Below are 72,089 nucleotides of genomic sequence, written 5' to 3'. Positions count from 1 at the left end.
TCATTCTCACCTCACAAGAGTTTGGGATCGAAACAGGGACTTACCCATCGAGAAGTAGGGTGAGGTGAATTTCCTCATGGGGAGTTTTTTTTTATATATTTTAAATCATTAATATATAACATAAATTTATTTATTAAAATTAAAAAAATAAAATATAATTAGCAATATAAATTTTAGACATTATTTTAACAATATATTTATATTTTTTACTAAAATTATAATATTTAAATATATAATATATAGAAATAAATTATTTTTTCATAAAAAATAATAATATGTTACTGCACAGAGTGAGTTATAAGGATTTGGGGCAGAGAGACGATCTTTTTGTTCTTACCATGCACAAATCCAGGTCAGGGTAGATCGGAGATGTTACGACCTAACCGATGGGCCAGACCAGCACTAGGACCTGGGCCAGCCTAAAGCTCCCGAGGCCTGTAATAAGCCTAATTGTTCCTTAACCCAATCCTAAGGCCCATATTGAGCCCAATTTCAAGAAATCAACTGAACAAAGTCCGGCCATAACATGAATCATCCAACGGGGAGTTTTGAACTCACCCAACCTGTAAGCACAATATATATATATATATATATATATATATATATATATATATATATATATATATATACCAATTTAGGGAGCTCAGCTCACCCTCCACATACTCATAACAATACTATTTCAAATGGGAGCTCAGCTCTCTCATTCAATTCAATAATCATCCATGCATACTCATATATCATGCTTACAATTCCAATTAATATATACATAACATATCCAAATGTATACATCACTAACAATAATAATACATGCAGAATTCTAGAACAGAATAAAAGGACAAAATATAATTAAATGCTGATAATAGACCTATGAAGAAGAGAGTAGGTTAAACTCAATAAAGGGCCTCCTGTATCCTGAAAAAATAGGTGAATAGGAGTGAGTATTGGACTCATAGAGTAAAATATCAATTTTAAGTACAATTTCTATAGCTATTTAAAGCTAATGCGTCCTAAAGAGTTGAATGCAATACCTTCGTAGTTTTCATACAATTATCATAAACAACAAAAAGGTAATTTAGAGCACTCACATACCCATATAACATTCAAACAGTACATATATAGAAGTTGATCCCTTATACAGCTCTCTTAATCCAACCTGCCAACGAGTACATCTTAAGCCGGACTTTCTCTTAATAGATCAAATGCGGGAGCTAGCGAGATTATCTCGAGCCGTGCCTACCATGACTTATCCATAAAAGGATTAGGCCTTAGCGAGTCAAGCTCTAGCGGTGTCTACCCATCCTGTCCATATCCAATAACACACACACACTACTCTAAATTACTATAAAACAACATCCATAATATTTCATCAAATAAAGATGCAATATAAAATGTGCCTAGTATTTAACTACATAAATATATATATTTATAAGTGATGCATGGGCATGCCTAAACATATAATAATATTGAAATTATAATTAAAATTAATATTTTACTCACAGACATAAATCGAGATCACTGTGGTGACTGGACGGAGAAAGAAGGCTGTCCTGACTCACCTGATAATTACATTACAATTATTTAATATAACTGACTCAATATAAGTTTAAAAAAGAATTAAAAACACCCTAAGTTGTGTCAAGAATCCGGCAGAATTTCTCCTATACCTAGGACTTACCCAACCTGCAAATGGCTCAAAATACACTTCTATATCAACAAATCACACAACCATATCTCAATCACATCACATAGCCCATCTTGGGCCCATCCAAACAGTCAACAGCAAGAATTTTGAAAAATTATAATTTAATCCCTACAACTAACCTTTTTGCAAAAACTACCCAAATGAGCTCTAAAAATTCTAAAATTTTGCCCCAAAGCTAGGGGTGGCCATGGTCCGATTTCAAACCAAAATCAAACCGAAATCAGTTCGATCAAAATCAGACTGAAACCAGTCAAAATCGGAACCATCTTCGAACCGAATCGAAACCGTTCTTCTACGGTTTGATTCAGGTTCCTATTTTTTAGAAACCATGAACCGGCGGTTCCGAACCGGAATGAACTGACGGGTTTGAACCAGACCAAACTGGCAATTTAAATATAAAAAAATTCAATAAATACCTCACTCCACTCCAAATTCATTTATTTATTTATATATATATATATATATATATATATATATATATATATATATATATATATATATATATATCATTAATTCTCTACATAATTATTCTCTACATTCTCTTTAATTCTTAATACTCTTTCAATTTCTCTCAAATTTTCTAAATAATTATTTTCTACACTCTTTTTAATTCTCAATACTTTTATAATTTCTATACTTTATTATTTTATATGCTCACTAAAATTTTTAATACTATCTCAATCACTCTGTTATTATTTTATATCTTCAATAAAATTTTCAATACCCTATATTTTGATTTTTTTCTTTTATATTTTTTTAATTATTAATTATTATATAATTTTTTAAAAAAGGGCAAGTAATACTCAATTCAACTCAACTCAACTAAGTTTTTATTTCAAAAATTTATTGGGGTCGGCTATATGGATTCTCTTTCTCTACTCTAAATGATTTTGAGTTAAATCCTTGAAAATGTGTAATGCTTCTAGGTCATATTGTAATATTCTCCTCCAAGTCAGTTTAGGTCTACCTATTCTTTTCTTTCTATCTTCTAACCCAATGTGCTCTACTTATTTAACTGGAGCTTTCCTATGTCTACGCTTTACATGACCAAACCACCTCAATCTCTCTCCTCTCAACTTATAATTGAAAATTTTGATTCCTCTAAATTCTAAAGGGATACATAGGCAAAATTAAGTTCATACACCTTTTTCTAATTTTTTTTTTTAAATTAATTTCATCTCTAGTTTTTTAATAAGTTCAAGTTTTTGTTTATTAAAATTTTCTTAAAAATAAGTTATTTTTATTCTTTTTTTTCTTATTTTATTTTGGTTGAAAGATTTCTAAGAAAAATTAAAATATTTTTACAAATATAACTTAAATTTTAAATCAATAAAATTTTCCTCTAATTTTTTCCTTTAAGTCATTCTTAAACCGCCCCTAAACCCCTTCTAAACCGCTTCCAAACCATCTTGAACTATCATTTTTCGAACCGTCCTTTAAACCGTTTTAAATCGGAGCTCGAACTGGAACTGGCGGTTCAGGAACCGTCTTCCAAACCATCCCATAACGGTTTTTGTTCAGGTTCATGATTTCATTGAACCTGAATCGATCCCATGACGGTTTGGTTCAGGTTCATGATTTCATTGAACCTGAACTGACAGTTTAGGAACTGTAACTGGCGGTTCCTGAATCGTGGCCACCCCTACTCACGGTCCTTAGCAATATTACTAAGCTAATACAAAAGGAATTATAATTTTCTGACTACCCACGAATATTTTATGAATTTTTAATCTAAATTCGAAACTAAATAATTAAGGAAACTTAGGGTTCAGGCTTACCTACGTCTGAAAACGGTGAGGTAGCCTATAATCTTGATCCGGTTCTGAAGTAGCTTCAGTCGCCTGTCTGTCCAGCCCAAAAATGCAGACCTAATCGATAGTCAAATTTTAGAGAATCGAACGTACCTATGCGAAACCCATAACACGGGAGTTAGTACATAATTTTTATGGAATTTATTAAGCTTATTTAATGCTCGAAAAAACACTGCGAAGTTTCGTGGGACCCACTTACAAAACGGTGTCAAAAAATTTTAAAATGGATATTTCCGCGAAACTCTCATCGAGAGGAGCACTCTGGTACTCTTGGATTTTTCGCGGGGTTCACAGTTTGCGATAAATCTAGCCCAAAAGTCAAAATAGGCTAAAACTTTTCGGATAAAAATTGGACAAACCGTTGAATGGATTTTTGTGTTCTTGGTGTTTATGGAAAGCTCTCGAGGTGTAGATGAGTTTTGAAATAAGACCTAATCCAATTGGTGGCTGGATCGACCAAAATCGGCCCGGGAAGGTGTAAAGTCGCGCGCACTCTGGGGGGAGTTTGGCGTGACTTTCCGACCAGCTAGGGCGTTAGCCGGCGGCCGGGAGGCGTCTAGGTGGGGCGTAGTGACAGGGGAAGGGCTGGGCAAGGATTGGGTGGCAAAGGGAGGAGAGAGGAGAGGGAAAATGGGAGAGGGAAGGGAGGTGCAGCAGGCGCGCGATAGGGAGGAAGAAAAGGGAGGAAACCAGGTCTGATTCGACCAGTCTGATATGGTCATGTTCGATTTGATCGATCCGATTCAGGATACTCGAAATTAAATTTTTACTCCACCTTGGGATAAAAAACGAGGCCCAAAAATTTCAAAAAAAATTCAGAAAACTCAGAAAAATTTGTGGAGTCTAATTATATTTTTAGTTTTATCACATGGTCTTTAAATTAATTTGTAAAAATTAACAAAGTTTATTGATTTTGTAAAATCAAACATGATATCTAAAATTCGAAAATTTTCAAATATTTTTTTAAAATTTTAATAAAATAAAATATTGATATTTACCTATAAAATAAGTAATTTAAAAATTATGGGTGTTACATAATAAAATTGATTGGAATTTAATTCGAAAACTTTTGTCATTCCTTCATTGAAATGAATGAGAGAATTGATTATATTCACATTTAAATATAATTTATTTTGAACTTAAGATATAAAATTTGTAATAAGATTTATGTAAAATGAGAGGCGCATATTTGAATTCATAATAATATCAATCTAAACAAATTTTTTCCATTTGCGTTTTGCATGGCCCATGAGCTAGAAGGGGAAACTGACCCTTCTTCTAACTCACAATGAACATTTAACGTTAAACAAATTTCATGAATAGAGAAATTCAATGATTGAAGACAATGAAATAATACCTATCTAGGTAGCTAAAGACTAGCTAGAGAGGGTGAATGAAGACATGACTAAAGAGAAATAACATTTAATTAATGGTCTGATAAAGCTATGGCTTTCATGTCTATTTCAACAAATATTTGACATTTAAAGCGAAGTCCATGAGACACGATATGTAGACAAGATTTAATTGAGACCATCTTAGTTTTGAAAGACAAAATTCCAATCATTCTACCTTTTCCCTGCCTCTTTGGTCTCCTTTTCAAATTCCTTTTTTCTTTTCAATGTTATGTAGATGATAAAACTATGTTTTTTTTTTAATAAGCCAAGAAAAATTTATTAATAAAAACATAAAAAAATAAATATATAAATTAAATAAGGATCAAAGACATGAAAAAAAAAACCTTCATGCCTTTACATAATAAAAACAGCATAAAAAATTAATTTCATTTAACTTAAACAATTTAATCCCTACTGTTCTATATTATAAATAAAATAATTTTAAAATCAAGGGATTATTTTATTATAATACAAAATCTTAAAAGATTAAATTGTTCAGTTTGAAAATATGTAAAATTAAGGTATTTTGATTATTTCTACTATAATTCACAATTAATTAGACAAAAAAATTAATATATGAACTAAATTATAAGTTTTTGTTTTTGATTATTTCTACTATAATTCACAATTAATTAGACAAAAAAATTAATATATGAACTAAATTATAAATTTTTGTCAAATCTCATGCATTAAATTATTTTATTTTAAAAATCTAAAGACTCAATTGTAAATTTTGCTAAATCTCATAGACTAAACTGTAATTTATCATTTTCTTTCCAACTTGCTGAAATCTGAAGCTGCTAGATGGCGAACCTTGTACATGCGTTTAATTGTGGGGAATTGTAATTTTGCTTTGAAGAATAATGAATATACTTTTAAGAGAATATATTAAAGGTCAAATAATAATAATAATAATAATTCAAACGTTTTCACATTTTTGTTTTTTAATTTAAACGTTTACATATTTAAAAATTATTTAAATTTGTAAACTTGTAAAAGGGTTATACAAAAAGAAAATTACCTGCATTCATAGAGCGTTCAATTTAACTTATAAATTAATTAATTTTACTTATAACTATAAAGTTATAAGTAGATTAGTATTTAATTTGATTTATAAATTAAAAAAATATTTAAAATAAATTAAAAATTATAAATAATTATATGTTATTTATAATTTATCTATTTATTTTAAAATTATTTTTTAACTAAGTAAATAATCATATTATCCTAATAATTTTAAAAAATATTAACATTATCCTCATCTTAACAATTATAATATTTAATTACATATTTTTTTTAATTTTAATAAATTAAATTATTTTTAAATAGTTTTTAATCAAACACTTAAACTATTTTAAAATTATTTTAAAGTAATTTTACTAAATAATTAATTACTTTTTTTACTTTAATTTAAAAAATATATTTTAAGTTAAAAATTAAAAATAAATAATCAAATTAAATACTCTTTTAATTATAATTAATTTTTAAATTTTAAAATTTATATAGACATAATATTTCATATTTGTTGGATTCAAAGATTTATCAATATAAAAAAAATGATATAAAATTACAGAAATGATTATAATTAATTGCAGATCGAAGCTCTCTCACGTCAATAAATAATTAATTGGGTAGGGCCGTCGTCATCTCTCTCCCAGTTGGGTGAGCGTTGAACCTTCAGCTACAATCCAAATCGCAGCTATTGCATTGAGTGGCTCTTGGTTTGGAAGAAGGTGATACTGATTTCACTTAATACGTCTTTCATTATTTATATTATTTATAAAAATATCAATAAAAAATATTTATATCTTCATATATATATATATATATATATATATATATATATATATATATATATATATTTCTTACTAATAATATATATTAGTGATGAAACTCCACTATTTTAAATCAATTTGTCACTAATAAAAATTATTATGTACAAATTCATTATTAATAAGTTTTAATGATGATCTTTTTATCATTAATACTTTCAACAATGAAAAATTATTCTATACTTATACAAATTGTACTTATCTATAGCTAAATTAAAATTTCAATTTCTGTAAATAATTTATAAATAGTTTCAATTTTTAATATTATTATAATTAATATAAATTAAAATTTTAATAATATTTTAGTAGTAATTCTACTTACATAAAAATTATATTATAATTATATATTTTTTGAATTTTTGTGTATCACAAGTATTATTTTTATAAAGATAGTTATATATGAATGTTATCACTAAAATTTTGTTATCATTATCAATATTAAATGAAATTTGTGATAAGGGTAGAGTAACCATAAAAAACACTTTACTCAATTTTGAACTCGAATTCAAATTTGATTAACATTCTCAATATACGAACTTGTCTCAAATCCGATTAATTTTTTTTTTCAATTACCTGAAACTATTAAATATGATTATTATTACCTGAAAAATATCAAAATCTATTTAATTTTATATATTTTTAGTTAATAATCTACATAAATTTTTTAATAATGTAAATTTTAAAATTTAATAATCTATAAAATATTTAAATTCTATTTATTTAAAATATAATATACAAAAATTTATAAATATTATTGTAAAAAAATATTTATTTTATATTTAATTAATTATTTATATAAATAGATTCAAGTAACAAATATCCAATATATAAAATCTAAACTTCATTCAAATTTAATACATATATTATTTCTCAAACGGAATCCATTCAAATCTAATTATATACTATCTAAACCTATTTTATTAGGATTCGATCATGTTAGATACTAATAAATAGGTAATTCATTGTCATCCCTAAATGAAAGTAATTACAAATTCAATGATAATTTTATATATAGGCTAAGATAGATTGATTTTTTATTTTTTTTTCATATTTAATATTGATGCATTAAATAATATTTGGAATGATTAATATCATTTTTATATAAAAAATGAATTTTAAATGTGTTTGTATGAGATTTTAATTTTTTTGGGTTTACTTAATTTAAATATAGATTAATTAAAATTTGTTAATATCCTTATAGTCATGAATATATTTTTTATTTTTTAAGTTAGGTGTTGATTTTGACCATGAGGTATAAAAAAGCCTAATTATACTTTACATAGATTTATGTGATAAGTTATATTCATCTCAATATTAATTTTAAGTTTTTAGTTTTAAATTTTTAAAATAATAAAAACAAGAGCAAGATATAAAATAAAGAGGAAAAAAAATTAACTACTTCATAATATTAATTATATAATTATTATGATATAATTAAAAATACATTATTAAATTTATATTTATATTTTAATCTATAATATATTTATAACATATGTAATATAATTTATAATTTAAAAAAAATAAAAATATTTATTAAATATTTAATATTAAATAGATTTTAAAATTATTTGCATTAAATAATAAGATAACATAAAATTTTAAGATACCAATATAATGAGAAATGAAAATTTAATAATAATAATAATGCAATAAATTATAAATTAAAATTTAAAAATTATCTTATTTTTTAATTTTATAAATAAGTTTTTTCCACATCAATTTAGTTATGCAATCTCATTATATAAGTTAATATTATTTTAAATTATAAAAAATATATATAAAAAAATTTAAATAGTTAAATATTTTTATTTATATAATTAATAAAATGACATTAAAGTTCATATTTAATTTAAATAACTAAATATAATATTTATAATGTTATAATAATATTATATCATATATAAAAAATTTAATAAAAAAAATTATATAAAAAAAATTAAATTACAAATCTATATAATAAATATAATATATTATACAAAGCACATAAAGAATTAATTTAATTGAACCGTTAAAAGTCAACAGTAATTAATTGTTCAGTATATATAATTTATCCCATGATAATGAATGAATTTAATCCCTGTCTATATCACCCACCAGAAAATTCGAATTAATCTGTGAAATAAATGAAACAACTCATTAAATAAGTATAGCTTGGACAATAAATTTAATAAAAAATTCTTTACCTATAGAGGACAACTTATTACTAACTAACTAATTAATTAATTAGTTAAAAGAGTAGACTTAAACAAGCAGCCATAGCCATAGGCAAGCAAACAAAAGCAAGCTTTCCCTTTTATAATTACTGTCAAAATAAGGGATTAGTGAGAAGCAAAAATTAATTATAAATTTAAAAATAAAAACATAATAATATAAAATGGTACCCATCGCTATCATGCGCCATGGAGTCACCATCCCTATCGTCCTTTAAATAATTCGAACCAGAAGTGAGCTCAATCTTTTTAATTTTTTACCCCTGTTTTATGTTTTTCCTTTTTCTTTTTTATTTATTCTCCTTCAGTTTTTTTTCCCTTCTCCAATTCATCGCCGATTTATTCTAGCCGACATACCGGCGCCGCCGATTTAGACTCCGAGAATCTGTCTCTCAGATCTGTACCGTCTCTTTCAGGTATCTGATTTTCTCTTAGTTTCCCGAGAAAAATCCCATCTCAACAGTTTGTTTCAATGGCACTGAGGAAAACAAAAAGCTTGATAAGAATTTTGCTGTTTTTTTTGTGTGTTTGTTTTCTGTGCAACCAAACAGAGGGTAAGAAATAACTGAATATGTGAAGTGAAGTGATGCATATTAGCTAATTATTATCATTATTATTATTATTATTGAAATAAACAGATCTTTTCTTTCCTTTTTGGCTTGCGAATTGAAGATTTTGTACTTGAATTATTGATGATTTGCAGGAATTCTGTGTTTCCTTCGAAAAATTAAAGACGTTAGTTTGTTTCAATCTTGTTTTATTATATTTAGATCAGCAGCCGAAAGTATCTGGTTCTGCCATTATTGTAAAGTTTCTTCAAATATATTTGATCTGCCATTATTGTAAAGTTTCTTCAAATATATTTGAAGGTAATTAATGGTAAAAGGCGGTGTTTAGTACTTCCACCGCATGTTATTCTTGTGATTTTGTGTTTCTCTATTATGTTTTGATAAGCATTTTAAGTTATGTTCAATGTTTGTAAGGTTTGGGATGCATATATTTAATGATTTGAAGCATTCCATGATTTGACGCATTCCATGATCAATTGTAATTTGTCAATTCACTGCCATTTTTCCTAGTAAAAAAATTTGTTGGCCGTGTCTGATGTGACCTAGTGTGGAATAGATTTTAATTTTTTATTTTTTTTTCACTTCGATACATTGGTTCCTGATTCTTGAATTTATTGTAATTTTCTTTACCACTTTTTTGCTTTTCCCCTTCTTCTGTGTTATTCCATTCTGTTACTGTTTTGGGATTTAAAGTTTCTGCTAGTGAGATGGTTGATGGAGTTGTACACTTGTAATTATTAGTACTTTGGAATATGGCACATCACCTGCCATGGCAAGTTCGGTAGCGATAAATTGGTTCATAGGCCTTGAAAACTTCATAATTCTGATTTTTATAGTCATTATCATTTTAAATTAAATTCTCCCTCCCTCTCCCTATCTCATCTCTCTCTTTTTTTTTAATATACTGTTTTTATGGCTTTTTGGAGTTTCATAATCTGTCTGACACTGAGGTATGGGTGTCTGAAGGGTTGGTGTCTTTGTTACTGCAAAGGGGTAGAAAGAGCTACGACGAAACTATACTTTTTGGTGTCCAGATGACTTTTTGGTGCCCAGATGATTAGAACTGATGTTATTGGCAGTGGAAGGAGGAGGGTTCTTCTCTTCTTCAGCTTCTGGGTATAGCAAGGGTCTGACCCTTCTTCTCTTGGGTCAGAAGCCCGAAGATAAACCCATGAGAGTTTCGCCGTGGAATCAGTACCAGTTGGTGGATAACGAACCAGACCCTGACCTCCAGCTGGCTTCCTTGAAGAACCGGCTTTCCCGCGGGTGCGCTTCCTTTGTTTGCTTTGGTCGCGCTTCCGCTGGGCTTGACTCTCCATCACCTCTCAAAGTAGGTCCTACACAACAGCAGGATGTCTTGCCAGATCGTCTTGTTACTGACAAGGGTAAAGACCATACAACTGAAATTCAAGGTGATAGCAATGCAAGAAGAGTTACTCTTAAGAGTAGCTTGAAGAAGCCGTTAAATAGTATTCCAGTTCCAGTTAAGGATTCTAATCAACACTACACATTAAGTGAGAAAGGTAGTGATATCCCTGGTCTTACAGAAAGGAGAAAAGTGCAGTGGACAGATGTTTGCGGGAGTGAGCTTGTTGAAATCAGGGAATTTGAGCCAAGGTATGGAAAACCCCTTGTTCCAAATTCATTTGTTATAGGCATTGCATTTACATTTAGTTCATATTTCTAGTATGTAAAAGAGTGTTGTTTCGGTGTCTCTTTTATGCGTGCATTCTTGTGCAGTAATACCACTATGCTTTTCTAATTTCTAGGTTTAGAGCTGCATAAGAATCTCATCCTGTTATTATTTTCCCCTATGTTCAGATGACTTGGTTTTCAGAAGTCTTAGTGAGTTCATCCTCATTCATTTAGGAATTAGAAATTGGCATTTTAAAATGCTAAATATAAGGACTTGGACATATTTGATGGTGCTAATACAAATAGTCATTCATGTTATTGAAAAATGCTGCTAATTAGTTTTACATTATCTGAGAAGAAAGCAAATAAAATTGCCTGCAAATTTGATTAGTCTCATTGCAATACAATGTAACAGCCTCACAAAGTATGTAGTTGGGGTGGCATTACATATAACATTAGTATGTGTTCATCTACTAGGGATAAACAATGGGTTTACATGGTTTAAAGTTAGCTTGGAATCTGGGATTTTGGAAGATCATTTTGGAGGTTGACTTTCAATGCATCTCCATTTACTGGAGGGTGAATATGATCCTAAATCCTAATGGCCTCAATTCTTCTTATGCATCACATTAAGTGACTGATGTCCAAAGAGTGGAGGGATAATTTAAATACATGTTCTGAGGGGGCAATTCTTGTGTTGTTTGGTTCCAATTATTCTAAGCATCTAGAGATGAGTTTAACCTTTTTTTTTATTTTTTTATTTTTTTAATCATTCAGAAGTAATGCTATTTTACTGAATATTGTAATAGGGGTGTCTTCCCTCCATCTTCATGTACTGTAGCTTGGGCCCTATATTTATAACTCATTGCTAAGAAGAGAAAAGAGAGTGGGTGTTGGTTTTGTGGGGAAAGATCTTGTTGCAACACATTCGGATTCCGAATAGGTAGGAGACTAGGAATTGAGAGTTGGCTAAGTTGAAGACGGGTTGGAGGTTGAGGGTCTGTGGTCAAAGTGTAACCCCAATTATTATGTCAGAGGTCTTACATCCTAGATTTGAAGCAAAAGTTGGAGCAAGAATGCTCAATAACTTCTTCAGCATAGAGATTGTCTTAAGTGTTTATGCACATTCGTTAAATTGTTAAGATGCATACATGGACTGTTCTTATAACTTTGTGGTGCTCTGGGTTGTATATGAGATTTCATTTAAGGATTAGGAAACAAAAGTTTTAAGCTTATTTTCTGACAGGATGATTTATAATTTAATTATCTGTTTCATTCATGTCATTGTTTCGAATTTGAGTTTCTTTTGTGTTCAGTGCAAGCATTTATGGCGCATCATTAAGTTATGGTTAATTTGTTTGCCCATTTAATCAAATTTTTAAAAAGCACATCAAGTCAATTAAATTTTTGGAAATTATCAGTTTTATGCATGCCATTGTTTCTCCTTATATACCTCTTATCCAAATGCACCATAAATATGATAATTCACTGTAGAAATTAGTACGCAACATATTAATTTCAAGTGAAGTTTATAGATCTTTGGCATTTAGAATGAACACTTGAGTTGGAGAGACAAAAACATATTACGTAATTTTGTTGTTGGTGCGAAGCATGTATTTAAATTGCGACAGAAATGGCACCATAAATATGACATATCACTACAAAAATTAGAATGTAGCATTTTAATTTCAAGTGAAGTTGATCGATCTTTGGTATTTAGAATGAGCGCTTGAGTCAAAGAGAGGAAAACATAATTTATGTAATTTTTTTGGAGGTGCCAAGCATGGATTTAAATCACAACAAAAATAGGATTGTAACTGTTATAATATAACAGTAACATCCTATTGCTACGCAATTTTTTTTTCCCTAAAAACATTAAAGTGCATGAAATAAATAATTATTTAAAGATATAACTAAAACTAGGGTTATGCACTGTTCTTGGGAGTCCCAAATGGAATAAAAAAACCATACCAAATTGACAAGAATCATATTGAATTGAACTTGTTTTGATTCTTTGGTTCAGTTTTGATTCTTCACTAAAACTTGAACTGAAACCATACTGAGCCAAGAATCGAATTTATGCATATGTTTTTTTTATGACTTTTTTAGATGTGTTATACACTTCCAATATAATTATATATATCTATATATGTACGTATAATTATAAACTAAATACAATTTAGTATTATATTTCATTTTTTTATTTTTTCTTAATAATTTTAGTTATAAATATATTAAATTTATATTAAATTATATTATAATATTAATTATAAGTATACTACTATATTATATATGCTTAATTCATAATTATATTTGTATCTTATAATTAAATATTATATAATCAATAAATAGTTAAAAAATATAGTATATGATGTCCTATATTATATAATATGCTTAATTCTAAATTATATATGTATCTTATAATTAAATATTATATAATTTAGAAAAGCTAAAAGATATATTAAATAATAAAGTATGTATTGATAGCCCATTTTAAAACTTAAATGTTAATTAAAATATAAATTTTTATTTATATAAAATTATTCCAAGAATTGAACACATATCGGACTGGAATCGAAACTACTAAGAGTCAGACTAGAACGATACCTAAATTTTGGTTTGGTTATGGTTCCTAGGTAGACCCTGCATTGGAATTAGAACCGTACACCCTAATTAAAACTAAGATATACAACTAAATAATATATATATATATATATATATATATATCTCAAATAAGGACAAAATCTATCATTTTTAGATATTGTTATTATTAAGCAATTTAAAACTAAAATAACTAAGTAGATAGCAAAAAACTAATCTTATTACTATCAAAATGAGTGTTTAGGAGGTTCTTGAATATTTATATTTTTTCTTTTGCAAAATAAATTGTGTTTATTTTTTTTTCTTAAATTTTACCTTGTATATATATCTCAAATAAAGACAAAATCTATCATTTTTAGATATTATTATTATTAAGCAATTTAAAACTAAAATAACCAAGTAGATAGCAAAAAACTAATCTTATTACTATCAAAATGATTGTTTAGGAGGTTCTTGAATATTTATATTTTTTCTTTTGCAAAATAAATCGTGTTTATTATTTTTCTTAAATTTTACCTTGCCTAAGTCAAAATATATACTAAGCTAACATTAATGAAACTTAAAACTCTTGATGTTATTTTTCTATTACTTCTGTATTTTATTAAAAATAATTCTTAAAAAAGCAAAAAACTAGAGGGGAAAAAAAGACAATAACCTATAGATTTGGCAAATTAATGCTTCATACTACAAATTTCATAAACAACTCAGCATAAACCATAATTTTTTTTTAACAAATGAGCTAAAACACCAACAATAAATGCAATTAGCTTTCCTTTTGCAAAATATGGAATTGGAAGTGTGATTAATTGCTCTCATTCGCCTCAAATAAACCTTCACTGATTGATGATCTTAACTCAAAAAATGAAGATTTGGACAGGACTACTCCAATGCCTAACCATCTGTTTAGGGCTTGAACTGAAGTTCAAACGTATTTTCATAATATTTTCGTAGTTTTAGGATTCTTTTGATTTGCACCTCTAGTTATTATAAATATTTGGAAAAGCCTCTATATTGTAGGGTGAACTAGGGAAACAATGAGTTGAAAATTTTTTACTGGCTTGTTAATATCCTAGGATCTTTCTTTCTTCTTCTTCTTTTTTTTTTTTTTATTATTTTTCGAATCTGGTTCCCAAGCAGAATTCTTATTCTCTATTGGAATTTATTCCCGAAATGATTTCTAGTAGTAGGGAGATATGGATGGGTTTATGGGACGCTGATGTCCAGGAGCAGGCTTTGGGAATTTATCAATTCATGTTAGAAAGCAAAATGAAATATGTTTCGAGAAAGCAAGCAATGTCGAGTCTTGTCAATACCTTCTATCTGTAAGTTTTGAAAGATGGACTACTGTTTTATGTAAACATTCTTGTCTAACATGTATCTTGGAATCGTGCCATATCATGTATTTTTATAGGCAAAACACAAAACAGAAATCTAGCTTATTTTATTCAAATTCCTCTTATATTCATTTTCTTTCCAAATTTTTGATAGGAGAAAAATTTCTGCAAATTCAAATTCTATGTTATATTTATTTCTATGTTCGTAACAATTAGCCTCCCTATTATGGTGCTGAAATGGCAATTGGGTCCCATTGGCAGTGAAACAGCTGATTCAGATGATGAATTTGAGAATGGAAATGAAAGAAGTTGTTCGTGTGTGATTATGTGATCGATTTTATTAGCAAATCATTTTTGTGGACTCATTTTTGCCTTGAAAGTGATGCAATACACAAATCTCTACTAACAGAGATCATCTGCTTCTCCACGGTTCAACTGATTTATCGGTAAAGGAAAACCAAAAAAAAAAAGCAAGTAATTGCGTCGATAGGACATTGCAACCATACGAAGGAGCTCGATGCCCGGCCTGCCATCCCTGTTGGATTGATCATTTATGTTCATATTTAATTCATGAGGATTTCAATTTTGTTGCTATGTTCACTTTGCTTTGTTAAATTATTTTCTTATTTGTGATTGCCTTGTCCCTTTCTTTTTTCTTTTAAAATCTTAGTCAATGTGTCATATTATTTTTCTTTTCATGGGTGGTTGATGCAATATTTAATGTTTAAGTCATTTTAAATTCTAAAATCATTTTGTGCTTATTTGGATGAAGGGTTCTGTTATCGAACTCTCAACCTGTGACTCTAAGATTTTTGATAAACATAATGGCTGGAGTAGCTTTCAAATGCAAGTGAAAATGCTGCAAATTGCTAATATTTGACCACAGATGGCTGACGACTCGCTGTAATTGTTAAAACCCAACAAATACATAGACATGTTCAAACGCGCTTATCTTCAACTCGTGCCAATGTCATCTGTGACAGGTTTTTTAAAATTTAATTAAGATTTAAAAAATAATTTTAAATTGTTTTTTTACTGACTTTTTATAATAAAAGTTATGTTTTTCAATGGTAAATATGATGAAATTTTTATAATTAAAATTATATTATGATTATTTTACAAATATTTGTTTACAATATTATTATAAAATAAATAAAAACATAACAAAAATTTGCAAGCATAATTTTTAAATATATTCTATATAAGTTATTTTTATGAAAGCATGAATAAAAATAAATTTTTAAATAAAATTTTATAAAACTATTTTTAAAAATTTGTTGAATTAAAAATTATTTTTTATTATTAAAAGGTTTTTTTTTTTTTGTTTTCTCTTGCAAGTTTCTAGGAAAAATGAAAATTAGATTTTTTTTTTAATAGAAAACAACAAACTATTTTTTATAAGTAAGTAGACATTATATTGTATAACAGGTTAATCCATTAATTTAATTTGATACGCTTTATTATTTGTATCATATGTTAATATGTATGTTGACCCCATAAGCTCAAAGAAGCATAGATTTTGATAATAATAAAACTCAACTAGAATCAAATTAATCTTGTTTTAAGTGTTGTGCTTATCAAAAAAACAAAGAAAAATACTCAAGGAATTCATGATGGATTTGTGCTTTTAAAGAAAGGATGACATTTTAAGATAACACAGGATAAATTAAAGGAGATAAAGGAAGAAAATGTTACCTTCCAAAGCACATTGAAGATCAAATTTAAAGGTACATATAGTATAGAAGTTAGTTTTAACTTTTAGGATTGCTTGTGAAAAGAATTGAGGAGTAGAAATCAATGATAGTTATTTTTAATTCTTCAATTTTTTTTATCCTAAGTTTTTAAAATATCATCAATGGTCTAAAAGCATTTGATTATTATTTGGTGTAAAGTCTTAAAGTTTTCAAAGTTATGCAGAAAAGTTTTCCTGATATGCTAACTGGTTTACTACTAAGTCTGGTATGCTAACTGGTTTGCTAACTGACTCAACTCTGCACAACATCGCAGAAAACGATAAAATAACGGTTATTTTCTTGAAATTTGAAATTGTAACGTTCAAATGAGTTCTCAAACAGTCAGAAATGATCCAAAGCTATAAATACACTTACTCTTGGCCATTTTGCACTTAATGAAAGTCTCTCTACTGTTCTTAACCTTTTAAGATCATTAAAGCTTCCATTCAAAGTGCTCTAAATTGGTTTTATTGCTCATCATTGGCTTACCTACTCATCTCTTCTTTATAGATTCTGTTGTATTGAGTGAGATTGAGTTTTAAACACTTTCTTAGCATTTATGAGAGATCATTCAAACACCTATTGAAGCTTGATTGTGAAAAGTGTTTGGGATAACACTTGGTGGAAGTGTGAAGCTACTTGTAAAAGCTTTGGTGAGAATATTTGTAAAGGGCTTTTGTCTCTTGCCTTTAAAAGAGAAGAATAGTGGAGTGAAGACTCAAAGTGGGATCTTTGAGAGAGTGGATATAGGCTAGTTGAGCCGAACCACTATAAAAATTCAGTGTTCAATTCTCTCAACTCTTACTCTTTAAATTTATGCATTTTTATTTCTGGATTGAAGTATTTTTTGCTGAGTTGAAAATTGATATTGTTTTCTGTCAACACTGCTACAAACTAATAAATTCTGTTTATTGTTGAGTATGCTGATATCTGATATAATTTGACTATTGCTATACCTGCTGTCAACTAATATATTCTGTTTACTGCTCTGTTTGCTATGCTGTGATTTTATTCAGATTACTGAAATTCTTACTAAATGCCAATATATCCTGTTAAAATAGTATACTGAATGCTTAAGAGCCAACTTTGTATCAACTTATCAATTTAGCAGTATTGCACATATTTCACAGTAGAAAATTAGGTTGAACCAAGCTGCAATTTTTCAAAGGTTTTGAACAAGAACCGAAAAATTATTTTAAAGTCCAATTCACCCCCCTCTTGGACATATTTTGGGACATCAATTTGGTATCAGAGCTTGTCTCTCTTGCTTGAGGATTAAACACCTTAGAGTGATCCATACACATGGCCGGTTCATCTAGTAACTCGACTGGTATACCTACTCCCTTAGCTGAAGGTTATTCAATCACTAGACCACCACTTTTTAATGGCACAAATTACTCTTTTTGGAAAACTATAATGAGAAACTTTATACAATTTGTTGATATTGATGCTTGGAGAATAATCAAAGATGGTCCTTATGTTCCTTATAAAACTAACGAAGGAAGTGTGCAAATTCCTAAAACTGAAGTTGAATTTGATGATAATGATTGGAAGAAAATTTCTACAAATGCTAAAGCCATTAACATTCTTCATTGTGCTCTTGATATTAATGAGTATAATCGTATTTTAGGTTGTTAAACTGCAAAAGAAATATGGGATAAACTTGAAGTCATATATGAAGGAACTGGTGTAGTGAAAGAATCAAAGGCAAACCTCCTCATTCGTGATTATGAGTTATTTGAGATGAAACCTGGTGAAACTATTGCTGAAATGAGTACAAGATTCACAGATCTTGTTAATCTTCTTAAAGCTCTTGGAAAGAAATTTGAGGAACAAGAACTTGTAAAGAAAATTTTGAGATCTCTTCTAAAGTCATGGGAAGCAAAGACCACTATTATTCAAGACATCAAGGATTTCAGAAAGTACACCTATGATGAGCTTATTGGTTCTCTCATTGCACATGAGATGATCTACAAGAAAGATGAAAATAAAGGTGATCAAAAGAAAAAGAAAGGTATAGCCTTCATAACCGAAAAGGTAGATGAGAAAAAGAAAAGTATTGCTTTCAAAGCTAGTTCAAGTGATGATTCAAGTGCTTCAAGTGATGATGATGAAGATATGGCTATGGTAGTCAAGAGATTCAAAAGAGCATTTAGAAAAGGTGGAAGCAAATACAAGAAGTTCACAAAGAAATATGCTCCAAAGACTCCAAATCATTCAAGTAAAATAGTTTGTTATGAGTGTAAGAAACCAGGCCACATTAAGCCAAAGTGTCCTACATTGAAGAAAAAAAACAAGTTTAGAAAGGATAAAAGTAAAAAGGCAACGGCGGTAACATGGAGTGATAGTGACTCTTCATCAAATGGTGACACAAGTGACAAAGATGTTGCAAATACTTGTATGATGGCAATTGAAGAAAAAGGTGAAAGTTCGCACATTGAAGATAGTGAAAATGAGGTAAATCTTGAACCTTCTAATGTTGAAGAGTTAGAACTTGCATTTGTAAAGACATATGATAAATATAAATCTTTTAAAAAGAAATGCAAAATTTTGATACATGAAAATTGTGCTTTAAGATTAGAAAATATTTCTTTGAGTATGGTTTCAAAGGAAAATGAATTTTACAAATCTCAAATGAAGTTATTTAAGGAAGTTAATAATGAGCTTCAAAGATCAAAAGAAGTTTGTGAACAACTTATTGAGAAAAATAGAATTTTTGAAGCAAAAGTTGAATCTTTGACAAGAGATTTAACTAAATTTACAAAAGGAAGAGAAACACTTGATGTACTTCTTGGGAATCAAAGATCCACAAATAAAAAATTTGAAATTGGTTATGATGGATTTATGAAATATGGAAAATACAAACATTATTTTATTAAAGTTTCATCTTCTTCTCAACCAAATATTACATGTTTTTATTGTAATCATAAAGGTCATATTATTAATGCTTGTCCTAGTAGGAAAGGAACTTTTAAGGCAAAGAAAGTATGGGTGCCTAAAGGAACCCTACCTAATATTACTAACATACAAGGACCCAAAGTTGCTTGGGTACCTAAGGACAATTAACTGATTTCAGGTCTGTCTAAGGAGTATGCTGGAAACAAAACATTGGTACATAGATAGTGGCTGCTCTAGGCACATGACAGGAAATAAAGCCAAATTCTCTTCTCTTACTTTGAAAGAAGAAGGTTATGTCAAATTTAGTAATAAAAGTAAAGCTAAAATTATTGGATGTGGAACTATTGGTAAAAATCCTTGCATTGAGAATGTTGCATTAGTACAAGGATTAAAATATAATCTTTTAAGTGTTAGTCAACTGTGTGATAATGGTTTTAAAGTCATTTTTACTTCTACACATTGTGAGATTCATGGAAATAATGTTATGTTTGCTGGTGCTAGAATAGATAATATTTACCTCCTTGATTTAACAAGTCTTGAAGAAAATTGTGAAACATGTTTTATGACTTCGGATGATAGTGTATGGTTGTAGCATAGAAAATTAGGACATGCTAGCATGAGTACACTTGCTAAACTTTCTAGAAGAAATCTTGTTAGAGGCCTTCCAAAGTTAAGTTTTGAAAAAGAATTTCAATGCAAAGCATGTGCACTTGGTAAGCATACAAAATCATTTTTTTAAATAAAAAAATGTTGTAACTACGTCTAGACCATTGGAGTTACTACATCTTGATCTTTTTGGTCCAATCACACCTAGAAGTCTAGGAGGTAAGGTATATACATTTGTAATTGTTGATGATTTTTCAATATTCACATGGACTTTCTTTCTTGCTCTTAAAGATGAAACCTTTGATGTATTTGAAGCTTTTTACAAAAGAATTCAAATGAAAAAAGTTATTGCATTACATTTTTTAGGAGCGATCATGGAAAGGAATTTGAAAATAGTTTGTTTGAAAATTTCTGTTCTCAAAATGGTATTTATCATACATTTTTAGCTCCTAGAACTCCACAACAAAATGAAGTTGTTGAAAGGAAAAACAGATCTTTGCAAGAAATAGTAAGAACAATGCTGAATGAAAACAGTTTACCAAAATATTTCTGGGCAGAAGCTGTAAATACAGCATGCTACATTCTGAACAGAGTTTCCATTAGAGGTATTTTAAAGAAAACTCCTTATGAGCTTTGAAAAGGAAGAAAACCTAATATTGCATATTTTTATGTCTTTGGTTGCAAATGTTACATTTTAAATAACAAAAATAACAATCTCAAGAAATTTAATGCTAAATCTTGTGAGGGAATATTTCTAGGTTATTTAACAAATAGCAAAACATATAGGATTTTCAATAGAAAAACCTTCACCATGCAAGAATTAATGCATATACTTTTTGATGATGCTAACACTTTCTTGCAAAGGAAAGATTCTTGTGATAATGAAAATGAGCATATTCTAAATTCAAAGAATTCAAATAAAGATGAGCTTGATCTAAAACAAATAGTAGAGGATGATCAAAATGACAAAGAAGAAGAACTTCCTTGTTCCACAAATGTTGAAATTCAAGAAGACTCCCAACCAAACGTGGAAGAATTACAAATTGAGGAACCTCAACATCAAGACATTCCACAAGAATGGAGGTACCATAGAAATCATTCCAAAGATGACATTCTTGATAATCCTTCACAAAGGATGATGACAAGAGCTCAACTTAGAAGATATTTTGGTAATGTTGCTTTTGTCTCTCAATTTGAAGCCAAAACATATGATGATGCTCAAAATGATGAGAATTGGCTTCTTGCTATGCAAGAGGAATTAAATCAATTTGAAAGAAATAAAGTGTGGACACTTGTTCCTAAACCTAAAAAGCATTATATTATTGGAACTAAATAAGTATTTAGGAATAAGATGGATGAAAAAGGACAAGTAATTAGAAATAAAGCTAAACTAGTAGCTCAAGGATACAACCAAGAGGAAGGTATTGATTTTAATGAAACCTTTGCTCCAGTTGCTAGAATTAAAGCTATTAGAATGTTGTGTGCATTTACATGTTTTAAGAATTTCATGCTTTATCAAATGGATGTTAAAAGTGCATTCTTAAATAGATATATTGATGAGGAAGTTTATGTGGCTCAACCTCCTGGTTTTGAAGACCCTCATTTTCCAAATCATGTTTACAAGCTTACTAAAGCTCTCTATGGTTTAAAGCAAGCTCTTAGAGCATGGTATGAGAGACTAAGTAAATTTTTGTTTCAAAATGATTTTAAAGGAGGAAAAGTGGATACTACTCTTTTCATTAAGAAACTAGGAAAAGGCATGCTTATTGTGCAAATCTATGCAGATGATATCATTTTTTGTGCTATTAACCATTCCCTTTGTAAGAAATTTTCCAATATGATGAAAAGTGAATTTGAAATGAGTATGATGGGTGAACTTACTTTCTTCCTTGGATTGCAAATCAAACAAATGAAAGATGAAATTTTTATAAATCAGTCCAAATACATAAGGGATATGCTAAAGAAATTCAAAATAGAAGATATGAAAAGCATTGGAACTCCTATGAGCTCAACAGTCAAATTAGAGAAAGATGAAAAAGGTAAGGAGATAGATAATAAACTCTATAGAGGTATGATTGGTTCTTTACTCTATTTGACAGCATCTAGACCAGACATTCATTTTAGTGTATGTTTATGTGCAAGATTTCAATCATGTCCAAAAGAATATCATCTTGTAGCAGTTAAAAGAATTTTTAAGTACCTCATTGGCACACACAACATTGGCTTGTGGTATCCAAAATGTGAATCATTTGATCTTATTAGTTATAGTGATTCAAATTTTGTTGGTAGTAAATTGGACAAAAAAAGCACTTCTGAAACTTGTCAATTTCTAGGTCATGCATTAGTTTCATGGTACAGTAAAAAGTAAACTTCTGTTGCACTTTCTACAGCAGAAGCTGAATATATTGCAGCTGCGAGTTGTGTTGCACAAATTTTGTGGATAAAACAACAGCTTGAAGATTTTGAAATTAAATTTGATCACATTCCCATAAGATGTGATAACAGTAGTGCTATAAACTTGTTAAAAAATCCTGTCCAACACTCTAGAAGCAAGCATATTGAAATTAGACATCATTTTATTAGGGATCATGTTCAAAATGGTGATATTCAAATTGAATTTGTCCCTTCTGAAAAACAGCTTGCTAACATTTTTACAAAGCCACTTAATGAGGAAACTTTTTACAAAATAAGAAGAGAACTTGGTATGACTGATGCTCTTGCTTAAATTTTGATGCATACTCATGTTCTTATATGAAAATGAAGTGATATATGTTGGTTAGTGGTGTTAAAAATGTGTTCTGATATTTCTAGTGCAATTTGAAAATTTTTGGGTCTGATCTGACGTGAACAGTATTCTGCAGAATTTAATCACAGTAGCATACTAATCTGTTTGCTAATTTTTCTTGTTTGCTAAGTGCTTTACCAATGCTCATAATTTTTCGCTGGCAAACTGGTACTCAGGTCTGATTGTATTGAAACTCTAAAATTATTTTTGCCTGAGCATCAATCCAGTAGTCTTAAAAGTCATATTACTTAAATACCACTTTATTTAAAGCAATGTCTCATTATGTATTTAGAGGGCAAAATAGACTTTTCATATATTAATTTCTGGCACAGGAATCAAAAATTTGTAGAACCATCAGTCTTCTCTGCTTCTCCACTGATACACGGTATCAATCACTCTACAAAATTTCCATTTGTCTTTTCAAGTTTAAATTTCAAAATTTTTCCTTTTCCGACGCATCCCAAAATCTGATTGAACTTATCACTTCTCCATTGATTAACTTGTTTCATTCACAACCCTCTCAACCACCATCTCCTTCATTTTCTTTAAAAATTGCCGAAACTCATTTGCTCTATCACAAAGCTTTCTTCTCGCATTCTTCAAAACAAAAAAATCCCTAAAATTTTTCTTGCTCATTCCCCGACATTTCACTCTCTCTTTTAAGGAAATCAGTCAAGATTAGTTCTTTTTGGGTTAAGTTTTTTCGATACATTCTCTCCTTCTCTCGCCTTCACTAATTATCGTTTGCTCTACAAGTATCAGGTTGTTTTTTTTTTGCGACATTGTTGTGGTATTTATCTTTTTATATGCATCTTCAATTTTTCTTGAAATTAGTTGATGGGTTTTCTTATTTTGAGCATTTCCACGACAATAAAATGCAGTGTTTGTTAAAATTGTAAATTTGTTGTTGATATTCTCAAGAACCTTAATATTTCTTACTGTCAATCCTAAATTTTTTTTTTAAATACATGACATTGTATCAAAAATGTGTTGATATACTTCTAATAGTTATACATTGGTTGCTTACATTGTTTATTTTGTGAACCTAGTATCATCTATCCCTACTGCCAACTTTTTCTGATTTGGTCATGGCACGGTCAAAAGGAAAAGGAAAGGAAAAGGTTACCACATTGTCATACCTTACCCCTCTGTAAGGCATCACATGATCTCGTAGAATACCTAATGAACTACCGCACTTCATCTACCGATAATTCATTAAGTACCCTACAAGGGATTTTAAAACAATTTTCTTATTTTTGATAAGTAGTGAGCAATTTCTAATAAGTACTTAAAACATGTAGTTAAACTAAAACTAGTTAATATTTTTGGCCCATTTTATTTTTACGCAAATTTTATAAAAATTTTGACAGAGTTCCCTCTGTATTTTGAGAAACCAGTTCTTCAAATACCTGAAATAAAAGCACTTCCAATAATTTTCTAACCACTGCTTCAAATTCATATTCAATCTCAACCAATTTCTCAAATTCACAAGTTCAATAATTCTCAAAATATTGTCAATCAATATCATTCATATTTCAGTTGAAACAAAACAATTTAGATACATTATTACAACATTTACATTAAGAGAGTTTCAAAACTACAATATATATTACAACTTATACAAATTTTATACAAACTGCTCAAGACCCACTTTTACATGCCCATACATTCATGTGCAATATATACATCAAAAGGAGTATTTACAGTTAGGGTATAAATTATACCCGAAGACTTCAAGCTGATAACTCCACACACCTCAGCAGCTCAGTCTGCTGCTCCTCTAATCTCTGTATCTGCGATAAAGAATAAAGCTATCGCTGAGTACTAGGACTCAGTGGTGCACAATATACTAAAATAATCTTTATGCAAAACTTAAAGCACATTTATTCAAAGATTTGGCTAAACATGAAAATTAAATACAAATCATGCATTGTGAGATTTTAAATGTAAACCAAGTTCATTTCAAAGTATCAAAACACATTTCACAAAACCCACAGCTAGATCATGCCATTCGAAACAAATAAAATCTCAATAGCCAGAGGCTAAAGAGAAATCACATGAATCTCAATAGCCAGAGGCTAAAGAGAAATCATATCACAAGGCTAGCTAGCTCAAATATATGGATATCCATTCACATCCTCTTCTACTGGCACACCTCAACACTTCTCCAGAGAAGGAATCAAAATTCGAAACTAATTACCCCCACTAGTCGTGCTAGTGAGGTGTTCAAATATATGGTCATGACACTGTGGTTTCAAAACTTATCTTAACAATTTGCTAAACATTGTCATTTCAAATATACACAATAACTTTCACAATTTAAATCAAACATCATAAGAATTCTATAATCAAATATTTCACATTATTCAAAACAATATGCAAAAGATGATTATAAAAGTATATGTTGTGCACAAACCTCAAACGAGTCGCCTGTTGGCCTTAACTCTACTCCCTGGGTTCTGTCCCGGTATTCTTTTCCACTGATACACGCAATTTTACAATGTTTCAGTACTAGAACTTAAAATAAATCCAAAATAAACTTAGCTCCACATTTACCTAGCTCTAACGTGTTAAATTCGACGTTCTCGAAATTTTGTGTTTTGGGTTACTATTCACTGTACTATTCTAGTCAAATAGTTGACTTTTTAAGGCTTACTAGGTATGGGAACTCTAACTTCACCCACATACCACATTTTGGTCATTAAACTTATTGGTTTTGGTCATTTTCTCAAAGTTTAGGTCATTTTGGCAAAATTGCCAATTTTCGATTTTGGTTCTCCGAAGTTGCACTGTTCCATTGGTCGATCTACTGTTGGAATTTGACAAAACTTCCTTCATAGAAAATGTTCCTTATTGTCTTAAGTGTATTCTCATTTTTGGATCACCCCAATCAGAGTTTTGTAACTCAAGTTATGACCAAAATAAAATTACTGTTCACGTGCACTGTTCATGCTGCAATTTTGATGCTGGCAGATTTTTGATCCAATTTTGCTCAGTAATTTGATCAAGTTAAGTCCATAATTTGGTCTAACTTTCTTCATATGAAATGTTCTACTATGTCTTATGTTTCCATCGGTTCAAGAATCGCCTAAATCCGAGTTTTCTAGAGAGAGTTATAGCCCTTCAAACATTACTGCTCAATGGTAATTCTGCAGAGTTGCAGGTTTGATAAGTCAACTTTGCTCAATAATCTGACTAGGTTAGTGGCATAATTTGGGGTGACGTTCTTCATGAAAATTTTAGATCTATATCTTATCTAATTACGGTTAAAATTTCAGGTCAATTTGACCTACCTAGCTCGAGTTATGACCAAATGAACAGTTACTGTTCATTTGGTCAGTTTGGTGCAGTGGCAGCCTGCTCTCATTTCACTTTGGTCAATTGTTTCACTAAGTTTTGGTCAGTTTTTGGCCATGGTTCCTTAATGAAAATTGTGCTATTTTATGTCTATTTTCATCCCCAATTGGTGGCATATCAATTGGACTTGTAAAATTTGAGTTTTGGTCCTTCAAAGTGGGTTTGGTCATGCTGCCAGTAGCATGACCATTGGACCTACAAATTTGGTTCTCATTCCAACAATTCCCACACATCTCTTTTGGTCATTATTGACCATTTTTCAGTCCACAATTGGTCAAAGATATCATTTATGCATTTCTCCAAATTTGGTTCACAAACCCTAGCATTCAAAACCCTAACTCATCACTTTCATGCATTTAACTACTTCTAATGATTTTAATGTTAATCATTTAACTAAGTAAGGTTTCTAAACTCATTCAATTGCATCATATTCATGCAAACCATACTCCTCTCAAGCTGCCCGAAAATTCAGTTTAATTCTTCCCCCATATTTGTTTCATTTAAATCAAGTTCTAAGCTCACTTAATTACTTAAACATGCATTTGAATGGAAGAATAGTAAGTTAGTATACTAACCTCAACTTTAATGCCAATTCTCCAATTTCTCTCCTTCTTTCTTCTTTCTTTCTTGTGCTTAAGTTGAGATTGCAAGGTCTAACAAGGTTTTTATGGGATTTATGAAGATTAAGTGGAGCAAATTAAGCTTAAGTGTAAGCTTAATGGAAGAAATTTTCATGGAGAAGAGAGGGAGAAGGTGGGGCGGCACAACATGGAAGAAGAAGTGATTTTTTGTTTTTCTTTTCTTTTTTTTTTCATCTTTATCCCTTTTTGAAGACTAAAATTCCCAAATTAATAAAATAATTAAATTAAACCTTTATGACATCATACATGATGTCATCCCTTTGACTTTTCCAACCTCTTTCCTTTTCTTTTTTTCTATTTATTTTTTTTCTATTAGTTCTTTAATTTAATTCTCGATTCCGAAATTTTCTTTTCTCCGATTTTATTTGACAGTTAGGTCAGGAGTCAGCTCTCGGGGTCAATTGACCAAATTGCCCCTCGCCGATTCATCCCGGTTTGCAAATAATCCAATATATCTTCCGGCTCCCTGACCTAATTATTTGACTGGCTTAACAGTTCTTTTTCATGATTTTCTCTTTTCCACTGTGTTCATAAGGGTCCTAAGGACCACAGCGTCACTTTTTACAGTTCGAAATTTGAGTTTAAAACGACTTCGCAGGCGTTTCTGAGGAGGTCACTCATCGCTGTGACTCTCGGCTCGTTTAACTTCTTATGTTCTGTTTTTCTTGTTTATACTTAACTAAACTAATTGAACATTACTAATTATTTGTGTTTATGGCTTCTCAAATTGTCTTAAGTGTGGCCCTAATCCCATTAATTGTCCGGACCGACACCGGCCACCGGAATAGTGAAATATACCAGGCTATGCAACGGGGGTGTTACACACATCCTCATCATCTTCAGATTCTACCAATGCCAGTGTCCCTGCATCACCTCCTCTATAGAGAGAAGCTCCTCTAGTCATTGGAAAATCAAAAGAAAAGTCCAAGAAGAGGACCAGTAAACCTGTCCAAGAAAAAGGTTCTAAGAAGAAAAAGACTTCAAAAGCTCCAGTTGTGCTTATGGAAAGGGCCATTCATGAACCAAGGTACATTTACTGGCCTACTTTTAATGAAGTCTCTGTTCCTTTACAGTCTCTATTTGAATATCAAAAATGGGACAAATTATGCTCTAATACTGAGGGAATATATGTGGATTTAGTTCAAGAATTCTACAAAAATTTGAGAGTTGATGATGCTGAAAGTGATTAATCTTTTAAGGTTAAAATGAAAGGAAAAGTTTATGAGGTGACAGTAGAAAGGTTAGCCAGAGCCCTAGGTATCCCAAACAGTGAGAATAGAATCTGTTCTCACAAAGAAGTATTTGCTGTTGGAGTGTTCAATAAAAGAGATTTTGAGGCAGAGGTATTTAAAGGAGAAGTGAAAGATAAGACTAGCATCACCCATGCTCACCAACATATCAAAATCCTTCATAGCTTCATCATTTATGTGCTGAATCCTAGAACTGGTAGTCTAAACTATTTAAGCACACTTGATCTCTGCATAATTTGGCATATTATGAATGAAATTGAGTTTAATATTGCCTACTTTATGCTGAAACAAATTATGAAATGGAAACCACCTTACAAACTATCCTATGCCCATCTTCTTAATGGCCTATTTAGAGACTTTGGGATATCCCTAGAAATTGAGAAACTTAGAACAAATATGATCCCAATTACAAGTCTCAGAAAAATGATGATGGCAGAAAACTAAGTTTTGAACAAGGTGTTAGTTCTAAGGGCAGTGCAAGTGGTGCTTTTGATGTTGAAGAAATTCTGGAAGAAGTGAACAATTTAAGGCAATTTCAAGATGTTTTTATGAATGCACTTGATTCTAATATTGATGGAACTTTGATGATGATGTATAAAATTGTGGATGAGCTATCCAAAATCAAAGTTCATTTGGGTCTTTCAAGCACTGAAACTGGAGAAACCAGTAAGGCTGCTGCTACTGGTTCTGTTCCCCAAACAGAAGAAGAAGAAGAAGAAGAAGAAGAAGAAGAAGAAGAAGAAGAAGAAGAAGAAGAAGAAGAAGAAGAAGAAGAAGAAGAAGAAGAAGAAAAGAAAGAAGAAGAAGAAGGAGAAGAAAAGGAAACAGAACAAGAAGAAGAGGAAGAGGAAGAAGAAGAAATTGAAAAAGAGGAAGAAGAATCCGATGATGGAAATGGAAGAGGAGGCAGCAAAGAAGGAAATGGAGATGACATGAGTGACTCTGCTTCTGAGCCAGAACTACAGACTCCTGCTCCTGCTGCATCTGCTAAAGGAAAGGCAAAAACAGCTAAAGAGGAACAAAATAGTAAGCAGAAAGAAAAAACTGGTAAATCATCTGGCAAAAAGGCTAAAACTAGCAAAAAGCCTACTGTAGAATCCGGTGTTGTTGCTGCATCTGAGTTAGTTGCCGGCTCTATTGTACCTTTAACACCTGGAACTGCAATGGCTACTGAAGTTCTACAAACCCTAAGTGATAAACTTGTCAAGCCTAAAAGGGTAAAAATGGCTGCTCCGAGACAAATCAGAAGAAGCTCTAGGCTCAAAGAATAGATCACCTTACTAGATGCTTACTGATTTTATTTTGTCTGACAGTCTGTTTCTTAGTTTGCTACTCTGTTTGCTATTTTTAGTTTTAGTTTTTTGGACATTAATTAGTTATCTACTATTTTGTTCACTGCACTTAAACTGAATTTTGATTTATACACATGAGTATGTTTTCTCCCATGTTCTTTTGATGCTGAAAAGGGGGAGAAATGAATGAGTGATCTTGTTGATATAACTTGTGATTAATATATTGTTGATATAGCTTATGAAAATATCTTATGCATATTTAGTTAGTATTTTAGTCACACTGCCTAAAACTCCTTGTGACAAAAAATGTTTATGAATATTTCATTGAAATTATTAAGGGGGAATTATTTATTAATATGTGTTGATATAAGTACATACATAAGGGAAGTTATTCCCACATATACATTCATACACATACTCACACTTGTCAATTCTTACATGGTGATTCAATTGAGTTTTGCCATCATAAAAAAGAGGGAGATTGTTGACCCCATGAGCTCAAAGGATCATAGATTTTGATGATAACAAAACTCAACTAGAATCAAACTAACATTGTTTTAAGTGTTATGCTTCTCAAAGAATAAAGAAAAAAACTCAAGGAATTCATGATGGATTTGTGCTTTTAAAGAAAGGATGACATTTTAAGATAACACAGGATAAATCAAAGGAGATAAAGGAAGAAAGGGTTACCTTCCAAAGCTGTATTGAAGATCAAATTTGAAGGTACATATAGTATAGAAGTTAGTTTTAACTTTTAGGATTGCTTGTGAAAAGAATTGAGGAGTAGAAACCAATGATAGTTATTTTTAATCCCTCAATTTTTTTTATCCTAAGTTTTCAAAATATCATCAATTGCCTAAACGTATTTGATTATGATTTAGTGTAAAGTCTTAAAGTTTTCAAAGTTATGCAAAAAAGTTTTCCTGATATGCTAACTAGTTTGCTACTAAGTCTGGTATGCTAGCTGGTTTGTTAATTGACTAAACTCTGTACAACATCACAGAAAACGAAAAAATAACGGCTATTTTCTTGAAATTTGAAATTGCAACGTTCAAATGAGTTCTCAAACGGTCAGAAGTCCAAAGCTATAAATACACTTACTCTTGGCCATTTTGCACTTAATGAAAGTCTCTTTACTATTCCTAACCTTTTAAGATCATTAAAGCTTTCATTTAAAGTGCTCTAAATTGGTTTTATTGCTCATCATTGGCTTACCTACTCATCTCTTCTTTATAGATTCTGTTGTATTGAGTGAGATTGAGTTTTAAATACTTTTTTAGCATTTATGAGATGTTATTCAAGCACCTATTGAAGCTTGATTGTGAAAAGTGTTTGTGATAACACTTGGTAAAAGTGTGAAGCTACTTGTAAAAGCTTTAGTGAGAAGATTTGTAAAGGGCTTTTGTCTCTTACCTTTAAAAGAGAATAATAGTGGAGTGAATACTCAAAGTGGAATCTTTGAGAGAGTGGATGTAGGCTAGTTGAGCCGAACCACTATAAAAATTCAGTGTTCAATTCTCTCAACTCTTACTCTTTAAATTTATGCATTTTTATTTTTGGATTGAAGTATTTTTTGCTGAGTTGAAAATTGATATTGTTTTCTGTCAACATTGCTACAAACTGAGAAATTCTGTTTACTGTTGAATCTGTTGATATCTGATATAATTTGACTACTGCTATATCTGCTGTCAACTGATATATTCTGTTTACTGTTCTGTTTGTTGTGCTGTGATTTTATTCAGATTACTGAAATTCTTACTGAATGCCAATATATCCTGTTAGATCAGTATACTGAATGCTTATGAGTCAACTTTGTATCAATTTATCAATTGAGCAATATTGCACATATTTCACAATAGAAAATTAGGTTGAACCAAACTATAATTTTTTAAAGGTTTTGAGTAATAATCAAAAAATTATTTTAAAGTCCAATTCACCCCCTCTTGGACATATTTTGGGCATCAATGTAAATCGCCAACTTTTTTTTATTTGTTAATTCATTTTAACTCATCAATCGTTTTAACCCACTAACTTATAAATACATTATTAAAAAATAAAATTAGTAAATATAACCTTAATTATTTACTACATTAGAAATTTCTTATTTTATAATAATTAATTTTTTATTATTAAAATTAATTTAATTTATAAATTTATATAATAAATTAAAAATATTATTTTATAATTATTTATGCATGATTAAAATATGTAAATTGTATGTAATATATTATTTTATAAAAATTAAAAGCGACGACCGTGTTAAAGTATATTAAATGAATTATATTGAATTGTGTAGATTATGTTGTACCTCGCATAAAAAAAAAAGTCATATTTATATTCAAATTTTTTATACGATTTATTAATCAAGTCTTATTTGTGTTGATCACATTCGTATTCGAGTCGCGAAATTGCCACTCCTATCCTAGACCCTCCATGTAATTTTAAAAAGTTTCATGGGGATTGTATTTGTTCAAACTTCACAGTTCACACGCAAAATTTTAGAGGCTGCAAGACGCCAAGATCATCTCTCCTGCAATAGACGGACAAAGCTAACTTTGTACCATCTCCGCGGTTGGCCGCACCTTATCCACACACACGTCTTCTGATTTTGATAACACCCACATACCCAAAACCCCCTAAAAACAGACTTAAGATAAGATTTGGAGAGAGAAACAGGAGAGAAAGAGGAAGATGACAGTGGCATCCTCAATTCCATGCATCAGAATCCCTAACCCATCATCATCATGCTCCTCTCCTTCATCTTCCTCTTCATCAGCAACCTCCTCCACTTCCTCTTGTTTTAGATTTTCCACAACTGTAAAGCCTTGTGCTGTGACCATCAGGAGCTCTCAAGCTGAGGGACCTATAAGGAGACCTGTGGCTCCTCCTCTTAGAGAACCCTCTCCACCATCTCCTTCACCTCCTTTGAAGCCTGTCCCTCCTTCTTCACCATCTTCTACGGTTGTTCCACCACCCAAGCCGGCTGCTCAGGTGGCTTTGGAGGATAAGAATGTGATCACTTTAGAGTTTCAGAGGCAAAAGGGTAAGGAGCTTCAGGAGTATTTTAAGCAAAAGAAACTTGAGGAGTCAGATGAGGGTCCTTTCTTTGGATTCCTTAGCAAGAATGAGATTGCAAATGGGAGGTAATACCATTTAAAATCAAGTTTTGTTATCTGGGTTTATGTGGATTAATTAGTTGGATTGAGCTTAGCTAAGCTAAGATTTATTGTGGATTTTGGGGCTTTTGGTAATTTTTTTTCTCATATTTTAATTGTTAAAATTGAATTGCTTCTCATTCGATTTGTGTGATTCACAAAATAGAAGGAAAACAATTGATATGAGCTCTGCCATAATATGTACCAGCACAGCTAGTTTCAACCAAAATCCCAAGCCCTAGGAAGCAATCCTGAAACTTATTCATGAACTCAAAAACTTTTTTCACTCAATTTTAGACAGTGCGTCCCCTAACCATTGTCCACTAGATATCAATGTAATTAGTGGCAGGCAGCTCCCAAACCTCACCTCACTTTTGTTCTCCTCCTTCTCTTCTGGGGCAATTTGCATTTTGCACCCTTTTATGTACCTTCTGCATGGCAGCAGTTTGCTCTTTCCTCCTGCTACCATCTCATTCCATTGCTGTTCTTTTCTAGGCTTTATTCCTCTCTTAGTAACTGTTAGTGACTCTCGAGGCAGCAATACGCCATTATAAAAATCCTAGAAGTATAGCAGTTGTGCTCAAACCCTTTAGTATTTTAGAGTTATGGACTAACAAAAATACATTACTTTCTGAAAGGATAGCGGACTCTGACTTCCTGATTTGGGTCTTCTGTAAGGAAACCTCTGTTTTAGGATTCTAACCTTTTAAGATCGAACTCAGAAGGGTCAACAGAGAGACTGAATTTGATTGGTTATTTCCTTCGCAATTATCTGTGCCAGAACCAGGATTTATTTCAATAAAGGACAAAGTTTTATGATTGAATGCACAGTAATGGATTAAATTTAGAAATTTAAACCAACATGTTGTTTCTGATAGCTGATTAATTTATGGCTTCCCTGTCGTGGCGTGAATTTTTGCAATTATTTAATCTGTGTTGCCTTTTTGCATTGTTTCATTAGTGATGGATCTCCTACATAGCTTAAATCCATTGTTGGGATAAATGATTCAAAATGAAGATGAATTCTAAGAACATCAACCAAATTGTCTGGTTGCCCATCCTCTTCTAAGTGAAGTCCAAAGCGAGGAAGTACTTACTAATGACTTTGGACGCTGTCATGATCATTGTTTGTCCTCAAGAGAAACTAAAGTGATATTACCATCCATTGTACTACCTGGGTGGTAGGAACCCTATTCTATCACAAAGATTTATAGTAGTTTCTGCCTGTGGTTGTAAATTTAGAACATAAATTCTTTGTGAGGTTTATGCGAACCAGTAACAATTGGTCATCTACTGACATAAATAAAGTCATTTTTTGTAATAAAAGAAATTCACTCTGGCACATCATTTTGCTTCTTCTAAAATATGAGAATTGAATGTTTCTATATATGGACTGGATAGGTAAGAATCTGCCATGAAATGCAGTTGAGGATTTTTAGAAAATGAACGTTTTATGATCAATCGCCTTGTATCCTAAAGTAAATCTTCGTAGTTCCTCTCTTAGCTACTTGTTTAGCTTTGCTGAATTTCACATTCTTAGATCAAGTTAGCTTATGTTGAGCAATAGTTTGATGAGCATAATAAGCCCTTTTGATTTGATGTGTCCTTTTTTTGTGGCCAAACAGATGGGCAATGTTTGGTTTTGCTGTTGGGATGCTAACAGAGTATGCTACAGGCTCAGACTTTGTTGATCAAGTAAAGATCCTTCTCTCCAATTTCGGGATAATTGATCTAGAATGATTCAAATTCTTCATCCTCAGCGACATGGACACTTTTTGACTTCTGTAATTGCCTTCTTGGTCTTCAAAGCCATAAATACCTTTTTAATTTCTGTAATTGATGTATCGTATCCACTATTCTGCAACTCCATTGGTAATTGGTTTCCCACATGCATCATCGATGGATTATCATAAACTGAATCCTTGCTATTCACTTGATTTGCAAGAATACATGTTTTTTAATTTTGGTTATTGATTGGACTGGTAGCTGAAGGTGCTCAGGTTGTCTTTATAGCAATTTTAGCACATGTCATACAGTTTAATGGGTGTCATAAGGGACAACTTTACCTCGCAATTTTGTCTTATCAGTCCTCGAATAACTCTCAGGAAAATCAGAAGGGTTAAGAATCTTTAGATCCTGAACTGTAAGGGCATTGTTCTGCCTAGCTTCAACTTTTGCCATATGATCAGCACAAGTTATTTTCACAAACAACATACTGAATGTTACAATCCCAAGTTACCTTCTAATATAAGCAATAATATATCCATGCCAGGTTTAGGTTAGGTTCTATCACCCATGATGAGTCAAATAGCTTCTTATGATTCAGTCTTTAAAATGAACAATCTACAATCACAATCCCAGGCTAAAGACAAGCTAAATACTCTCTCATCTCAGGCAGAGCATTATTCACTCAATTTGGCATTTCTCAAACTGCATCATTATCTTTTAAATGTCAACAACAGCATCACAAAAATGGCCATCGTATTTTCATCTTAGCATGAAAAATCTGAATTTTATACAAAGAACTTTTAAAGTACGCATCTAATTGTGAGTAACCCAATTAGAAGCCTAAAACCAATTAGTCACAATCCCATTCATTTGCATATAGCATATGCAAGAGTAACCAAAAACAACCCACATACTATACGCATTCCCTTTTGCAAATACAACATCCTCGCCTCAAGCCTTTCCACCCGAGCTTCAACATTTGCAATCCGTGCCTCCAACATTGCCATCTGTGTCTCCCACCTTGCATCTACACGTTCCATGCCATTTCCCGCATGTGTAGAATCTTCAACTTGTGATGAATCAACTTCCCAGGGCTGATAACGACACATTTCTATTCATTGCATATACTGCCATAATAGCAAAAATTTATTAAATTGTAATGATAAATATGGCACCCCAATTTCTGTTCATCCCAGTCAGCTCAAATCTATTTTTGCAAATCAAAACCAAGAACGTAAAAATTACATCCACCGAGTCAAAATCCTTGTGTCTTAACAATGATGCTAGCCAAAATCAAGTTGGCCCAACCGGCAACCCCAATGCTATTTCATAAAACATGATGATGGCTTGATTGAAGATTTCTACTATAAAATAAAGGGGCACAAGAGAGTAAGAAACTAATTCTCAATTGGTAGAGAGACACATTCTCGATTTTATTAGCCCTAAATCCAATACTAATTAGGAATCACAAATTCTTGAATAAACTTCTTAAAACAGGTAATCCTACAATCCCTAGTATTTCCTACATCACCTACTCTCGTTCAAATACCTAAAAGAAAATTAACATCAAATGAATATGTTTTAAATTTATAAAGACAAAGAAAACCTTTGTTTCATATCATTCACCATCAACATGATTATAAAACAAAACCTAAGAATATAACTAAATCATGGGTGATGATCTTAAACATGATGGAATTACACCACTCAAACATGGCAAAATTAGTGAAAGTAATCAAAATCTAACATGAACCTGCCTAACTAAAAGTTAGGCGATATTATGCAGTTCTAGAAATAGAGAAAAATAAAAAGATGACTTTAGATCAAGCTCAAGATGTGGAAACATAAACTCTAGGATGACACACTTTGTTGAACAAAGGTAATTGACAAACTCGAATTGCCACCACGTACGACAATGCTGACCGACTACTCCTGAGCAAACCCATAAACCTAAAGCTGAAATGGTCATTAACGTAAACCATAGTACAATTCATAAACCCAAATTGCCAAATTATAAAAAACTGCCAGAATATTCAAAACCCATTCCATTTGGTATTTAAGAAAAGAGAACAATATATGCATGTATATATCCAATGAACTGTAGCTAAACTATGCACCCTATTATTCCAATTTGAGTGCATTCTCTAAAATTTCCAGACCTAAGATCATCCAAATTTGTCAAGCATATCCCCATGGTAAAGATTATTGAAAAGTTTAGTTCAAGAGTTACAACTGCAGTTATTGTTAGAAGAACTTACGAAATACCAAAGTAAAGAAAAAATTTCCTTTCCAATGTAATGAAAAAAAGTAAAGAAAAAAAAAATTAGTAGCATTCATTAACTTCTAATGTCGTTCCGGAGAACGCAAAATCAACCCTATATATTGCGATGCAATTCTTAATTTAAGAACTTAAATTGACAGAAAGAAATTAAAGAGGGAGACGAGAAAAAGCCTAAAGATTTTCTCATGCCAAACTTAAACATGCACAGAGAGACCTAATCAATCCAAAATTTGTGCTGATTATAAACAACAAGAAGTAGAAAGAACAGCTGTCAGAGATGGGTAATACCTCCCTAAAGTAGCTTGAATGAAATCCAATGTCCAGAAATCGTCTGAATTAGATAAAAGGATTGGGGGGAAAGAGGGAGAATGATCAAACCCTACGGAAAGATGAAAACTTTCAGATCAGGAGCTATAAGGTAGCCCAACAAAATATCTGCCTTGCATAGAAAAGGCCCACGATTTAGCAGACCCATCTAAGGCCATGACAAGATCCTGGTAGACTACTGGTCCACTTCACTCTCTCGATCCATTTCATTCCTCACTTGGCGAAATCCCAATTGGGTTTGTCATTATCCAAATTTTACCAAAACGTTAAACAATTGTAAAATAAGTTTCTCGCAAACCTCGACGTATTGTTAAAACAGGCCTCACTCTTTTTAATCATGCATTTGTGCCAATAAAATTTTGGAATTATACTTTTGATACCACCGTGTACTTAATTAATTATCTGATCTTACCATATGAAAGATTGTTTGCTAAAGCTCCTGATTGCCATGAGCTTACAATTTTTTGTTATGCCTTTGTGATTGTGACTACAGCCATACTCAAAACACAATCTAGAATCTCGATCCCAGCAATGTGTTTTTCTTAGCTATAATGAACTGTATGAAGGTTATTATTGCTTGGATATTTTCTCTCAAAATTTCTTTATCTCCTGTTATGTCCTCTTGGATGAACAGGTTTTTCTGTATGTGAAGGCAGGTGATCAAGGCTCTTGGTTCCACAATCCAAGTCCATGGCCAGCATATCTACGTCCTTTTAATTTCCTGACTCAATCTATAATGATTTATTTTAAAATAAATCATTTATAAAAAATTCAGTCCCTCTCTAATCTTAGGAGTGGATGCATGGAATGAAAACCTTTTCTTTTATATTTTATTTTATTTTATTTTATTTAAAATAAAAATGATATAAACGTTGAGGCATCCTCTACTAACGACGCGCTACATCGGAGCCCGGGTGTAGTGATAAATATGCAAGGGTGTAGGGCATTCGGTGTGGTGTTAAGTAAGCAAGGGTTCCCACATTATGAACGGGTGTGAATAAAGAAGTTAGTCCATAGGACAGATAGTAGAATAAATAGTGGAACGGAACACAAGATAGACATAGAAAACAATAGAAAATATCATAGAAGGAGACCAATTAGGAAGGAGCAGGATAGGAGGAGGATCATGGTTGGTACTTGGAATGTTGGATCACTTACAAGAAAATTAATGGAGCTTGTGGATACCTTGGAAAGGAGAAGGGTGAATATTGCTTGCATTCAGGAGACTAAATGGGTAGGAGAGAAAAGTAAGAAAGTGGGTAATTCAGGGTACAAACTGTGGTTTACCGGAAAGGAGAGAAACAAGAACGGAGTGGGTATAATCATAGACAGATGAAAGACGCAGTAGTAGCTATGAAAAGAGTAGGATATAGAATTATACTAGTAAAGCTAGTACTAGAAGGAGAAACAATAAATATAGTTAGTGCTTATGCCCCACAAATAGGACTAGACAGTGAGAGTAAACAAAGGTTTTGGGAAGATATGGATGATTTAATGCAAAGCATACCGAATGAAGAGAATGTTTTCATTGGTGGAGATTTGAATGGACATGTAGGTAGTGATAGGCAATGTTATGAGAATGTTCATGGAGATTTTGGTTTTGGCAGCCGAATTGAGGAGGGAAAAAGCATACTGGATTTTGCTATGGCATACGACCTAATACTAGCAAATACCTACTTTATAAAAAGAGAGTCACATTTAATGACTTTCAAAAGTGGGCAACATAGAAGCCAAATCGACTTTCTCTTAACCAGGAAGACAAATAGAGCTCTATGCAAGGATTGCAAGGTCATTCCAGGAGAGGCTTTAACAAGTCAACATAGGTTGGTGGTCTTGGATGTCAAGTTTAGGAACAATTCAAGTAAGATCAGAAGAAATAGTGTAGCTCGAACAAAGTGGTGAGAGTTCAAAGGAGTAAAGCAAGTGAAATTCAAAAATGAGCTTCTCGAGTCCGAAGTATGGAGGCCAATGATATGTGGATACAGATGGCATCAAAGATTAGAGAAGTAGCTAGAAAAGTACTTGGAGAGTGTAAAGGACATGGACCACCCTCAAAAGAGAGATGGTGGTGGAATGAGGAAGTACAAAAGGCAGTGAAGAGAAAAAGAGAATGGTATAAGAAATTACCTAAATGTGATAATAATGAGGCATATGAACAGTACAAGATAGCAAAGAAAGAGGCAAAAAAGGCAGTTAGTCAAGCAAGAGCACAAGCCTTTGAAAAGTTATATGAGAAACTTGAAACTAAAGAAGGGGAGAAAGATATTTATAGATTAGCAAGGAGTAGAGAAAGAAAATGTCAAGAGCTCAATCAAGTTAGGTGCATTAAGGATAAAGAAGGAAAAGTATTGGTGAAAGATGAGGACATTAAAGAAAGATGGAGAAATTATTTTAATGATCTCTTTAATAATAGTCAAAATGGAAATAGCGTGAATATAGATTATAGAACAATAGAAAAGAATGTAAATTATACTAGAAGGATTAGATCTTTAGAAGTAAAGGAAGCACTTAAGAGAATGAAAGTGGGTAAAGCCTGTGGACCCGATGAAATACCAATTGAAGTGTGGAAGTATTTGGGAGATATGGGAGTGGCATGGTTAACTAAATTATTTAATAAGATTCTAAACTCAAAGAAAATGCCTGATGAATGGAGGAAGAGTATTGTAGTACCAATTTTTAAAAATAAGGGAGACATACAGAGTTGCTCAAACTATAGGGGAATTAAACTCATGAGCCATACTATGAAGTTGTGGGAGAGAGTTGTGGAGCATCGACTACGTCATGATACTTCTATCTCTCTCAATCAATTTGGTTTCATTCCAGGTCGTTCAACTATGGAAGCGATCTTTCTCATTAGAAGCTTGATGGAGAAATATAGAGATGGGAAGAAAGATCTACACATGGTTTTTATTGATTTGGAGAAGGCTTATGATAGTGTTCCAAGAGAGGTCTTATGGAATGTGTTAGAACAAAAGAGGGTATCTATTAGGTACATACAAGTATTGAAAGATATGTATGAAGGAGCAACTACTATTGTGCGCAGTGGGGACACAAGAGATTTTCCGATCTCAATTGGATTACACCAAGGATCACCATAAGCCCTTACCTTTTCACATTAGTTTTAGATGAAAAACATATACAAGAGAGTATTCCTTGGTGCATGATGTTTGCGGATGATATTGTTCTGATAGATGACACACAAGAAGGAGTCACTAGGAAGCTCGAACTTTGGAGAAGTACTCTAGAGTCAAAGGGTTTTAAGTTAAGTAGAACGAATACATGCATTGCAAGTTCGGTGAAGGCCAGGTGATATGGAAGGAGTTAGTTTGAATGGAGTGTCCCAAAGTAATAACTTTAAATATCTAGGCTCATCCTTCAAGTAGATGGGGATGTGAGGAGGATGTTAGTCATAGGATTAAAGCGGATGGTTGAAGTGGAGACATGCCACGGAGTTTTATGTGATCGTAAGATTCCCAATAAATTAAAAGGAAAATTTTATGTTATATGGTAGTGAGTGTTGGGCACTGAAAGAGTCCTATGCATCTAAGATAAGAGTTGCTGAGATGAGAATGTTAAGGTGGATGAGTAGCCATACTAGACTAGATAAAGTCCGTAATGGAAGTATTAGAGAAAAGGTAGGAGTGGTGCCAATTGAAGATAAGTTGAGAGAAGGGAGATTGAGATGGTTTGGTCATGTGAAGCGTTAGACAAGTAGAGCACATTAAGTTAGAGGATAGAAAGAAAAAGAGGGGTAGACCTAAATTGACTTGGAGTAGAGTAGTACAATATGACTTAGAAGCATTACACATTTCTGAAGATTTAACCTAAAATCGTTCAGAGTGGAAAAAGCGAATCCATATAGTTGACCCCAAATTTTTGGGATAAAGGTTTAATTGAGTTGAGTTTTATTTAAAATAAAAAAGAAGAAGGTTATGTATGAGAAGAGAAGTTGCAATTAAATGTGACAGTGACACTAACCTAATTCGTCATATAAAAATGAAGAGACGGCTGCTCTTAACAGGGACATGTTAACAAACCATGTCCTCTCTCTCTAAATGATGACAATATGTAGGGTAGTCCTTCAAAAAACACCACTTTATTTAAACTTAATTAATATTTTTAATATTTAAATTTATTTTATACTTTATTTATTTTAAAAAATTAAAAATATTTTTTTTTACATTTTTAACATTTGAGGCATTTTAAATATGTGTCAACCAAAAATTCTTTTTGGTTAAAAAAATAAATAATTGAAAAATAATAATTTTTTTTAATATCAAATTATTTTCTAAATTTTGGTAAACTTATTAATATGAAAAAAAAATTATATATGTATAATATAAATACATATTATTAGTTTAACAATATTATAATCAAATAATGAAAAATAATTTTTTAAAAAATTTTTTTAAAAAAATATTTTTTATATTTAAATTATTTTCTACAAAATAAATAGAGCTTTAAGCTTATTAAAATTTATTCTAACTATTTAGATTCATCCCAAACTCAATGATTAAGTAATACTCAAACTCATTTAATTTTATATATTTATATTAATAATTTATATTTTAACATTTTATTAATTTATAAACATTTAAATTTTATTATTTTATTAATTATATATACATATAATTGAAAAATGGAAATTTCAAATTATGAAAATAGAACACTTATAATAAAAAATTTTTATTGGGTTTTGTTCAATTGCTATTCTCTCCTTTAACAAACACAAGACAGAAAGAAATTCATTCACAATTAGTAAACTAAAAAATTTCAGCCAACAAACACTAAAAACGACCACAAAAGATTTCAAAATTAACATTTAAATAAACAAAATTGATAGTGAAATTAAACTAAAAATTGAGAACAAAACCAAGAATAATGCAAAATTACAATATGCAAGAATAATCAAAGTCTGAAAATTTAGCACCTTTATTCAATAATTTTTCAGAATTTTGAAAAAGGCAAAATTTATCAGAAAGAAAAGTGCACATACTGAGAACAATACCCATTATATTATATCCATAGATATGAAAAATGTGAGAGAGATATCAGAGAAAGGGACACGACAGCCATGGCAGTGGGCACAACAATAACACAAAACCACAGCACGAACTCTGTTCCAAAAACAGAGGAAGGAATTAGGGATTTTAATTTTACGGAATAGGAATGGGTTGGAAATTGGAATCTTATGATCTGTTTATTTTGCGAAAATGGAATATATTTTTTATAAAAATTATTTTTAAAAAAAATATTTTTTACTATTTAATTATAATGTTTATAAATGTTTTTTGTTAATTTAGTTATATTCAACTATTAAAAAAAAAAGGAAAAATCACAAAATAAATAGAGCGTCAATTTGTTTGTCTTCTTCCACAACTCAAGGGTAGGTTTAGCGTTATTGTTTAAAATATCAAATAAGATATATTAATTTTATATATTTTAATTAATAATTTATATAAAAATATTTTAATTATATTTATTCAAAATATAATATATAAAAATATATAAATATTAATTATTATAAATATATATTTATATATTTATAAATAAATTTGAATAAAGACACTAACACTTTAAAACTTAAATTAAAACCTATTTCAATCTTAATTATATACCATTTAAATTCGTTTTAATTAAATTTAATGAAATAAAATATTCCAAAATAGCCTACTCTTTCCTCTATTCTTCAGCTTGAGCATGCTTCTTCACCTTTGCTAGTGCTATTGGCTGAGGAAATGTTGGAGATGCATTTAACTCAAAATCAGCTAAAAATTAATTGATCCATATGAAGCTTTTTCATTATATAAATATATATATATATATTGGATAAAATGATTTATGAGGGAAAAAACTTAAATTCCTTTGAATGGATTCAAGTATGCAGTATTAATTCGATTTATTATCAATATTATATCTATTATCATTGTGACTGATTGTAATTATGATCATCACCATCATCGTCTCTGGAAATTCTTGCCTATGCTGTTTTCTTTCTAAATGGAGTGTATAATAGATACAGAAGAACTAGGGAAATTGCAGGAGTTTAAGACCAAGAAAGAAATGAAAGGAGAGAAGGGATTTTTCTTTTCTCCAACATACAAATGACCAACCAAACTCTCGTATGATGCATGGCAAGCATATTCCAAGCTAAAAAGACCAAAACAACACAAAATCATAACACTCTTAGCTTCTCTAGTCTTCCAAGGAGAGAAAATTTCCTTCTCTCTGATCCCCAAATAAGCAGAATTTTAACCATTTACATACCATAACGAACATGATCAGTAGTGCTGAACTTGCTCTTGATCCACTTGAAGCTATTTCTTACACCAGATTTAAGCTTCCCTTCCATGGTGAACACATTATATGAAGCTATTCTCTTCTTTCTCTTCACCTCTGGATCGTTTGATGTTGCAAATCCATTCGCCTTCTGACATGGCCCGTTGAAGCTATACGAATTTGATCCATCTTCGAACCCAAATTCTCCAGAGAAAGATGATGAGTATTCTGGGTATGACTTGCTCTTCTCCATCACCAACACTACCAACACCACCAACGCCAAGAGCTCGAAACTGGTTGTTTTTTGTTGCTTACCAAATTGACAAGTTTTGGTTATTTATATAATGAGGGAACATTGTAAATGCTATGTTCACATGCACGTCAATATAATTGGATTGGACAAACAATGTAAGGTGGTGATTTTTTGAGGTATTATTACATGGTGATCCAGTGTGGTGGCAGACCATGTGCTGATGCTGAGAGGATTCATTTTTGAGAAGGAATCATGAGAGCCAGTGAGGATGGTGGTGGAGAGGTGGGACCTGGAGAGTACAAATATGCCATCATCAATGATCGGAGAAAGAGGTTCACGTGGTGATAAGGACCCACTGACCTACAGCTAGGGGTATGGGCCCAGATGATGATAATGTTTAGGCCTTAGAGATTAAACAGGATAGGTTTGATAAAGAAAAGGTGCCCATGCTTTTGGCAAGGAAATAAGAGGAGAGTACTGAATCAAGGTCAATTTTTAATAGGCCAATCTTGCCTTTATCAAAAGCAACACTCTTATCTTCCTCTTTATGCCAATGTTGGGGGTGTTAGTGCTTTGTGGGCCTTTCCTGTTTTTTACATGGGAGCTTTTGGCTTGGCCATAATCTTCCTTTTTTTTCTTGAAGCATTAATCTAATATAGCCATGATCATACTAGAAATCATAGACCTTTTCATCAACATTGACTTAAATCATATGATGAATTTTTTGAACTTTTTCCCTAAATGATGTTTTTATTAGAATTTTTTATGCTATTCTTGGGATATGTATAGACAGCCTCATCTTTTGTATAATCTTAGTTCTTAAAATGACTAGTAATATAATTTCCAAAGTCTTTAATATATTGGTCTACCAAATAAGACTTTTCATTATAAAATAAGTGATTTTCAAAAGTTATACCAAAACAAAGATATGGGATATCTTGCTTGTTGTGTTATGCACTAAATTAAAAGTAATTTAATTAATTTTTCTTCGTCTTTGAGATATAAAAAGTGAGGAGATCTCAAATTTAAGTCTTCATATCTATTTATTTTAAAATTATTTATTTTTACAGTGAAAGAGAGATAATTATCTCCCATTGTCTAACTCAATCACCATTTATTATCGATTCATCGTTTATCCATTGAATTTAAAAAATAAGCATATGAGATATCCTTATTTTCATAAATATTCAATTGACATGCGATATAATTGTATCAGATATCCAAATACACAATCTAATTGATCATAAACTCAAGCAATTGGAGCATAATTTCGATATAATTGTATTGTGATATCCAAATACACAATCTAATTGATCATAATCTCAAGCAATTGGAACATAATTTCTTGCCATAAATATTTCTTTTGGTATATAATATAGGGAAATTTTAGAGGTAGGAGGGAAATTAAATTATATTGCACATGCAAATTAAATTACATTGCACATGCATCTCATTCTAAGGATATTGAAAGGAATATGGATGCAATGGTTATGCTTATACCCAAAAAAAAAAAAAAAAAAAAGCAAGTAGGTAGAGAAATTTATGTAATTGGGCCATTGAAAATCCCAGTCCACAAAATTGAGAATTTAGTATTATGGGGGCATTGAAACATAGGTATGAAAGGGTAGACAATTTTCAAGCAAAAGACAATACAAAGAGAATCAATTAATTAACTTCACTTTCTCATATAAAAAGAGTTTGGTTCCAATTGTTGTCACTAAGCAAGCACCATCATTACATTTGTGGCATGAGCAGCAATATTCTTTGCCTTTTGGCAATTTGGCATGCATTTTCAAAAGAACCTTATATCATGACTTGACTTCTTGTGGTTTTACAAGTGTTCACCTCATTTTCTAATTACTCATTCATTTGTTGAATTACTATAATTGTTTCAAAAAGATACAATATAATCATAATATTCCCTTCCTACTTTGATTTCTTGTTGGGATTTTTTTTTTAATTATTTCCCTTTTGTTAATTTTTTTAATAAAAATTAAAAGATAAAACTCGAATTTAATTTTATTAGGTAAGTAATATATATTAAATTATTATATATAATCAGATTAAACCCCTCTTTGAATTTTAAATTATTGCCTGAAATTAAGAGGACTTAACTAGAAAATTTTTTATTATTTAAATGAAAGGAGTTTAGTTGAGACCCACTTCTATATATATATATATATATATATATATATATATATATATATATATATATATATATAATTTATCCCTGTATTTTTAAATTATTTTTCAAATTTTCTGTATTTTCTATTTCTTTCAGCCAACCACAAAATATTTCATTCAAGGATTCTGTTGCCGACCTGGTCTCTTCCTTCGCTAACGCGGTTGTTTGAAGGTAATTAATTTTTTTTCTTTAATTTATTCCTATATTTTTTTAAATTAAATTTCATTTTTCAGTATTTTTTTTAAGGGTTAATTTAACATTATTATTAAAATAGTCGTTGAGAAAATATTATATTAAATATATTAATTAGAGTTATTAATATCAATTTTAAGTTAAATTTTGATTAAAAAAATAAAATAATTAATTATTTTTAAAAATTTTAATTGTATTTAAAATAATATGTTAAAAGATAGATTGAAATTGCAACCCCAAATAAGCTCAAGTGCTGGTGTTTTGATTATTGAGGTAAATAAATGTTTTTTTTAAATGGGTTTAATTTCTAATTAAATCAAAATATTTGAAAAATGAAATTTCAAATTATGAAAACCAAATTCAATATAATTAAATTGAATTTAATTTCAATAATTTCTTATTAAGTGAATAGTTTGAACATATACATAAGAGTATGAGTCTGAATATTTGGTATTGATATTAAAATTATTGTTGAAATTTTTTTAATATATTAATTTGATAATATAAAAAATTAATTAAAAATAATTTTATATATTAAATTGTAAAATTAATAAAAAATAACTTTCTAAAATATTTTTTTAAAATATTTTAAAATATTAAAAAAAAGCATTTTCTTTAATCTTAAAATCAATACTAAATGGCCTGAAGGTAGTCCTGCTCTCTTGGATGGGCTGGGCCTATACTTCTAAAAAATTGGCAGTGGTTTTCAGAAATCCAACTATACTACACAGTTTTTTTTTTTTTATTTTATTTATAATATACATTAGGAAAATTAAATTGCCCGTATATTTACACGTAGCTAATAATATTCTTTTAGATATCTTGATAAAAAAAAATAATCTCTTAGAAAATTTTATTTTTAAAAATTTTTTTTTTTTAAATTTATAAGAGGGTAGAATTTATATATTTATGAAAAGAGAGTATGTGCTTGGAAAATATTAAATAACTATAAAACTATATGTGCATTTATACATAGCTAATAATAATTTTATAAATAATTTTAATGATATATTTTTAATTTTAATATATATGAAAATAAAATAATATTTTAAAATTATTATTAATTACTTTATATTTTTTTATTATTTTTTTATGTAATCTAAACATTTTATTTGTCAAATTTTTCAATTAAGATTTAATAATAATAATTATAATATTTATTAAATATATGAAATAGTTTAATTAAAATTGAATAAATTATATAATATTTTTATCATTTTAAAATATCAAAATTTGTATGTCCTCCTAATTAATATATTAAATATAATAAAATAAATTATTATCTTTATTTAATAATATTATTATTATTCTAAAAATAATATTAATATTAAAAAATAAAATTATGCAAAAAAAAAGGAATAATATTGTAACTCATTACTATTTATTATAACATTAAAAGAGTAATTATTTAATAATATGTAATATGTAATTTACCTATACGGAATTAATAATTTAATTATAATTTAAAATAATTGAATAATTAGTTAAAAAAATAAAAAATTTTAATGAAATTAAATTAATTATATATTATAAATAAATTATCATTTAAAATGCCACATAGCAAACTCTTAGGAGAGTTTAGCTTGCTTTAATTTATGTGTTATTGAGTTTAGCTACTGAGTTGTGTATTATTAATTTTCATTAAAAATTTTGAAAAAAATGTTTTTAATTTGAAACACTGTTGAAATTTAGAATTCTTAAAATTTAAACTGGAATTTTAAAATTATTTTTGTCATTATTTTTGTTAAAATAGAATATATTTTTAATTAAAAATTAAATTAAATATATTTCTGAATATATTTTTCTTTGTCTCATTTCCTTTATCAGGACATATTTATCTTTAATTTGCATAAATTGTGAAATTCTAGAAACTTGAAAAATAAAAATTACAATTATCAATTTATGAGGATTTTATTAAAATTAAAAATTGGATTTTTTTTTATTTTTTTTATAAATGATTTTTTTAAGGCATGAATAAATTCACTTACGTAGTGTTTGGAATGTTTGTGGAATTCATTTTCAATCCAAAATTTGATGTTTGGAAAAAAAAAAAAAAGAATTATAATTCTACCGAATTGGATATAAGTAAAATATACATACAAGATTATTATGTTAAGTAAAATAAATATAATTATAAATTTATTATTTATTTTATAAGATTAATATGTTAAGAATATTTTTAAAAATAAATATAAATAAAATTTTAATTCTGCATTTATTTCAAATATAATTTTATAAAATTCAATTCAAATATATATTTTAAATTTTAATATATTAAATATAAAAATTTATTAATGAATAAATTTTATATAAAATTTATTTATTTTATATTTTAAATTCCAGCATAGCAAACGGCATGTTTAACCGCGAAAAGCTGTAATGCAGGTCCTTGGCGCAATTGGCATATCACGACGGCGCAACCCCACGAGTAATTATATCATGGAAGCATGATTTTAGCTTGCCCATATTAAATGAAAATTCAATTAAAAAAAATACATATATAAATGATTAAATTTATATAAAAAATAATTATTTTATTAAAAATAAAGACATAAAAATAAATAATTATTAAAAAAAAATTATAATAACACAAACAAAAGCTGGGTAATCGAATTTGCTCATGTTTCAAAATGATAGGTTGACCCATAACCTGCAAACGATTTCATGCATCAAAAATTTTCTCTTTTGTTATATTTTTTTCTTTTTAATTTATTTTATCTATTTTCTTGCCCAACTGGTGTACTGAATCTAAAGCAGCTAAATTACGAGCGGTGCTAAAGGCTTTGGAGATCTCAGCCCAAAATCTACCCATCCGGTGGTAATGCAGAAAGCCTAATTTTTGTAATGGACTCTTTGAATGTGTTGTCTTGGATTGAAGGATCAAGTTCAGGTCCATGATGTCTTGAGAACTAGATGAAGGCAATCCCATGTTAAGTTTTTCCAAGTCATTTATTAATAAAATTTTTATATATCAAAATAAAAATCAAGAAAGAGATCAAAGATTTCATCAGCACAACCAAATGCCTTAAAAAAATATATAAATCAGCTTCAACCAACAGCAATTTGATCAACCAAGAACGATAGGTCTCACTTTCCACTTACTCACTGATCAGTACTTTATTTTCACAGAGCCCAGTCAGCCAACAAGTTTATTAACAAAAAAGACAATATACTTGGTACAAAAACTCCCAAAAAAAAAAAAAAACATGCACAAACTCGAGCACACACTTCACTTGCTGCCGCCTGGAAACAACCTCTTTATTCCTAGCTATAGTAGCTGCCAATTACAGTGATGCACTTCTTAATTTATCTCATTTCAGCAGATGATCCCACCTCCTCTTCTGTCACAGACACCAAATACTTGTTATCAGAATTCCTGAGAGAGCAATTGGCACGAATTTCCCCTTGTTTCCCTGTCAAAACGTTCAGTTGCCCCATTTTGATCATGGAAAGCACGAATTTCTCAAAGAACAATTTTTCATTAATAGCGAAGCTAGTCACAATGCCCCTTGTCCTCTTATCAGTGTACAAGTCTTGGTCCGAAGTAAATAGACCCTGGCGGTTCATGAGATCAACGTAGTACTTGTTGTCAAATTTATTAGGGGATCGAATGTCCAAGAAAGTTGTATTACTGGTGTCTGATTTTGGACAAGTTAGCTTGAGATTATTGGCGAAGGTTTTGTCCATGGTAGGATCTTGGGTTGGGTAAAGACGGTCAGTGAAGGATGTGCAGTGGCCAATGCCAATGGTGTGGGCACCTGAGAGGGCCACTGCATCGGTGGCGTCAAGGTTTTTCCGGGCAAGCTTGATGAGAATTGTAGTAGTGTTAGCGTCAGGTCCTACCAGGTCTACAAAAGTTTGATTCACTTGAGCGAAATTTACTCCATCTCGCCTTCCCAAGGGGACGTCGTAGTCAGGGCCACCGGTCTGCAACCCACAAAAGAAACCAAGTGAACCTCAATAACAATATGAGAGTCATCTTTAAAACCGTGAAGTTAATTGCAATTAGGTGATTACCAAGAAAACTGAATCACGGGCAGCGATTGCGACGATGTCAGAGCAAGAGACGACACGGCCACATTCTTTGTGGACGATCTGGCGGAGGTTGTTGATGATTTTAAAAGCCTCTTTCCTCAAGGTCAAGTTAGGAAGTTCAGACTTCTCGCTTGGTCCACCAGCTGATCCATCAAGCAACACCGAGCTATCGCATCCCTGACAGGCGTTATCCAAGAAGAAAAAAACAATTCATTTAAAAAAATACATGACAGTGACCATTTAAATAATTCTTTGACAGGGCTACAGAGCTCTAGCTTAGGTGTCTCGAGTTTGAATATCATTCGCTTAAGCAGGCATCTACAAACTCTACTAGCCACGTATATGGAAATTGAAAAAGGGACGAATGAATGGATAAAGATCAAGAACTATTTCGATCTGCTGGCTGAAGGATCAACGGAGAAAATCTAGCTATATATATTCAAGAAATTAAGAAAAAATAATATCGAAAGATATATATATATATATATATATATATATATATATATATATAGTCAGTCACCTGAACGAAGCAGTCATGGAAGTGGAGACGAAGCAAGCCTGCAGCTTGTCCAACATCCTTCTTGAACAGTTTCTTGAGCTCCTTTCTGATAATGGATTCAACTTTAGGACAGCTAGATTTGTAGAAAGTCCAGGAGAGACCATTCACAATAGGAGGTTTTTTTTGTGCTTCAATGGCACTAAAGCAAGAAGCAAGCAACACACAAGAGATCAAAAGGAGAGGAGTAATACTAGCCATGGCTGCTGGTTAATTTGTGTGTGTTTGTCCTAGCACAAAGAGGGATGTTTATTTATAGCCAATATAATGTTTTATTTTAAGCTTTAGCTTTGAATTGTCCTTGCTTGAATTTTTTTTTTTTTTTTTAAATTATTGTTATTCTTCTCAGAAATAATTGTAAAAATTGACCTTTGGAAGAAATTGGAAATTTATTAAAAGGCCACTTGTAAAAGATCTGAAAATGATATAGATATTGATGGAAAAAGTCATGATAATGTAATCTTTTTTAATGGATTACGAGCCAAATTAAGATGAGCATAATTAAAGGTAAGCAAACAAAATTGACAAAGGAGAAGAAGACAGGAAGGCCAGAGGTCATTCATCTATATATATATATATATATATATATATATATATATATATATATATATTGTCAAACTTGGCACCCATTACTACTTTTCACTGTTCATAATTAATAAATGGCAATTTCAGGCCACTAGGCACACTGGTGATTCTTGGAAGATCTCTCTTTTCACCTCTGAGTGACAGAAATTACCCAAGAAAATTTATCAAAAATCTAATTATTACTTTAAAAAGTTTTCCACTTATCATTATTATTTAATAATTAAACTTTTGTCGAGGGTGAAAATTTTGACAACCCTTGTTGAATTATGAAAAAATAGAATACTTTTTTTAAAAAACAATTAAATTTTTAAATAAAGAATTGAAATTTTTTAATATTTCAAAATTTAATTAAAGTATATAAAATAATTATATTTTAATAAAATATTATAATTTTTAGCTTTTATCTTGTGTGTTGTTCCGTTCCTTGTGCCTTTTCTTGTGTACAACACACTCCCAATGCCTGTATGTATATTTTCAATAGTAAGATAAGATTAAGACAGCCTTTAATATTTTTCAAATAAAAAATAATAATTTTTGTAATTAAAAATATATTAAAAATTTTTATTATATAATTAAAATTAAATAATTATTTTAATTACATCAAGATATTCTCTATATCGATCTATTTTATAATATATAAATTTTATTAAATTTGTAGCTGTTCCTCTCAATAATATATTTTTCAAAAATTAAACCTGAGTTCATCTCTTAAAAAACATAATAAACTTTACCACTATACTTACACTTATGAAATTTATAATGATAATACTTAAAAATTAATATTATATTAATCAATAGTTGATTGAGTTGAGAAGCATGGCTGATGATAAGTATAATTATGAGGTATTTTTCATCAGAACATTCTTTTTTTTTTTAATTTGTAGAAACGTCTTTTAAAGCAAACATTGTCTTATAAGTGACATCTTCCTCTTAAACATAGACCATTTCATTATTTATATTTAGATTATATAATAAGGCTTTGTTTAATTGAATAATTATGATAAGATTTTAGATATTGGTAATCAATATTTTTTTTTTTGTCGTCGAGGTAGAGGGAAAAGGGGAAGGAGAGCCTCGAATCTGACTTGGCCAAGTTTCGAGAAGTGCCTTATGCCACCAAGTTACGCGGGACTAAGCATCATTAATGAATAATTAAAAGAATTAAAAGTTCATTGCATAAATCTAGATTTTCAATTATATATTTATAATTTTAATTTACTAATCATTAATATTTAAGAAATATTATAAATAAGAAAATTGAGAATTAAGAATAGTAATGATAAGTGAAATCCTCCAAATCCCTTGCGCTTGTTTATGAATGAAAACAATGATTATATCCATACTTTCAACCCACTTGACCACTTCTACATGGAGTAGGTAGAACTGCCACAACAAGAAGAAGAAAAAAAAAAAAAAAAAAAAAAAGGAAAGTGGGAAAGAAATGATTCCACCATGGAATAAAGCATGCAATAGTTTACAAGTTATTAACCGCCATAAAATTTTCCAGAGAAACATTATTATCAAGTTGATGAATTGAAAATTCATTTCTATATATATATATATATATATTTGATCTGCAAATTAAGCAGGAATCAAACACCTAACTCTTTTCAAAGAGCAGCCCACGTTGTCAAACTTTGCAAAAATAAAAGAAGCAAGCACAATTCTTATTTGAAAATACAGAGACAACCCTAATTCTATAATATGCAAATAGCTAGGATATTAATATAAAAACTTGTGAAATTTTATTTTATTTTTATTTTTTTCCTGTCTTGTGTCTTCCACACATGGAGGATTGGTGAGATTTTATCTTGTGGGTTGTTCCGTTCTGTGTCTTTTCTTGTGTACAACACACACCCAAAACCTGTATGTATATTTTCAGTCTTATGATAAGATTAAGACAGCTTTTAATATGTTTTTTCTTTTTATAAATTTAATGGAGGCAGTATGAGTCAGTATAGTTAATGGATTACGTGAATAATCTTAAAATAAATAAATAAACAGACTTAATATACAATTCTTACACTTAGTTTTTAAATTTTGTAAATAATTTTTCATTTAATTATTATATAAATCCATATACTAATATAATGATTAAAAATAATTTGCCCTTTTCTAATATGACTAAAAATTTAATTAAAAAAATAATTTTTTAGAGATATAATATGATAAACTGAGTTTTATAATATGTGAAATTGTAAATATAATAATTTTAAAATTTTTTAAAATTAAAATAAAATAAATTTTAAATAATCATTATTTTTCGTACTAGATAAGATTTTAATTGTTTAAATTTAAAAATATTAAAATAAAAGTTAACATTTAACATGATTAATTAATTTTTACATAAAAAAATAAAAATAAAGGTAAAAAAAATTATATCGCATGACAATTTTTTAAATATTCGTTTAAACTATTTGGCATATTCTTATAAAATATTTTTTAAGACTCAACTTTAATATAAATTTATAAATTGCAAAAAGAATTAATATATAGTACCGCTATTAGAAGGCAAAACATCTTCCAATTTTGCAATCAGGTAATATAGATTTTCTCTGCCTTGTTCATTTTTTCGAAATCAATAGTTATAATATGCAATACACATCTATCCACTAAATTCTTATTTAAATTTAAGTGAATTATCATGTTTATCTAATAAAAAATTAATTTAATTAGTAATAATATTACTGTACTCATAAATTTTACAATTATATGTAATTATAAGCTACTAAATTTATAGAAAATATCAATAGATGCACTGGTCAAGTTGATGGGAAAAATATAAATAAGTGAGTCTAAAATATAAATATAAATATAAATATATGAGATTTATTTATTTAATAAGTGAGTTTTATTATATATTTTATATTTTAAATTATCATAATTAATCAAATTTAAATAAAAAAAATTCATTGTCCGGCTAATCTTTTGATTTTCGTTCGTTGTTTAATGCAGTGGCCTTTTGAGGATGATTTTATATAGGGGTGTGCAGTTTTCGGTTTAAATCGAAAAATCAAACCAAACTGATTAATTCGATTCAATCGGTTTGATTTTAAAATTTAATCGATTCGGTTCGGTTTATAATTTTGATAATTTCGGATTAATCGGTTCGGTTCGGTTATTTTCATAAAAAAATAAAAAAAAAACGAACCGAACCGAAATTATTAATATATATAGGAAATAAAAAAATCGAACCAAATTGAATCGAACCGAATCGAACCGAACTGAAATCAAAGAAAACCGAACCAAACCTTAAGATTTTTGAGTTTTGATTTCTAATTTTTTTTGTTTTTTTGTTTTTATTATTTAGATTTAATGTTAAAAATATGAAATTTTATAAATTTCGATTTAATCGGTTTAAAACCGAACCGAACCGATATTTATCGGTTTGATTCGGTTCGATTTTCTCTTATCAATCGGTTCGGTTCGATTTTTAAAATATTTTATTTTTAATTTTTTATTTTTATCGGTTCGGTTCGATTCGAAACCGAACCGACCATTTGCACACCCCTAATTTTATATATAAGTAATTCATAATAAGTGATGGCCTTAAAATAATTTCAATTTTATATCTATAATATATTATAATTTTCATTGAAGATTTTGTGAACAAAAGTACGTGCACTATACAACCCCACATGGCCAGTCATCTTTTTTAAATCATTCATGTTTCTCACATTCTTCATTAGCCCATCAATTATGACTAAACTTTTTTTCTTATTTAGGTATTTTAAGCAATATTAATTATTCTAAAATAAGATAACTATTTTAAAGTTATTCATTATTTTACTAGCTATTAGTCGATGAACATTAACCGTTAATAGTTAACTGTTTATTTAGTAATTTAAAATAAAGATATTTGATAAAAGTAACTGTTAAATTAATTGTGAAATATAAAAACGTTTCATTAACCTCTAAACATTTATATAAATATTATATTACTAAATAATATAAATAAGAGAGATAATATTTTAAATATAGTCAAAACACTAAACATTATCTTAAAAGTTGTCGCTAAATAAAACCTTATTTACATAAAGGGATAATTTGAACTACATAATAAATATATATATATCTTTTTCAAATTTCATTTCATTCAATATTTTTTTTTAATATTTAGTAAATAAAGCACTGGCTTTTAAAAGAAAAATTGAAAATAAAGCAAGTGTGTCTCCTCTTTCTTTCCAAAGGATGATGGAGTATTGTATAAATTTCCAGCAAGAACTTGTTGGGATGAGATTTGCCATTCTTCTCTGCTGGCTGATCGAACCCGTTAAGTTTCGCTATAAGACTTTCTTCTCCTTTTGAATTGGTGCGTTGCTTCCATATTTTTCCTTTTTCCCCAAATAATGTTTTTCAATAATAATTAATAGATCATAAATTAATAGTTTTTTTTTTATATATATATAATTTGGTTATATCCCATACTTTAGTTCAGTCAATTTTTTTTTTATTTCGATTCAATTATAAATTAAATCAGAATTGAATTAACGGAATGAGCAATCTTATTTCTCATATTTCACAGTGTTATTTATTTTTCTTTTTATCCTTTTGTATATTGAATTCTTTTTGTGTATGTGTGTATACATGCGTTGATTTTTTATCCTTATGTTTTCTAATAGAGGTATCTATTACTTTTAAATTATTATTATATATTCTACCAAACAAATGTGATATCTCAAAAAATTACGATAATTGCAATGTAAAACTTTACTTGAAAATATAAAACATGGAAACAATTCTCGAGCTATGCAAAAGGGATTTATAGAGAAGACTTAGAATTTATAAGTTTAATCTTTTTTTTTTTTTATGCTACTATGAGCCCAAATAAAATTAGAATCTGCAAAACAAACGAGTTGATTGGTTTAAGCAACTACTCTAATGCTAAGTTAGTAGAAATTCAATGAAAGTTTCAGTTCAACAGAGAAATAGTAATGATTGCAGTAACGCACCAAACTTTTAAGAATGAAACCTTTATATAGATCATTTAGAGAGCCGTTGGAGGCTGTTAGCAATGATCCCATGATACCATGTGAATTGGGTTTTAATGGAAATATTAAAGCCAACATTCCAAATAACTATATCTGCAGTGGAGTTGGTGCATAAGGCTAGGTTCGGCCACACCAGGCGAACCACTAGGCGTCCCAATGAAAACCAAAAATTTAACGTTCGAATCATGCTTGTGACTGAATCATAATCTGAGCCGAGCCACAGACATGATTAGGGTATTGGGAGCCCAAATGCCCACTTGGACGAGTCATAAGTGATTAATTAGTGGTATTAATCTTTCTAATAAGTAACAAAATTAAATTTATATATCTTTTATTTGTTAGAATTATAAAATTATCTTAAGCCTTTACCTATAAATTCAATGATTTCTTGACATTATTAATATTAAAATCAAATAATAAAAGAAGCATTTTTCGTCTTGTGACCCAAACTCAATTCAAACAGAGGAAAGCAACTATTTTATTAACAAGAAGCAACATTAGTTGTTCATAGATTAGTACACATGATAACAATTCACAATAGATAAGCAAGCCTAAGCCCAACCACAGGAAGCTTTGTTATTAGAAATTTAAAGCAATTACTTCCTCATTTCAGCTCAGACAATGACTCCAAATCCTCTTCCACCACACTCACCATGTACTTGTTATCAGAATTCCTCACTGAGCAATTGGCACGAATTTCTCCATTACCACCCGTCAACACACTCAACTGCCCCATCTTTATCATGGAAGCCACGAACTGTTCAAAGAACAAAGTTTCATTAACAGCAAAGTTCTTGACAATGTCCCTTGTCCTGGAATCTGTGTACAAATCTTGGTCTGAAGTAAATAAACCTTGACGGTTCATGAGATCAACGTAGTACTTGTTGTCAAATGTATTAGGGGATCGAATGTCAAGCACGGTTGTATTGGTGGAGTTTGTTGTTGGGCAGATTTGCTTGAGATTATTAGCAAATGTTTTGTCCATTACAGGGTCTTGGGTTGGATAAAGGCGATTTGTGAAAGAGCTACAGTGGCTAATGCCGATGGTGTGACCACCGGAGAGGGCTGCCACGTCGGTGGCATCCAAGTTTTTGGTGGCCAGCGATGTGAGAAGCGAACTGGTATTTGAAGTAGGTGCCGGCAAGCTCGCCAACGTTACATTTCTGGTTGCGAAGGTCAATCCATCTCTTCTTCCCAAAGGAACATCATAATCAGGACCACCTGACTGAAATGAAAGAGCTTAACAATTTGAAAGGAAACTGTTGGATGTCTCACGAAATAAATAAATAAAATCTCGAACTTAACACACAGATTTTTTATACAATATAACCGTTATTGATAAATTTATGCATAATTTTTTTTGGTTTATCATTCCGTTTTGAATTGTCTACATAGAATCACGATTGTATAATATAAATTTTCGTCAATCTGCGCTCTCTCAATAAGAGAATTTCACAAAAAGTCATGGATGTTATATGCATTTCACAAGTTAGGGATTGATTATGTGAATGCCTAGGCAATGACTGCTTCATTTTTGGTTTACCTTTGTAAAAGACCATGCCAAGTCTTTGATTGGGTAGCCAAACATGTGGTTATAAAAATTTTTTTTGTGCAAAATAAATGTTAATTAAATCATTTTTCATCACCAACTATCCACATATCATCTACTGGGATTTAATTTACTGCTAGATTTTGAATGTTAATTCGCAGACATAGATCTTTGAAGCTGTGAAATAATTTACCAGCTGGTGGTTAATTATCACCAAATTAATTAGTAGGTTACTAGGAAAAACTTGCTTAAATTTGGTTAATCCTTGATATAAATGTGTGAGTGTTATCATGCACATTGTGTCTTCAATCTATGATAAATGAGTCTAAGTAAAAGTTTCCTTATTATTGTAAGTTATAGTCTTATGGGTTGTCCAGATTTTGTTGTAGCTATATTCTAAGCATAAAAAGCTAGCCTAAAGTGCTAGAATTTGAATCTCAATCAGAGTCAATTGTAACAATAATAAATAAAACCCGAACCAGATAGTGAGTGAAGGTTTGCTTACCAAGAAAACAGAATCGCGAGCAGCAATAGCAACAATATCAGCACAAGACACGACTCGGCCGCACCCTTTGTGCACCAGCTCTCGCAAGTCATCGATGATCTCAAATGCCTCTTTCCTCAAGCTCAAATTGGGAGGTGCTTCTTGCTCACTTGGTCCGCTTGCCGATCCATCAAGCAACACTGATCCATCACATCCCTAATATTTTTCAAAAACCACCCAGCACCACAGTTTATGTAAATTTCACTTCATTAATTATAAAAATATATAACTTTTTTTTTGGTGTTTTGTAGTTTCTTGATCTTATAGGTTTCAGTAATGCTGACCGTGCTGGGTAGAGCAGCAGCAGCAAGCAAATGGTTGAATCTAAAAGCCTGTCAATTATTCTTTCAGGCTGCAAGAATTTACAGCCTCTCAACATAATTACAGGAATCGATTCAAGATCATACTATTGACCCAACAACCAGAGAAATTACATTACCTAGTTCTCTACACTTGTTATGATAAGGTTATTAGGTATATCTGATTACCTGCACAAAGCAGTCGTGGAAGTGGAGACGAAGCAAGCCAGCAGCTTGTCCAATGTCCTCCTTGAACACTTTCTTGAGTTGTTTTCTGATGATCGATTCCACTTTAGGACAGCTAGAATTGTAGAATGTCCATGAAAGACCATTCACTATAGGAGCAGATCTTTGTGCTCCAATGGCACAAAACCAAGAACCCACTAAGAGAAAGGAGATCAAAAGCAGATAAGTGAAACAATTAGCACTGTCCATGGCTGGTTTTGTGTCCTGGGAGACAGAAAGTGTATCTCATTTATAGGCATATACAGCTGCGTACATCAAGCCTCTTCAGAGTTCAAAAGTGTAAGATGTTTCTTGCGCTACATCACCCTTACAATTCAATTTTTAAACTATAATCAAGTTATGTAGACCAAGTTGTTCTTTTAATTGTTTGGCTAAATATAAAGTAAACTAGACTTTTGGAAGATGGAAATTTTCAAAAGGAAAAAGGCACGAGGCATCCTATCATTCACATCTCGACCATCATCATGTTTTCACACATGAAAATTTCGAAATACTAAAAAAAAAAAAAATCTTCAACTCGCCATATAGATCATTAAAAGTCGTACTTGCGTAATCTTATCCATCTAACTATAATGGACTACCATAGGAGAAAGCATATTGCAGCATAAAAATTTTCTCAAAACAAAAAAGAAAAAAAATCCTTTTTTTTTTTTCAAAGATATAGGAAAATTAGGAATTCTGATGCTGTAAGATTTGAGTTATGCCATTAGCCAGTGAAACTAAGCAGTGCTAGGCAAAAAAATCCAATTAAAGTTCTGATTTCTGAAAACCAGAAATTGATGCAAGAAAATAAAAATAATTAATGGGAGGTCCTAATACTTCTAGTTGATATAAATTTTGTGGACCCTTTTGAGATTTTCGCGTGGAGTAGACAAGTTTAATGCTTTCACAAGAAAAGCCAAAGCATATAAGGATTCTTGTACCTCACAATTCACCTCAGTTGTCCTGTTTTGTACAATTTTCAGTTTTCTCCCCTCTTCAAATACGCTTTCCAGGATTTTTTTTTCCATGGTTAGAAGTTATCAGGAAAATGAAAAGAACAGTTCAGGTAGAGAAAAAGCAAAGTGAATGGTGGTAATTTGGACCACAGCTACCCAATTAGCTGAGATTAGGGGGAAGTCTTAGTTGAATTCTTGGAAGCAGAGATTTTTTTTTTTTTTTTCTTTTGTAAAAAGAGAGAAACGAAAGAACCAACTAGCATGATTGCAGGTATGAGCAACTAGAAAATAGAAGTGTTCGGTTTGGGTTTTGGGTCCCTAATTAAAGAATTGGATTCGAAACTAAATCCCTGATGTTTTGATTATTAAGAATTAAAATTGGAATTAAACTTCAGTTTTATTCTAATTCTATTCTAAACAAATTCAATATGATTTCAATTTTAATTTCCATTTTATTTCAGTTTCAATTCGATCAATTTAGAAATCAAAATTGAAACTAAACTTCAGTTTTAATTCTAATTCGATTCTAAATAATTTCACTATGATTTTAATTCTAGTTTTAGTTTTATTCTAATTTCAGTTCGATTAAGGAATCAAAATTAGAATTAAATATCAATTTAAGTTCTAATTCTATTCTAAGCAATTTCAATATGATTTCGATTTTAGTTATAGTTTTATCTCAATTTCAATTTAAATCACATTTTTCGCTGAAAATTAAATAATTATTGTATTCATTTAAAAAGAGTAAAAATAATTTTGGGTTCAATTATTAATTTACATTTTTCATGTGTTTTCTCCAAATAACTCTCAAATATTTATCCGTTTAAATCAGATTTTAGAGTTTTTTTTTTTTTTCTCTTAGAGGAACTAAACCTAAAATTTGATTTTTGGGTCTAAAATTATATGACACATATATTTGTGTTCGTGTTTATAATTTATAATCTCATTAAATATGTGTGAATGTGATAAACTACATTTAAAATTAAGAGGTTAAAATAATTTTATTTTAATTTTTCATGATTTGTAGTAAAAATTTTATAGGCAAATATTATATTTACCAAATTAATAAATTGCACAATAATTCAATAATTTTTATTTATATACTTTAATAGGAAAATGGTCAATAAGAAAATGGTCTAATAATACTAATTTTTTTAAATATCAATCACACTAGTTTTGAAATAAATTATGAAAGTTATAATAAAATTATTTTAGTCCTCCAAATTTTAAATATATATTATCATGCTCACATATATCAAATGATAAATTATAAATATGGACATGAAGTGTATATATATATATATATATATTAAATAGAAAATGTATAAGTATTTAAATATAAATTTAAATGGAAAATCATTTTATTAATAAAATAGAATTTAACATACTTAATTGTTTCAAATTAAAAATAAGATTAAAAGTGTTTTGATCATTTAATCTATAATTAATGGTTAATTGAACTAAATTTAGATGAAATTACCAAAACAATTAATTTTACTTTAAAAATAAATAAATTGACATATAATTTTGGGCACATCTCATAAATTAACTAAATAAATTACTTTTTTTTTTTTTAGCTAGTTGGAATTTAAAATCTGCTGTTCTAGGAAAACTGAAATTTTCAAAATTATGACAGGACGGAAAGTGCGGCCCGGCAAACCAAAAGCAAACGAGAATTTGTAGATTTGCAGCCCTTGAATTTTCTGGTTCCCGTATGGAAGACTAGCCCATATATATATATATATATATATATATATATATATATATATATATATATATATATATATTTCACTATCACAACTTATTAAATACAATTTTAATTGTTAGATTAAATTAGTCTTCTACACCGTGATTTATATAATTCTTTTTCATATAAAAACGGAAGATATTTTTATTATTATTATAAATAATTTTTTTCTTCATAAATTAATTAGTTATTCACATTTCACAAATAAAATTTTAATATGCATATGGAATTTATTTAGCTTTTCATTTATTTTTTTTTCATTTTTCTAATTATTTATGTTTTTATTTTTCTTTAGCATTAAAATTAATTTTTTTTAATTTTTTTTTCTGATGTGAATATTTTCAATTAATTTTTAATATATTTTTTAAGATGCTATTTCTTTTTTATTTTTATTTTTCCTAAAATCTTTAAATTGTAGTTTTGCAAGATTTTTTTTTAAATGCATGGATAAATTGTTATTTTAAAGTAGTAATTGTGATTAATTGCAGCTCCATTAAAAAAAAAAATTGCACAATATTCAATAATGTCCAAAAAATGACCACGAATATATTTATTAGTTATTAAAATGAAAAAAAAATAATAGATTGTATAAAAATTTCTATAGCACATGATGGAGCATTTCTATTTATTGAAAACAACCTAATATTATACAATAAACATATTTTGTGTTAATGTAAAGACCTAATATTAAATTCATTCTCTCATTAATTATTTAAAAAATTGAATTTAACTGAAGTTAAAAAAAAAACACAGTTAATTAATATTTTATATTCAGCATTTTAATTAAGCCTCAGTAGAACAAATGTTGCTGTAAGAGGACTTATTATGCATTGAAAGCTCAATTAACAACTCTTATGCAATGTACAATTCCTTTTGAGAAATCTTTCAACAAAGAAATTAAAATGAAAATGGAAAAGACATATCTCAAAAAGTATAATCCAAAATAAATGTGGGTTGTAAGAGCTTCTTTGAATGTTAATATTAATGTAAGAACCAAATCATCATTATAAGAAATTAAAAAAATAGTTACAAAAATTATCGACAAAATATACTAAAATTTCATATTACCGACGAAATTTTTTTGTCCACAAATACTAACGTAGGTAATTTTTATTGACGAAAAAAATATTGTCGCTAAATTTACCAACGAATTATTTTATAGGTAAATTTAAATTTTTTTTGTAGGTAATTTCGTAGGAGATTTAACTCTTATAAATTACCGACAAAATTTTTCGTTGATAATTACAGATGAAAATAAATTTTCGTAGCTAATTTTTATTTAATATTTTTTAATTTAGTCTTTACTTTTTAATTTAATTTAATTTTTAATTTTTTAAATTTATTTTCACTTTTAAATTTAATTTAATTTAATTTAAAATTTTTAAATTAATTTTTTTTTAATTTTTAATTTTTTTAAAATTTTAAATTAAATATTAAATATTTTAATTTATAATTTTTTAAGATTTAATTGACTTAAAAAAAAATACTAGTAGGGCCCAATGTAGGCCTCATAAATGTGACTATGCCACAATTACTTTATGTTGGAGAATAATTCTCCTTTTATAAACAAACTCACTACCCTCCGATCTATTCTCAAACGATGTAAGAATTTCACATTTTTTGTGATTTACCGATAAATTACTGACTAAATATATTTCGTAGGTATTTTTTTAAAATTTTATTTTATATTTTCTCCTTAATAACCTACGAAAACCGTTTCGTTGGTAATTACTAATAAAAACAATTCGCAACTAAATTTTTTTTCCTATTTTCTTCTTAATATTATGTACGAAAAGTATTACGTTGATAATTACCGATGAAATACTTTTCGTAGGTAAATTTTTTTTAATTTTTTAGAATTTTTTTTTATATTTTCTTCAAAATATTACCTACGAAAAGCTTTTCGTTGGTAATTATCGACGAAAAATTTTTCGTAGGTATTTTTTTTAATTTTATTTTCTATTTTCTCCTTAATATTATATATGAAAACTATTTCGTTCGTAATTATCGACGAAAACAATTTGCAGCTAAATTTTTTTAAGTTTTTTAAAATTTTTTTTCCTATTTTCTTCTTAATATTACTAACGAATTTTTCCTATTTTCTTCTTAATATTACCTACGAAAAGTATTTCGTTCGTAATTACCGATGAAATACTTTTCGTAGGTAAATTTTTTTTAGTTTTTTAAAATTTTTTTTCTCTATTTTCTCCAAAATATTACTTACGAAAAGCTTTTTGTTGGTAATTACCGACGATAAATTTTTCGTAGGTATTTTTTTAATTTTATATTTTATTTTCTCCTTAATATTACCTACGAAAATCATTTCGTTGGGTATTATCGACGAAAATAATTCATAGCTAAAATTTTTTGAGTTTTTTAAAATTTTTTTCTTATTTTCTTCTTAATATTACCTACAAAAAGTATTTCGTAGGTAATTACTGACGAAATACTTTTCGTAGGTAAAATTTTTTTTCTCTATTTTCTCCTAAATATTACCTATGAAAAACTTTTCGTTGGTAATTACAGGTGAAAATTTTTTTGTAGGTAAAATTTTTTTAGTTTTTTAGAATTTTTTTCCCTATTTTCTCCTTAATATTACCTACGGAAAGCTTTTCGTTGGTAATTACTGACGAAAAAATTTTCGTAGGTATTTTTTTTTTAGTTTTTTAGAAATTTTCTTCTTTATTTTATCTTAATATTACCCAAGAAAAGTTTTTCATTGATAATTACCGACGACAAATTTTTTGTAGCTAAAATTTTTTTAAGTTTTTTGGATTTTTTCTTCTCTATTTTCTCCTTAATATTACCTACGAAAAGCATTTCGTTGGTAGTTATTGACAAAAAAATTCGTAGGTAAAATTTTTTAGAAATTTTCTTCTCTATTTTTTTCTTAATATTACCTACAAAAAACTTTTCGTTGGTAATTACCGACGAAAAATTTTTTGTAGGTATTTTTTTTAAAATTTTATTTTCTATTTTTTTCTTACTATTATATACGAAAAGCGTTTCGTTGGTAATTACCGACGAAACATTTGGTCGTTATTTTTATTATTTGGTAGCTAATTTTGCCGCTAATGTTAGGCACCACTTTGACCTATGAACACTACAAGAAAAGTTAAAAATAACTACGAAAATTACCGACTACAGAATTTCATTGGTAATTTACCGACTAATTACCGATGAAATGAGAAATAAAATTTAAACTAATTTTTACCGACTAATTACCAACTAAAACTTTACCGACGATGTAATTTCGTAGGTAAAAGTGGTGCCTAACATTAGTGGCAAAATTAGCGACCAAATAATAAAAATAACGACCAAATTTTTCGTCGGTAATTACCAACGAAATGCTTTTCGTAGATAAAAGTAAGAAAAAAAATAGAAAATAAAATTTTAAAAACAATACCTACGAAAAATTTTCGTCGGTAATTACCAACGAAAAGTTTTTCGTAGGTAATATTAAGAAAAAATAGAGAAGAAAATTTCTAAAAATCTAAAAAATTTTACCTACGAATTTTTTTCGTCGGTAATTACCAACGAAATGTATTTCGTAGGTAATATTAAGGAGAAAATAAATAAGAAAAAATCTAAAAAGCTTGAAAAAATTTTACCTACGAATTTGTTTCATCAGTAATTACCAACGAAACGCTTTTCGTAGGTAATATTAAGGAGAAAATAGAAAATAATTTTTTTTAAAAAAATACCTACGAAAAACTTGTCGTCGGTAATTACCAACGAAAAGTTTTTCGTAGGTAATATTAAGACAAAATAGAGAAGAAAATTTCTTAAAAACTAAAAAAATACCTACGAAAAATTTTTCATCGGTAATTACCAACGAAAAGCTTTTCATAGGTAATTCACTATAAGAAATAAAAAAATTGCTACAAAAATTACTGACAAATAAATTTCGTTGGTAATTACCGACTAATCACCGACTATTTACCGACAAAAAAGAAATGTCAAAAGAATTAAAATGTAAACTAATTACTACCGACGCAATTACCAACAAATTACCGATAGAAACTTTACCCACGACTAAATTTGTAGGTAAATGTAGAGCTAAATTAATGCAGCAAAATTAGCGACCAAAAAATAAATATACCGACGATAAATTTCGTTGGTGATTACCGACTAAAAGCTATTTCGTAGCTAACTTTAAGCAGGAAACAAAAAAAAATAAAATTTTAACATGAGAAAAAACTTAACTACCAAAATGAGTAGTTGGTAATTACCGACTATACTGTATTTCGTAGCTAAATTTAAAAAGGAAATAAAAAAATAAAATTTTAAAATAAAAACATTACCTACAAAGTATTAGTTGTTGGTAATTACCAACTAAAAAATAGTTCGTAGGTAAATTTAAAGAAGAAAAAAAAAATTAACATGGCAAAACAATTACCTACTAAATTGAGTAGTTGGTAATTACCGACTACAACCTATTTCGTAGCTAAATTTAAAAAGGAAATAAAAAAATAAAATTTTAAAATAAAAAAATTACCTACAAAGTTTGAGTCGTTGGTAATTACCGACTAAAAGTCATTTCATAGGTAAATTTACAGAGGAAAAAAGAAAAATAATTTTATAACAAGGCAAAACAATTACAAAACTGCTTAGTTTTGAAGTAATTAGCGACAGATTTGGGACGAAATTTGCTACGAACATTATTTTCGTCACAAAGTCATCAGAAAATTGGGATTTTAAAATTGAAATCCCTAATTCGGCAGCCACATTTTATCTTCTCTCTCAAAACACATCTTCCTCTCTCTTTGTAGGCAGTAAGGAGTTGTTCCACCACCACCGTCATTGCAGTAGCAGGTCACCACCATCATTGCAGTCAGGAGTTGTTCCACCACCGTCATTGTAGTAGCAAGTCACCATTTTCGATTGTGCACAAAGCGCCGCTCAAGTTCCAGATTTTTTATTTTGAGATCCTTTCAACAGGTAAGTAAGTTGTTTGAGTTCCTTGTTTTGATATTATTCTAACTTCTTTTGATGTTGGGTTCTAGAAAGGATTATTACTGCTTGCGTTTAAAGGGTTGTTGTTGTTGGGTTTGAATGCTCCTTGAATGCTTGTGTTCTGTGTATACTTGCTCCTTGAATGCTCATTTATGTGTATAGCCTGTTCTGTGTATATATATACTTGAAAATTAACCCACCCTTTCCAGCCTTACTCAAATAGAGGATGAAATTGAATGCATTTTCCACCTGGGTGAGCTTGTTTTCATTCTTTTGGTTGGCCTCGCGTTGAGGGGGAGCACCCTGTTTTGGTCATTCAGCTATTTAAATAATAAAATATAATAAAAAAAAATGGTACGTAATATATCATACACCTACATAAATCATCGTTTGTTTCTGTGTATATATGTACTTGCTGTGTTTTCTTGTTTTTTGGAATATAAAATAGGTGCCAGTAAAAAAACTGTCATGAGATTGTATGCTAGGGGTGACTATTACACTCACCTGGGCAAGACCTGACATTGCGGTAACTCCACCTTATGTTCTTAGGATCAAATCCAGTGCCGGGTATATATATATATATATATATATATATATATCTTGAATGCTTGTTTTTGTGTATATATATTTATACTTGCTCCTTGTTTCTGTGTATTCTTGTTTTCTGGTTTCTATGTACATACATATTACTTGCTCTGTTTTGTTGTTTTCTGGAATTGGTCCATATATATATATTTGAATTATACTTGCTCCTTGTTTCTGTGTTTTCTTGTTTACTTATATATATATGTATCTTGAATGCTTGTTTCTGTGTATATATATATACTTGCTCCTTGTTCTGTGTATTCTTGTTTTCTGGTTTCTATGTATATATATATATTACTTGCTATTGTTTTGTTGTTTTCTGGAATTGGTCCATATATATATATATATATATATATATATATATACACTTGCTCTATGCTCCTTATTTCTGCGTTTTCTTGTTTTCTAGTTCTGTGTATATACATATTACTTCCCTCAGCTTCAAGAATTTCCAGCAATTCTTAGTTCTCATCGACAACAGCTAGAGTTCCATGAAAACTCTGTTTGCAAATTTATTTGATTTGATTGGGCTACTGGCTGAATGGCTATTCTACTACTTTAGAATTATATTGTTCTTTGGATTAAAGTAAATGTTTATACTGATTAACCTGAAAGATAGATTCTAGTTTTATTGTTTTAATTTTTAATGACTTGAGTTTGAATGGTACTGAGAACATGTGGGTATTATCTCCATTGTTTGTGTTGTTAGTTATGTGATTCAACGATAGTTTGATTTTTTTTTTTAATATAGTTGATTATGAATATTGATAAAACTAAGCTGTTTGACTACAAAACAAAAGGCAATATGTTATGATGTATTTTTTTAAAGGAAATTATTATTTATAGCTTCGATTTTTCTATCCCAAATAAATATCAATCATTTAAGAATGGTGGCAGCAATTATATATATATATTTGACTCAGTACCGTTCTCAGCAGAACCGTTATCGACAGATTTGACTCGTTCTCCAGCAGCTCATTCGCTGTAGACTTATTTTCTGCAAACTAAGGTGAGTTTATCTTGCTGCAGACCTATTTTTTTTGTTTATTATGCATTCAATTTTCTTTAACTTATTTTCAGGTTTGGTGAATGCCTATTAGCTACTACTACTACCGTAATTTGATTTATGCTCACTAAACAAACTTCTAATGTGGCTTATGTTGACAGCTTTTTATTAAGTTACTAACCTTAACAGAGTGAAAAGGTTGGTTGCTGGCCCAATATAATTAACAATCTCCTTTTTAATCTGCTCTGATAATAATTGACAGTTTTTTAGCAGGTCATTTACTCTTATGTTACTCAAATCTGAATCAAGTTTAACATGAAAACTCTTAGAATTATGTGTTGTAATTTCCATCAAAAGATTAATCGGTAGCCAGGCCCGTATTATCAAGAGGTTTTGAACTGCATATTACCAAGAGGTTGAATTAACTTTTTGAATTCCATAAATCTTATTGTCAAATGAAAATCAGATGCTGCAAAAGGATTAGGGAAGATATTTCTTTCAATTGTTAGGGTTGATTTTTGCTGGGTTTGAGCTCTATATAGTAGGTTGGGTTTGGGCCTCAAAAATATCTGCATGAATCTAGTATATGATTTGCCCTTTGGGCTTCGGTAACGCAAAATATTGCAATTAAAAAAAAAAAAAAAACCTGGTGGCCTCTGTTAGGACTAGTGCAAGCATGTATACCCATACGTTGCAGTGGGTAGACACAATATTATTCAATGATCAAGGTATATATAAAGTACATGTATATATATACATATATCACAATAACAGAATTAGCAAAATGTCTGTTTTGTTAAGGTTTATCTATCATATTAGACCTTAACAATTCAGACATAATATTATTTTTTTATATACAAACAAAATGATATATACAATTATTTACATAAACACATACACCAACATTAGGCTGCTAAGATCTACAAAATGAGGTGCAAAACATATATTATATATAAAGTTAGACAACCATTGAATTTGTTGGCAAAAAGGAATTAATGCTTCTTTTCCAATTGCACAAAATAAGACTGTTGAGATCTTTTCAATCTAATTTGAACTTCTTATCCTTTAGTTGTTATGTGCTGCTGCATTAAATAAAATAAATAGAGAAAATAGTTAATTAAAAGTAAATATGACAAAAGAAGTGTAGTAATTTCAATTTATCAAATTTCATAGAAAACAATACTCTGAGTTATAGATTTGGACACCATTTTGTAAAGTCATATATGTGGTTTCAATTTGGATTTTTTGGTTGCACAATCTGATTTTCATTTGACAAGCATCCACAGATTACATTCAATTACATTCAACCATTATGTGATGAAATTGGTTTTGTTGGTATTGGCAATTACTTACCGTGAATTTTTATATATGTACACATTTCCAATTTTAATTATTATATTTATATAATAATTAATTTTTAATTTAGTAATAAATGGACAAATTACTTAATGTTTTTTTTTTGTCAATTACTTATTGTGAAGTTCTCCTAATGTTTCTTTTAAGAGTGTCACATTTAAGAATACTTGAGAGGTTTCCTTTCACGTTATGTGTTCTTTCTTTTGTAGTTTGAGCATGGCATGAATTTGTTGCTTTGATTGCATGGAATAAATTTAAAATAAATGTTTGCATTATAACTTGTTTAAATATTTTTTTTAGAACATGGATACCTCCAGGAGTTGGATGTATGCTAGGAAGCTTCCAAATGGACTATTGAATCCAGAGTTTCTTAGTGGGTTGGAAGCATTTATCAATTTTGCTTGTAGTAAGCCAGAATTTATGGACGAGAGTAAAATAAGATGTCCGTGTGCAAAGTGCATAAATCGAAAGTACCTACTTGTGGATGATGTCAAATTTCATCTTGTTAGTAAGGGGTTTAGACCTAACTATCTAAAATGGACTGCACATGGTGAATCATTGTGTTCTTCAACGTATGCCATTGAGGTCAATGTTCCAAGGCAAGAACATTTCCATGGTGACACTAACCCATACCGTAATATGGTGTTTGATGTTGCTGGTCCCCATTTTCAAAATGCTATGGCGAATTTTCCTTCACTAGATAATGAAGTTGATAATATGGAAGAACTGCCAAATCCAGAATCGAAAAAATTTTATGATATGCTAAAAGCAACTGAAGAGGAATTGTGGTCTGGTTGTGAGAGGCATTCACAATTATCTGCCGTAGCTCGAATGTTGCATATTAAGTCAGAAAATCACTTGTCCGAGAAATGCTATGACCAGATTGTGAATTTTGTGAGGGAAGTTTTACCAGATGAAAATAAGTTTGTTGATAGTTTTTACAAGACGAAGAAGCTTATACGGGGATTGGGTCTACCTGTGGAAAAAATTGACTGTTGCAAGCTTGGTTGCATGATATATTGGGGAAATGATAATATTTTAACTAAATGCAAATTTTGTGGGCTGCCAAGATACAAGCCTCGAAGGGGATCAAGTAAGACAAATGTAGCATGGAAGAGGATGTATTATTTTCCTTTGACACCAAGGCTTCAGAGACTCTATGCTTCTGAGGCAACAGCTGCAAAAATGCGGTTATTAAAATAATTAATTTCACAACTTATTAAATACAATTTTAATTGTTAGATTAAATTGTTCTTCTACAACGTGATTTATATAATTCTTTTTCATATAAAAACGTAAGATATTATTATTATTATTATTATAAATAATTTTTTTCTTCATAAATTAATTAGTTATTCACATTTCACAAATAAAATTTTAATATGCATATGGTATTTATTTAGCTTTTCATTTATTTTTTTTTCATTTTTCTAATTATTTATGTTTTTATTTTTCTTTCGCATTAAAATTAATTTATTTTTAATTTTTTTTCTGATGTGAATATTTTCAATTAATTTTTAATATATTTTTTAAGATGCTATTTCTTTTTTATTTTTATTTTTCCTAAAATCTTTAAATTGTAGTTTTGCAAGATTTTTTTTTAAATGCATGGATAAATTGTTATTTTAAAGTAGTAATTGTGATTAATTGCAGCTCCATTAAAAAAAAATTGCACAATATTCAATAATGTCCAAAAAATGACCACGAATATATTTATTAGTTATTAAAATGAAAAAAAAAAATAATAGATTGTATAAAAATTTCTATAGCACATGATGGAGCATTTCTATTTATTGAAAACAACCTAATATTATACAATAAACATATTTTGTGTTAATGTAAAGACCTAATATTAAATTCATTCTCTCATTAATTATTTAAAAAATTGAATTTAACTGAAGTTAAAAAAAAAACACAGTTAATTAATATTTTATATTCAGCATTTTAATTAAGCCTCAGTAGAACAAATGTTGCTGTAAGAGGACTTATTATGCATTGAAAGCTCAATTAACAACTCTTATGCAATGTACAATTCCTTTTGAGAAATCTTTCAACAAAGAAATTAAAATGAAAATGGAAAAGACATATCTCAAAAAGTATAATCCAAAATAAATGTGGGTTGTAAGAGCTTCTTTGAATGTTAATATTGTTGTAAGAACCAAATCATGAAGCTCCATATCCATGTGTATACCTAAAAGAAAACAAGGCTCCATTTATTTTTTAAAAAATATTTTTCAAAATGAGTCAATAAGTTTCTCGGTCAAAAAGAAATTAAATCCATTATTAAGGAAAGAGAAAATCATTTTTTAGATTTTAACAATGTTATTAAAGTATGAAAGTACTTATAAATACATGATATAAACATATAACATTAATTTAACATTACAACTAAATAATGAAAAATATTTTTACGGAAAACATTTTCTTGGAAAACAGTTTCCATGGAAAAAATATTCTATTTACAAGTTATCTTTAACAAAACAAACCATTAAATTTTAACAATTACCTCATTAAGTTGTGTTTCTTTTATCAAGTTAAAAACTATTAAATTTTATATATATGTATATATGAATTGAATTACACAATATCAATTTAATAGAGAGCCTATTTGCAAGAGAAGAATTGCTTTCCTCTAGTAATTGAAAC

The 72,089-nt window shown here is 29.5% G+C and overlaps 6 protein-coding genes and 1 long non-coding RNA gene across 9 annotated transcripts; 3 read left to right on the top strand and 4 right to left on the bottom strand.

Moving 5' to 3' along the window:
• Nucleotides 1–9,168: 9,168 nt before the first annotated feature.
• LOC110633989 (uncharacterized) lies at nucleotides 9,169–15,820 on the top strand. 3 transcript variants are annotated; one of them, XM_021782846.2, is made up of 3 exons: nucleotides 9,169–9,365; nucleotides 10,485–11,135; nucleotides 14,939–15,256. In XM_021782846.2, the coding sequence occupies exons 2-3, from the start codon at nucleotides 10,585–10,587 to the stop codon at nucleotides 15,078–15,080; spliced, it is 693 nt and encodes a 230-aa protein (XP_021638538.2). In that variant the 5' UTR covers nucleotides 9,169–9,365; nucleotides 10,485–10,584; the 3' UTR covers nucleotides 15,081–15,256. The 3 variants fall into 3 exon arrangements, with proteins under 3 accessions (XP_021638538.2, XP_021638542.2, XP_057987153.1); XM_021782850.2 differs by lacking the exon at nucleotides 14,939–15,256 and adding an exon at nucleotides 15,350–15,820 and having other exon boundaries at nucleotides 9,170–9,365; XM_058131170.1 differs by lacking the exon at nucleotides 9,169–9,365 and adding an exon at nucleotides 9,778–9,818 and having other exon boundaries at nucleotides 14,939–15,258.
• Nucleotides 15,821–32,231: 16,411 nt separating this feature from the next.
• On the top strand, nucleotides 32,232–34,775 carry LOC110633986 (light-harvesting complex-like protein OHP2, chloroplastic). The gene is made up of 2 exons (XM_021782844.2): nucleotides 32,232–32,793; nucleotides 34,431–34,775. Exons 1-2 carry the CDS (start codon nucleotides 32,342–32,344, stop codon nucleotides 34,543–34,545), a joined length of 567 nt encoding a protein of 188 aa, XP_021638536.2. The 5' UTR covers nucleotides 32,232–32,341; the 3' UTR covers nucleotides 34,546–34,775.
• Nucleotides 34,776–35,226: 451 nt separating this feature from the next.
• On the bottom strand, nucleotides 35,227–37,776 carry LOC110633987 (uncharacterized). Its single transcript, XR_002490926.2, has 2 exons — nucleotides 37,103–37,776; nucleotides 35,227–35,660 (listed from the first exon to the last, which is right to left on the bottom strand). It is a non-coding gene; the product is annotated as an uncharacterized LOC110633987 (long non-coding RNA).
• A 5,393-nt stretch (nucleotides 37,777–43,169) lies between these two features.
• On the bottom strand, nucleotides 43,170–43,783 carry LOC110633969 (uncharacterized). Its single transcript, XM_021782828.2, has one exon. It carries the CDS (start codon nucleotides 43,671–43,673, stop codon nucleotides 43,401–43,403), a length of 273 nt encoding a protein of 90 aa, XP_021638520.1. The 5' UTR covers nucleotides 43,674–43,783; the 3' UTR covers nucleotides 43,170–43,400.
• Nucleotides 43,784–49,052: 5,269 nt separating this feature from the next.
• LOC110633993 (peroxidase 12) lies at nucleotides 49,053–50,881 on the bottom strand. The gene is made up of 3 exons (XM_021782855.2): nucleotides 50,606–50,881; nucleotides 50,068–50,262; nucleotides 49,053–49,977 (listed from the first exon to the last, which is right to left on the bottom strand). The coding sequence occupies exons 1-3, from the start codon at nucleotides 50,840–50,842 to the stop codon at nucleotides 49,357–49,359; spliced, it is 1,053 nt and encodes a 350-aa protein (XP_021638547.2). The 5' UTR covers nucleotides 50,843–50,881; the 3' UTR covers nucleotides 49,053–49,356.
• A 5,786-nt stretch (nucleotides 50,882–56,667) lies between these two features.
• On the bottom strand, nucleotides 56,668–59,302 carry LOC131171334 (peroxidase 12-like). Its single transcript, XM_058131168.1, has 3 exons — nucleotides 58,799–59,302; nucleotides 58,272–58,466; nucleotides 56,668–57,442 (listed from the first exon to the last, which is right to left on the bottom strand). Exons 1-3 carry the CDS (start codon nucleotides 59,042–59,044, stop codon nucleotides 56,822–56,824), a joined length of 1,062 nt encoding a protein of 353 aa, XP_057987151.1. The 5' UTR covers nucleotides 59,045–59,302; the 3' UTR covers nucleotides 56,668–56,821.
• Nucleotides 59,303–69,746: 10,444 nt separating this feature from the next.
• LOC110661296 (uncharacterized) lies at nucleotides 69,747–70,646 on the top strand. Its single transcript, XM_058130560.1, has one exon. The coding sequence runs from the start codon at nucleotides 69,747–69,749 to the stop codon at nucleotides 70,644–70,646; it is 900 nt and encodes a 299-aa protein (XP_057986543.1).
• Nucleotides 70,647–72,089: the final 1,443 nt, after the last annotated feature.

The sequence above is a fragment of the Hevea brasiliensis genome, chromosome 12 (assembly GCF_030052815.1).
Source record: "Hevea brasiliensis isolate MT/VB/25A 57/8 chromosome 12, ASM3005281v1, whole genome shotgun sequence".
NCBI classification, from domain to species: domain Eukaryota; kingdom Viridiplantae; phylum Streptophyta; class Magnoliopsida; order Malpighiales; family Euphorbiaceae; genus Hevea; species Hevea brasiliensis.
This window is presented reverse-complemented; position numbering and strand designations above follow the sequence as displayed.

Excerpts from the sequence above, each read along its gene's own strand:
- LOC110633986 (XM_021782844.2), top strand. The coding sequence starts at position 32,342 with ATGACAGTGGCATCCTCAATTCCATGCATCAGAATCCCTAACCCATCA. Across the intron at positions 32,794-34,430 it reads AATGAGATTGCAAATGGGAG|ATGGGCAATGTTTGGTTTTG; the intron begins GTAATACCATTT and ends GTGGCCAAACAG.
- LOC110633989 (XM_058131170.1), top strand. The coding sequence starts at position 10,585 with ATGTTATTGGCAGTGGAAGGAGGAGGGTTCTTCTCTTCTTCAGCTTCT. Across the intron at positions 11,136-14,938 it reads ATCAGGGAATTTGAGCCAAG|TAGGGAGATATGGATGGGTT; the intron begins GTATGGAAAACC and ends GATTTCTAGTAG.
- LOC110633969 (XM_021782828.2), bottom strand. The coding sequence starts at position 43,673 with ATGGAGAAGAGCAAGTCATACCCAGAATACTCATCATCTTTCTCTGGA.
- LOC110633993 (XM_021782855.2), bottom strand. The coding sequence starts at position 50,842 with ATGGCTAGTATTACTCCTCTCCTTTTGATCTCTTGTGTGTTGCTTGCT. Across the intron at positions 50,263-50,605 it reads TCCATGACTGCTTCGTTCAG|GGATGCGATAGCTCGGTGTT; the intron begins GTGACTGACTAT and ends AACGCCTGTCAG. Across the intron at positions 49,978-50,067 it reads CCCGTGATTCAGTTTTCTTG|ACCGGTGGCCCTGACTACGA; the intron begins GTAATCACCTAA and ends TGTGGGTTGCAG.
- LOC110661296 (XM_058130560.1), top strand. The coding sequence starts at position 69,747 with ATGGATACCTCCAGGAGTTGGATGTATGCTAGGAAGCTTCCAAATGGA.
- LOC131171334 (XM_058131168.1), bottom strand. The coding sequence starts at position 59,044 with ATGGACAGTGCTAATTGTTTCACTTATCTGCTTTTGATCTCCTTTCTC. Across the intron at positions 58,467-58,798 it reads TCCACGACTGCTTTGTGCAG|GGATGTGATGGATCAGTGTT; the intron begins GTAATCAGATAT and ends GAAAAATATTAG. Across the intron at positions 57,443-58,271 it reads CTCGCGATTCTGTTTTCTTG|TCAGGTGGTCCTGATTATGA; the intron begins GTAAGCAAACCT and ends CTTTCATTTCAG.